This window comes from Fistularia commersonii, chromosome 30 (assembly GCF_037954325.1).
Source record: "Fistularia commersonii isolate RoL2024-O1a breed Wild chromosome 30, RoL_Fcom_v1.0, whole genome shotgun sequence".
NCBI classification, from domain to species: Eukaryota; Metazoa; Chordata; class Actinopteri; order Syngnathiformes; family Fistulariidae; genus Fistularia; species Fistularia commersonii.
Window position 1 is genome coordinate 3,309,641 of NC_141313.1, and position 59,532 is coordinate 3,369,172.

Below are 59,532 nucleotides of genomic sequence, written 5' to 3' on the forward strand. Positions count from 1 at the left end.
TAAAAAGGGGAACTCCACAAGGAGTCCTTAAAACCTGACCTCTGTTCACCCCGCTCTGACCTGCTGACCTCGGGGTGACAGGCCACAATACACTCCCATCTGGAGCGGTGTAAGCGGCTCTGTGGCGACAGGGACCGGCGCTGACCCTCTGCATTCAGGGCCGAGCCTGTGCTGGGCTAATGAAGGCCTGAGAACAGCAGCTCCGCTCCACGTACGGCCCGCTTTTATCAATTCAGCCTTCTGATCGGACCTGATAATGCGGTTCTGTTCTCAATGGAACCGGAGCACGGAAGGAGGGTCAGATCAGAGGTGCTCCGATGTTGTATTTTCAGCCAGTCGGCGGCACTAATGCAATAACAAGTGCCTTGCTCAGAGGCATGCTACTGAGAAGACAGGGCCTTATCCAAATAGAATTAAAAAAAAAAAAAAAAAAAAAAAAATACACTAGCATGAGAAAATCAAGATAATGGCCACTTTCCTGCAGCAGATCATCAAGGACTAAGAATCACGGCTATACATAATAGGATTTCCAAATTAAATGCAATCGCACACTTAATATGAAGCATTTGTAAAATTATTTAGCAATTTTAAATAATCTAGAAAATATCCCATTCATCAGATTTATTTGGTAAATACAAAAATGGATCACATTGTTTTGTTTATATCTCCATACTTGTATCATTCAGTTTAATCCTTTATTATTTTTCTGAAAATCTATTTTTCACATCACGCCAAGAAAATAAAATAAAAACAAGACTAGGGCCCCATTATTCCCTGCAATTGTGTAAAGTGGAAGTGACTGAGGTTCATGTACTGAAGGGATGCTTTAAAATTACTTGACGGGCAAAGTAAGAACATGGGAAAAGGTTATACAACAAGTTTCTTTAATATGTATATATATTTTCAAGATATCAGCCTCCGAATGATGGACAATACTTGTGGAAACGTTTTCCTTCAATCTGAACCGAATCAATTGTCCGGGTTCCTCTGCGCTGTTAAGACATGCATGGCACAATGGCGCCATCTGCTGGCGAGGAAGAGAACTGCGTGGACCTGTCTGTACCGCACCCCCCATAACTAAATAAAATAATAAATACAAAGGTGATGGTGATGGTGAACCCTCCCGAACGGTCTTTCAAAAAGTTTCAACGTTTTAAAATACATTTTGAGTCGTTTTCATTTTCTTCTTCTCCGTCTTTACCTTTCAGTGACGTCCCGCAACACGCCCAAGTTTAAATCTGCGAATAACAAACACCTCCGACAAACGAACAAAATGTCACTCACTCGTTTCCCGAAGCCATTCTTCTCCTCTTATTCTATTTCTTCCTCTTTTTCTTCTTTTTCCTCCCTTCTTCGTCGTATTCATTGGGGTTGAAACCGAATGCGCTCCCATCACCTGAGCTAACGAGCTCAATTGAGGTCAAAGGTCCTGCCTACGTCACTTCCGCTATCGTGTTTACACGCTGTCACCCCAATGTAAATATTGATCATTAGTTTGGCCTAATGTTCAGATTTAATATACAAATACAAATTTTTAACAAACAAAATGTTTTGTGTGTATTTCTACTATTTATGTCTTTTATTGTAGTTCGATTTAAATAAGCTAGCTTAAGTTTTATTATTAAAAATCATTAGTCAAACCTTGCAGGAAAATACTATTTGCATTGGGATCAACATGGATGAACCTCAAGCAGCCAGGAGCCTCTTGAGCAGTGTTTTTCCCAAGGACACTTTGACATAAAAGGGTTATGTTACCCTTTTAATGACTTTTATTGTGACACCTGATCACATGTTGTGTCTTTCTGAGTTCTGGGTTGGGTTCGTCTGGTCACACTCCGATGTTGTCAACATCAGGGCACAAACACAAACAGTAGCTGCAGCCATGATGAAATGTTCAACAGGCTCTGTTAAAGGCTGCGCTGTGATCAGATGAATCCCAGTTCAAATAACCCATTCATTTATTTGACTTTTGCTAGGGATGCCTCTGGCCTGGTGTCGTTTCCTTTCCGCCACCATCTCGACATCAGCTTCGGTCCGCTACCCACGGGAAATAAAAGCCACACAGCTCTGAGGGTTAAAGTAAGACAAGGGTTTATTCTTCGCTCTGTTCTACAAAACTTTATTACAACATAAAGCTGACGAACAAAACTGTGTCTGCCGGAAATTGAAGGTGTCACGTAAAAAAAAAGAAAAAAAACACTGGAGGGCAAATCACAGGTGAGAAACCAATACATGTATGTTTACTTCTGTGATTTTGTACTTTGGAGCTGCAGGATCCTTGGTGGTCTGTTTCTGCGTCACGCCGAAAAACAGCATGGTTGTGTTTTGGGTATATTTGAAGGTCTTATAGACACTAGCACCATCATGTAACAAAGTTTGGAATATTATACTTTTAAAAAATAGTGAAAAGCTGATGAAGAAAAGTTCCTGTAGTGTTTATTAAGTCTAGAGTTCATGTGGTCATGTATTTCAAATTTCTTTAAAAAAGACTAAAAAGGCTTTCATTACGTTAATCTTTAAAAAATAATCCCCGACAAAAGAGAGTAGAAAATATTCGGAGAGAATCTTATCGGTCATTTCTTTTGTGATTCATCTTGTCCTTGTTGAGCAGGTGAAAGCATGGTGTGTATTTATGTGTATGTCTGCCTGTGTGTCCGCACGCGTGTACTTGTGTGTTTTGTCATGTTAGAACAGCAGAATTTCACAAAGATGGACCGGGTGTGTTAGAACTTGATGTCCCAATACTGTGGTGACATTTTAGTGGCTTCAAAATCGTCCTCAGCCGCAGCGGCGTCCATCTCGGTTGGTGACGTCACTTCAGGTTCTTGAGTTATGTTTGGGGTTTCTGGCACACACACACACACACACATGCGTATATATACATTTAGACATGTAGTTGTGGCAGGTTTCAGGATCAGATTGATGAACAAACAGGGGTTTTCAGTTCTCACCTGGGATGCAGAGGATTTGGGGCCTCTCCCAGCTGCCTCCGGACAGACACCTGACCAGGGGGCTCAGTCTCTGCTGGAAGCCCTGGGTGCAGTGGTAACGCACTACTGCGTTGGTCTCATATCGCTGGCGAGGCTTCCCGAAAACGGAGGCGTTGCGGACCTTGGGCGGGGAGCCACATGAGGCTACGGGAAAAAGCAGTGACATCTCATGCTCTTGGCTGTAGCTTCACTGGAAACTGAAAGATCCTTAGCATTTTACATTTTCTTTTTGACTTCCGTTACTCACAGGTGCTTTTCTTGCAGGTGTAGGCCAGGTGATAGTTGCAAGGCACGTCGCTCCAGCGCCCGTCATCATGCCACACCATCACGACACAGTCCTCCCCGGACAGGAAGTAGCTGTCCGGCTGGCCGCGGTACCAGTTCTCGTAAAGCTGCCGAGAGAAAGCATACATCCTATGTTAAGTCGTGAGATGAACTAACATCTGCTCATAGAGGTTCGGGATCTGAGAAACATAAATATAGTTTTCTTTAAATAATCGTGATTTATAGAAACTGTGAAATCCATAGCTCATGTCAAGCAAGCGACTTAATGTTACTCGGATACAGAACAAAATTAGGGATCTTAATGTGTTTAGTATTACAGGATGGCCACTAGTGGGCCCAGTGAGTATCTCTCCCCATCGGCTTCAGTCCTCAATATTTCCCTGAATGAAAAAAAATTGCCTGACAAGCAAAAGTTATTTCATGATCTCTGTCTGTATCACTGGATTATTGTTTTTCCACACCAGAACCCTTTGCAAGTTTTCCTTTTTTGCCCATGTTATGGAACATCTACTTCTCAGCTGAGGGGAAACTGCAGGAACCTCACCAGTGGGTTTCCGTCGGACCAGCGGAAGTCGTCCTCGATGGTCTTGTCGTTCAAACCGGTCCACTGGTACTCTTTGTAGTTGTCTGGAGAGGGCAGCGAGAAGAAAACACAATGAAACGACGGGAAAGCGTTCGGTTCACGCTTTTCCGTCACGCGCTCAGATCCCTGGGAACCTACTGTTGATGTAGTTCTGTTCCTCGGGGGTCATGATGGATACCAAGTGGGCCCCCATCATGCGGCAGTGCTGCTCCGCCACCTCCCAGCTCAGACGCTGGCTGAAGTGTCGGTAGCAGAAGCCGTGGAACTTGTCCCAGCCGGGCTCGCATCTCTCCAGGTCTGGAGACGCCACAGGGAGAGAGATCAGTCTCATGATGAACATTTTATTAGAGTTGATATAGGAAATACTGGATTACGGCCTCGACGCAGAGTAATACATTTGAAGTTACCAGCTTTATGTCTGCAGTCCGTAAAACCAGATGTGAACCTTTTGGATGCCTTCCACAACCATTTAAACACCAGAAATACGGTCCATCTTGACTGAGCTAATCCTCACTAAGGACCCATGAAGTATTCACATCGCCATGTTGTAATAATCAGGAATATTCATTTCAAGTAACTGGAAAACCACTTTGTTATGATTACTACATGATAGCTTGAAGAGTTAGTTTGAAAGCTTGTGGAAATTCAGTCAATTGTCTCGTTTAAATGAAGCCAATGGTAGCTGTAGTTCTTTTGGCAGAGTTGTAGTCCCCCTGACCAACTTCAAACTTCTTAATAATTATGTTTTTTTTTCTTTTACCTGTTTGGCAGAAGTCTCCGCCGTACGTGGGCAGGCACATGCAGTGGACCCGACCCTCACGCTCGGTGCACGTGCCCCCATTGAGGCAGGGGTCATGGAGGCAGATGTCTGAAACACAAGGGAAGGGACCAGTTCACATCATTCAGCCACTCAAGCCTTAGAAAGTGGTTTGAAAGTGTGCACGCCTTATCATCCATGGCGTGTTTACCTTTGACTCAAGTACAAATTTGCTGAAAAACGTGCATTTCTACAAATGCACACCGACCAGTTATGCACATGTACAGAGATAAACAAAAATGAGCACACATTTAAAATGAATACATCTTGCAAAACACATTTTATAGATTAAAAGACAAAATAAAATAAAATTCAAATAAAATAAGATGAATTAAAATAAAATAAAATAAAATAAAATAAAATAAAATAAAATAAAATAAAATAAAATAAAATAAAATAAAATAAAATAAAATGGGTTGGACTATCATGATTCCTATTCACCACCAGATGGCAGCAGTGTGCAGGCTCCATTGTCCCAACGAGGCCAAAGTCTTTAGGTTCTTTCTGGTCAGAGGTCCGATTCTTCTGCTTTTCTAGTCTTCTAGTCTTCTTTCTTACAAGTTTCCAGATTTCTGCTTGATGGAAGGAACCTGAATCCTGTCGTTCCAATTTTTGAAACATTTTGCAATCACTGTGAGTTATGGAGGTGTTGCAGAGGCACTTTGCTTTCTGTTGGTGTCAAAACATTGCATCGGGAACATTTTTATGGTTTTAAAAATAACATACCGACACAAATGCAGTTTTTATGCTTGAGTTTAGTTATTGACTGTTTTAATCCCAAAATCTTGACAAGGTTACAACACAGAGACAAAGGAAGGCCGGCGTCTACAATTTGTTAAGACGGCTGAAGTAAAACCTTCATGGGTTAATTTGGTTTATTGGTTTCCTCTTGAGCCGTGTAAACAAGAAGTTAGCGGCATCCGTCACTGCATTGCGCACACCATGCGCGCGCGCACACACACACACACACACACACACACACACACACACACACACACACACACAAACACACTTCTTTTCAGAAATCACTGTTTGTGTGAAGGGATGTATAATAATCACTTTACACAAATATTGTGAGATTCAAAGTAAAACATAATCTGGTTGTAGCTTACAAATATACAACCGGGATAGAGATCTTCAGTTCTTTATTTAAATAAAATCTTGTTTGTGCAACCCTGTGTTTCCACAAGTGTCATGGAGCGAGAACTAAAACATTTGAAACGAGGGGATGGGTTAGAAAAAAAAAAAGATTTGTCAAAATATGGTCAAAAATGGAGGCATCCGTTCACAAACCCCAGAACTAAGTCCCGATACTTCATGGAAGTCAATCTTCGGGGGGGGGGGGGGATTACACACCATGCACAGCAGGACCGGACAGGAAGACAAGCGTCACATGGGAGACGTCCGCGGTGTGAGTATCTTGAAGCGGGTGGGGGGTCAATCAAAAGCGTGGCAACAAGCTGGGGTGTGTGGGGGGAAATGCAGAGGTGTGTGTGTGTGTGTGGGGGGGGGGGGGGGTCGCCTGAAAGGGGAGGTGTTTCAAGGAAAAAAAAAATGGAGGAAGGTTGGGGTGGGCAGGAGACAGACCGGGTTTAGGGCATCGCCGCGCTGAGCAGTGAGAAGAGGAGGGTTAGGACGGTGAGAGTGATTTGAACATTACCTGAGGCTCCCCCTGTCCCGCCTGCAGCCGCCCTCTCATCGGGTGTGTTAAGCAGGGCGGGCGGCGGCGTGGGACCCGAGTCGCGGCCCGCGGCGGGAACCCTGGCGCTCACTTGCCGGTGTTCGGCCGTGCCGTGGAGGTGTCGGGGGGCGGTTGTGGTCGGGCTCCAGTCGCGTTGGGACCAGCTCGGGGCGGTCCTCGCGGGGGCAGCGGCAGCGGGAGGCTTGGTGCTAGAGGAGGAACCCGGGGAAGCGCTGGTGGTGATGGGAGATGTTCTCCCGCTGGATACCAGATCCTTTGGAGACTCCTCGGACCCGGCTGTGGTGGTCAGGAGAGGCCGGCCGGAGGTTTCTGAGCCCAGAGGAACGATGGCGAATTCCTCCTCGGAGGTTGAGCTTTCTGTAGTTTTGCTTTCGAGAGTTGGTGCGTCTGTAAGGCCATCTTCGGAGGTCGGGGCAATTTTTACTTCTTCTTCAAGGATCGAAGCAACTGTAGCTCTCACTCTAGAAGCTTGGGTAGTTGTCAAATACTCCTCAAAGGTTGGAGGAACTTCATCCTCCTCTTCAAGCTTTGGCTCCCGTTCTTCTCCAAAGACCGGGGTAGATGTGGTACCCTCACCGGAATGTGGAGGAACTTCATTTTCCTCCTCGTGGTTTGGATCGTGCTCTTCTCCAGAAGCCGGGGTCGGTGTGAAGTCATCGGTGGCGGTCGGATGAACTTCATTTTCCTCCTCCAGATTCGGATCCCGGTCTTCTCCTGATTCCGGGGCTGGTGTCAGATCCTCCTGGACGGCCGGGGGAGCTTCGGTTGCCTCTTCGGCCTTTGGATCGTGATCTCCGGAGGCTGGGGCGGCCGTTAGATCCTCACCAGAAGTTGGAGGAACTTCGGCCTCCTCTTCAAGCTTCAGGTCTACTTTATCTCCCTCAGCTGACACCGGGGTGGGCGTCGGATCCTCGCCGAAGCCTCGGGTAACGTTATCTTCTTCACCAACCGCTGTGCTCAGCTCAGTTTCCTCTCCGAAAGTTGGGAGGGGTGTAAAATCCTCTTCGGAGCTGGCGTTTGTTTTGACCTTCCCTCCAAAAGTATGGCTGATTTCACTGTTCTCCTCAGGGGTCGGGGCGACTCCGAGCCGCTCTCCACTCGCCGTCGAAATAATAAAGAGTTCCTGTCCACTGGCTTCTTCATAAGCTGGGGTGGAGGCGTCCGAGCGCACCGTGTGAGCGGACGCCTGGTACTGCACCGTGGAATCGGAAGGCCCCTCAGAGGTGTCGGGTCCACCCGGGGATCCGGTGGTCGGCGAACTTCCCCCGAGAAGGAACGTATCCTCGGATTTGGTCGTCGGCTGGGGCTTCTGGCTCGTATCTTTAACGACGACGTCCTCCATTTCGATGCTTGTGCTTCCCTCCTGGCGAGAAATGGACTCCCACAGGTGCGCCGACGTGGAGAAGACCTCCAGGGTCCTGGAGCTGCTGGTGACGTGCGACCCGGACGTGGATGTTGGATCTGAAGGCGAGGGTGTCAGGCGGGTGATGGCGCCGTCCGTGGAGGAGTCCGGCGTGGGAGTGAAACCGGCCGCCGCGGCAGCCTCGAGGTCACTTTCTGGAAAAGAGTGGGAACATCTTGGCAGTAAAGCTACTGCTTAGCAGTTGCTAAATTAACTTGGCATTTTAGATGGAAACAACATTAATGCTAGCGTGCTGACACTGAACGGATACCTTGCGAAGTCCCCCCTGACCCGTCCAGGGGGATCCACAATGCCGTCAGCTCTTCTGGGGATTGGGTGGTTCGCGACGATGGCGTGCCAACCTCCTCTTTGGATGTCTGAGTCCAGAGGGACGGCCGTACGGTCGCGCCGCCGACCGCTTCCTCCCGCAGCTTCGTCCCGGGATCGGGGGCAGAGGTGAAAGGCGTGCTCTCCGAGAAACTCTCGCCCTCTGCGCCGTCGCCGTTTGCGGGGTGGCCCTCGAGGTCCGAGCCGACCGTTTGATTCGCCTCTTCGGTCGCCAGCGTGCCGAGCAAAGCGTCCGGTCCCGGCCGGGTGGACGCGGGGAGCTCCGTGGTGCGTTCAAGTTCGGATGGGTGTGAAGTGACGTTCAAGCTCGGGTAGGAATCTGTGTTGTTGTAAAAAGAGGACAATGACGCGTTCTGGGGGAAATCTTCGGCGGTGGAAACGGCGGCGATGACCGTCGAGGTCGGACTCGGAGACCCGCGGCCGGTGTCTGCCGGGGTTGACGTTTCATCGAAATGCAGAAGGAGATCCGGCGAAGACGTGGTGCTGAGAGGAGACTCCGACGTGTCCGACGTGGCGGTCTGTTGCGCGTCCACCTGGTTTTCTCGCGACGAGGGCCAAGAGAAGAAGCGGAAGGACTCGAGCACGCTCTGGGCCTCCCGCTCCACTGGCTTCGGGTTCTGGTTCAGCTGCAGCTCCTGATCCATTTCCATCAGAATGACAACATCGTGACCGGGCTCCGTTATCATGTATTCCACGGAAGAGTCTTCGAGGTTCTCTAGGAGGTGGAGATTCGATGAAAAGCAAAATTGTGTTTCGCCATTTAGTGCAAGACTTTTCAAAGAATTTGATAAGATAAAGATCCATGTCTGGATGCACATTCGAACATGGGACTCACCTCTGAAACAGTAAACGTCGTGGAGGCTGGACGGCTCCGGGAAGACGGTTTGGTTGCTGAAGCGGTAGAGAGTCTTGACCCCGGGCTGAGGGCCGCCGCATCTCTCCCTGGGGGCGACGATGGGGAACCTCACGCTGCCGTCCGACAGCCAGCCGGGGCTGCAGCGGTCCAGACCCGCGCTCCACGCCAGGTGGAGCTCCGCCGTCGTGGCCATCCGAGCCCCCGCCGCTTCGCAGTACGACCCGGCGTCGGCGAACGACAGCTGCTGCGGGACCGAGTCATGGAAAACCTCTCCTGTAAGGACAAATAAAAAAAAAAAAACAAGAGTCGACGTCGTAACAGAAGGATCGTTTCGTTCCCGGGAGAATCTCATCGGGGTGATATTTCCTACCCTGCATGTGCGCCGCGTAACAATAAACGTCATACAGCTCCTCTGCGTCCATCGTCCCGTAGTTTCTCACTCCGGGCCGTCCGTCCATGTCACCATAGCAACCCTCGCGGGGCACTTGGATCGGGTACCTGTGAGAGTAACGCGATGGTTGGAAAGTTGGGAGTGTTTTTCTGGTTATTGCACATAATGGATCTTTTATTGTGCCTTTTTTAAAAATGGTTTTATTCTGCGGCCTGGTTTCAACCAGGTGGAAAGTGTGACTCGTCATATATTCGTGCGCCTGTTAAAAGTTTGGCACCATCTGAGTCTGAATTTGATGACTTCGGGCGGGTATTTTTCGGGGATCTCAGTTAATTTTTCACAAAATAATAAAAAAAGAAACACTCACCGCCAGGATGACGTAAATTGAACCAGGTTCAGAAAGCTAATGTCTCAATAAATAATACAGAGCTATTATTTTTTAATGCAAAACCCTGAAATGCACAGTTTAAGGTTCTGACTACTGAAAGTCTCCTTCAAAATAAAAGCCTGAATTCATTTTTATTCACGTTGAGCTTTACAATAAATTTTTTTGACAAGATCTAACTGAGAAAATGTATATGCCTATGAAAAGTGCCTCTGGAAATGCTGGAACTATTTTAATAGAACACTAGACGTATGTACAATATCGGTATGTTATTTTGAAAAGCATATGATTGTATGTGATGTATGTATTGCAGGCCAAAGTCTGTAGTCAGGTAAATTAAATGCATGATATAACAACAAAAAAAATCCTTGAACAGCTTAGTTTTTGCAGATTTCATTTCCACAAACACACACACACAAACACACACATACCTGACAGTCTGATCTTGCAGCCAACCGGCGTCACACTGCTCATAACCATCATAATAAGCTGCCAGAAGCTGGTTGGGAGTTGCAATTTCAGCCCCGATGTCCTTGCAGGCCTTTTGGGCCTGATGGAAGGAAAACACGTAGCGACCCAAGGCGTGCCTGTAGTGGAATACAACACCTAAAACACACACACACACACACACACACACACACACACACACACACACACTCAGATCTAGATTTAGAATACAAGAATACACCCTGCTTGGTTTTGTGAGGTGTGTGAGAAGCACCAGGTTTTAATTGACCAAAACGAATCTGCAGGTCACTGCAGTTCTGACCCACTATTGTTTTTTTTTTTTACCGCAAAGTTCCACATCGATAAATGACACGGCTCTGACGAACAGACGCCGCATTTAAATGATATTTTGCAATTTGTCCAATCATTCCTTGCAAATTGAAAAAGGGGGCCCGGACGGAACAACGCGATGACAGCAATATCCTGTTTTTCATTATTTTGGTTCGGTTCCTATGGAGAACGACTCCGGTGTCACAATAGTTTCAATTATAACCTCAATTGCGCATTTTAGAAAAGGACCATAAACACCCGCAGATATTGTTGGCCTGCCTGTGTCAACACCGAAAAAACCCACTGACTCTTCTCACCCTCCGTGTCTGTCTGGGTGTCGGTTTCTACTTGTTGCAGCTGGTAAACACGTGTAAACAACTTCCAATCCTGCTTTAAACATCTCTTTTATCGTAATGAAAAGGACATCACAGGTAAAATAATCATGGGATTATTGAGTCATTGAGTTGATCACAAGGTCACACATGGAGATATACAACCAGTCAGGGTTTTCAGGGAACCTTCTGCTGGTGTTTGGATTGTTGGAGGAACCTGAAGGAACCCCATGTGGAGAGAGAACATGGAGAATGAACCCAACTGGCGGTTGGTTTCGGTTACCTTTGACCTTGAGCTGGACGTGGTCGCTGGCGTCCTCCAGGCCGTGCTGCACTTCGCAGCGATAGTGACCCGAGTCGCTGGCGCGCAAGCCGTCCAGCCGCAGGGACAGGTCGCCGACGGCGGAGGGGTACTCCACCAGCGAGGCGTGATCTCGGTACGCCTCGCTGACTTTCACCCTCTCGCCTTGAGCGACCAGGATCTGTGTCTCCGCGCCGTCGGACAAGAACGCCCACTTGACCCGCAGTTCGGCGTCGGGGGCCGAAGGAGGCGACGGAGAGGCGGAGGAGGACGGAGTCACCCGGCAGGGGATGCTGACGCTGCTGCCCAGAGGAGCCGAAACAGAACCCGGGAGGGGGATGTTCACCTGGAGAGACCTGGCATCATCTGGAGGAGGACATAAACCGACAGATGTTCTTCGAATCCCGGACCGGCCGGAGGAAACGGACGGAAGCGAGGCCGAAAGGGAAAACTCACGGCGTGGCGGCGTTTGGGTGGGGAAGGTCAGGGCGAGACGGCAGACGGCACAGAGAAGGGCGACGATCTGAAAATGTCTGCGGAGACAAACAGGGAGGAGCTTTGAGACTAAAAATGGGGTTAAAATATCATAAAAACCAGCGTAAACCCCAGGAAAGGGCGGGAGATGAAGACAAGTGATGGATTTCTGCCCCTTTCGCCGTCCGGTTTCCAATTTCACGCACGTTTAACCTTTGCAGCGAATGCTATTTCGGACTGTAAAAACCAGATCCTGTCGGTCCGGTTAACCCGAAGACGCGCTCCGCCATCTTCTACCCGACTGATTTATTCAGCGGGACCGTTCACGTCTGAAATCTCCATCCCAGGATCCACCCAGTGCGGTATTAGATTCGTAAATCTGGGTCACGAGACTCACCCAGGCTGATTTATTTGACATCTTAAATGATTTTTACTGCTTCGATACGCCTCGGTGAACAATGCTAGCAAAATGCTAACCGCCGTGCAGCCGTATAACTGACGCTGATGCTTTTGGGAAACAGAAAGTGTTACTTTTGTTCTTCTTCGTGGAGTTTTTTTGCACGAAAAGAACACCTGGAGTGAAAATGGTGCCACTGGCTGCTGAGACGGCATTATATGTTCATTAATCAGTTGAAAATAAGACGCCAGTTGGTTATTTGGTGTTTCGTATTGGATTTTGGTCCCGCTCTGATACGGGACTACCGTAAAAAAAGAAAAATTTGTGACTCTAAGCTGTAATAGGATTTTAATAGAGTTGTACCGAGTTGTTATAGGGGCGTAAATTTGTCAAACCTGATGGCGCCGATTACGTCCTCAGCAGCTGGAAACTGTTTTCAACATGTAAAAACAAGGGTTGGTCAACAACTTGCAAATTCGGGCCCGCCGTTCCTGACCCTAATGACATCTGTCGTCACAGCGCCAACCCAAACGCACTCAGATCTCTGGATCCCTTTTCTTCCTGTTTGAAACCCATTTCTTTGTTTCTCACTCTTCCCGTCTTTCCTCACGGTTTGGCGAGTTTCGGTCCAAACGGACGAGAACACGTTTATTTACAGCTTCTTGAATCGAGATCCCTCCGGCGCCCCCTGGTTCGAGTTTATTTGACGTGACAGGATCACAATGCGCATTGTCTCGTCCTTTCCTGCGCCGCCGTGCATTGTTCCATCCCGAGAAGTAAAACGGAGTAAATTACAAAGCTTATACCTGTAATTTACATTCTGGGCAAAGACGGAAAGGCTAAAACTGAAGTCGCCGAAAAGTCATATTAGAAACACGCACCGCAAACTACAACCCCGACCACAATCGTGCATCCGGTGAAACTTCACGCTGCGACTGAGATGAGGGTTTTACTTCTCCCTACTCCCTGCCACGTGTCTCAAAAAAAAAAAAAAAATAGGCTGAAGCATTTACGTTTTACATTTACAACCTGCAAATATTGGCAGGGTTGTTTATTTCCCCTTGAGACGGCAGTGAAACGACGCGAGAGCCATGGCGGCGGCGGCGGCTGAAAGAGCAGCCCCCTGAGAGCCTCGGGTTTTTCAAAGGGAAGCTGAGAGCACAAGCTCCGGACCACAAACCATTCATCACCTCCGGGAGCTAATGACACAGCGTCTCAGCCCGGCGGCATCCTGCCATCCCTCCGTCACCGGTCTGGCCCTGTTATTAGGCATGGCAGCACGCTCGCTCTGACCTCACACAACCTCCTCGCCGGCGGCCATGATGGGGCTGTAAATGCTCATTCGCCTTCGAAAGACCGTCAGGGCGGCGAACCCGCCCCTGATGGTCTTTCGGGGTTAATTTGTTACCCCGAAACTCGTGCGATATCTCACCGGTTGTTACGTAATATTGGCTTCCGTCGCGACATCCTTTCATTGCATTTCAAATTACCTGCTGATGATGAAATATAAAGTTACATTTTATGGAAAGCTCTAAAGGTGGATCATTTTCTGATGATTTTTGATCATGTTCTCCCAATATTGTCATCGATTTCTGAATGAACTAAAGAATATTTTCTATTCATTTTATGCTATTTTATTTTATCTTATTTAATTCTATATCTTTGATTTGATATCATTTATTTAAATCCCAATTTGTGGTTTTAATGCTTAATCTTTATTTTTTTATTTTATTTTAGAATTTATTTGTAATATTTCATTTAAGATTTATACATATATATATTTTTTTTCATTTTCTTATTTTTTACTTTTAACTTTTATTTATTTTTTTTACTTCTTTTTTATTCCATTTTATGATGAAATATAAAGCTAAATGGATAGGGATGTGATGGGATTTAAATATACTACTCCAAATAATAAAGGGAACACTGAAAATCAATCACATTTCTGTGAAATCAAACTCAGGAAGCAACACTGATTGATTTTGACTTGTTTTAAGAACATTACATCCAAATTGGATCAGCCTGTAGTGTGTTTTTCCACTTTGTCTCCATTGATAATTTTTGTGTGATTTTGTTGTCGGCACATTCAACTATGTAAAGAACAAAATATTTAAATAGAATATTTCGCAGATTCATATCTAGATCTTTGTTATTTTAGTGTTCGCTTTATGTTTTTTGAGCAGTGTATATTAAGAAACCTCAAATGCAGCATAGCGAACAGCTAATCGCTGAATGTCTTCAAATGTCATTTATACCCGTGTATTCTGATCTCAGCCGGAACCGACTTTTCTTTTGTTTTGCTTGTGTTTTTGTCTGTCGGCGGGTTGAAAGCTGGGTTTGCACGCGCCAAACCAGCCACAAGCTAAAGTCGACTCCTCGGCGTCCGTACATCTAATATCGCTCGGCCGGTGTTTGGCCTGAGCGCAGCTCGCTAACTTGTGTCAAATTCAATGGCGTCCTTTGACGGCGGAATAAGTGACGCCTGTTTCCTCGCCAGCTGGGGGTGGGGGGGCTCCACGCACTGCTATCACTATTAGTATTCTTGACCAGCAGAAGCCTCACAAAAAGCCAGCAGTTGGCCAGGGGGACAGCTGCGCACTGTGCTTCCCCTTCATACCGACCGGCTCGCAAAAAAAGGCCCGGGGGTGGAGGGGGTTTAAAAGACGGAGCGCTGGCACACTTACAGCTTCTTCTCTTTTATTTTCCCCTCCCGAAGATTGAAAAAGACGTTATGAACCGCCGAGATCCGCTCAGGAGCGGCCCGAAAACGAAACAGCGAGACTCCGGGCCGGGCAACACGGGGGGGAGGGAGCGAGAAGCATCGTGTTAAAATGTTTTTCAAAGCGCTCGCTGTAGGATCTGCTCAGGTACTACAAATACGACCCTCAAAATAGATGGGTTACGGATTTAAATCTAGCTGTTTATTTTGAGCAGTTTTTTCGGTTGCTGATCTTTCCCATGTAGGAATGAACGTCTCACTTTTTATCATATAATCTATTTGCTCTTTTTTCAATATTCCTATCTTATTTTATTTTACTGATGATTTTTAGGTCATGCTTTCCCAATTTTGTCACTGATATCCGAGTGAATTAAGAATATGTCCTATTTTATTGGATCCTATTTTATGTTATTTTATTTTATTTTATCCTATATTTTAGATTTTATATCATATATTTCAATCCTAATTTTTAGTTTTTAATTTTTTTCATTTTAGCTTTCTGATTTATCTAAGAATTTATTTGTAATTTTCAATTTAAGATTTATTTTTCTTTTTATTGTTATTTTCTTATTAAGTACTATTAAGTATTACGTATTTGTTTTTTTATTTCCTTTTTATCTGATAAAGGTGGATCATTTCTTGATGATTTTTAAGTCATGTTTTCCCAATTTTGTCACCAATGTCCAAACTGAACTAAAGAATATTTCCTATTTTATTTTATGCTATTTTATTTCATCAAACTTAATTCTATATTTTAGATTTTATATCATATATTTAAATCCTAAGTTTTAGTTTTTAATTTTTAATCTTTAATTTTTTCATTGTGTTTTGTTTCATTTTATCATTTATCTGTAATTTTTAATTTAAGATTTTTTTTTTAACTTTTTTATTTTAATTTTCTTATTTTCTACTTTTTACTTTTTTTTAATTTTCTTTATTTCTTTTTTATTCCATTTTATCTGATAAAGGTGGATCATTTCTTGATGACTTTTCGATAATACTTTCCCAATTTTGTCACCAATTTCCGAATGAACTGAAGAATATTTACTATTTTATTCTATGCTATTTTATTTTATTCTATCTAATTTGATTCTATGTTTTAAGTTGTATAGAATATATTTAAATCCTAAAATGTAGTTTTTAATTTTTAATCTTTAATTATTTATTGTATTTTGTTTTATTTTAGAATTTATTTGTAATTTTTAATTTGAGATTTTTTTTTACTTTTACTTATCTTTTTTCATTTCTTTTGTATTCCACCTTATCCGATAAAGGCAGATCATTTCTTGATGATCGTCGGTTCATGCTTTCCCAATTATTATCACCAATTTCCGAAATGAACTGAAGAATATTTCCGCCCAAAACGTTTTCCATCCGGCCCTGATTCAAGTCCAGACGTGAAAGAACATTTCTTCTGTTTCTAACAGATCTGTGATATGATGTCACGGCTTGTAAATGGCCGATCCATATCAATATCTGTCCCGACCTCCGTCTCCCGGGGTGATGGATATTGTGAGGCGAGGGTTTGCGCTCAGCACACGACCCGTCATGCTCGATGATTGCTTCCGTTTTGTTTTTTCTCACCGGCAACTCAGCGTTTCCTGTAATTAGAGCGAGACGGCGATCGATAAAAGGCTTGATTTACACCTCGTCGAAGTGCAGATCTGGCAGTAATCCTGCAAACAGAGCTCATCCGGTCTCGCACCGTGACAGAGATGAGGGTGAAAAGGGGACATCGCGTCGAGGTCACCTTGTCTCCGAGGAGCGAGCCGGAGGCTGACCCCTGACCCCTGACCCCTGACCTCGGGTCAAATCGGATTGACTCGGCGAGGAGTCGGTGATGAAGCTGAGGTTTTACAGGCAGAGGGGGTTAATCTAATCCATGTGTCTTTTCTTATCCTCTTTTAAGAATAAGAATAAGAATAAGAATAAGAATAAGAATAAGAATAAGAATAAGAATAAGAATAAGAATAAGAATAAGAATAAGAATAAGAATAAGAATAAGAATAAGAATAAGAATAAGAATAAGAATAGGAACAATTTTATTAATCCCTAATTGTAGCTCATTGTTTGATGACAAAAGCGTCAAACTTCTGACACCTCGCCAAAACCCACCTACCGCCATTCATCCCTTCACACAGGTTTGGCGCTAACCGGACAGTTAAGGGTTCAATCCCTTTCCCGAGGACAGGCAGGAGTCGGATTAACCAACGAGTTCTTCCCGCCGAGTTTCTACCTCGCGGCTTCTCCTGGCCGCGCCTCCCACGACGCCAGACTCCCATCCGACCCACAGCTTACCAGTCACTCAGCGCCGCTCTACCAGCTCCCTTTAGACAATTCCAGTGACTTGAAAGGCTTCTGCAACAAACCCGGTCTCTATCTTGCGAAAAGATGGACGCCCACCGCGGTGATTCACCGGCCGGCGAGCCCCGGAGACCCGACCGCACTCCCAGGATGTGGATATGAATCATCCAATCTGTTGACCGACCGCGACCGAAACGCCGCCAGGCTTCACCGTCAGGCTACCAGACACCGGGAAGAAGCTACCCGGAGTTTCCATTTATCAATTAGATAAAATTGTTCTGTTACGTCATGTCTGCTTGAAGCTTCACCGCTAGATTTTCTGAACGAGTCGGAAACAGAAAGGCCAGGACGGGCAGTTTTGGTTTCAAGAAATCGCACAAATATCTACGAAATGAATCCCGATTTGGTGGATTTCGCCTCACAGCGAGAAGCTCCCCGGTTGGATTTCGACTTCGATGTGAGTTTGCGTGTTCTGCCCGTGTTTGCGTGGGTTTCCCCCGGACTCCCGCTGCCCAAAAACACGCAGGAGACCGTAAACAGCCCACAGGTGTGAATGAGAAAGTGAAAGAACGGTCGCAAGCTTCAATACGACGTGTGGATGAGACGATGGGGACGTTCCAGAAACCCTATGACCTCGAGTGCAGGATAAGCGGAATAAATAATGGATAAGTGAATAAATTTGTGCTCCAGCGAGTGCATCCAATGACAAACATAATCTAATCTTACCCAGCGGGGTTCGATAGTCAGCCCGCTGTAGGAACGCTGGGTGAGGAGTATTTCTGCTGCAACCTATAACCTCAGGAAGCTTCAATCCCCAGCTTCCATCTGAGTGCACGTGCACTCTCTCCACCTCCCCGTCAGCCCTCAGGTGGAGCTGGTTCCCGAACTTCACCCAAACACCACTTTGTTTTCCACAAACACAAGCAAGGTTGAAGCTCATCAAATCAATGAACATCTATCTGCAGACCAAAACAACATCTTCCCAGGTGATGGGTGGAGGAGGTGGAGGTGGGAGGGGTCAGGAGAGGGATCTGTCCATCTTGGTGAAGCCTAGTGGGCTTCGTTGCAAACTTTTTCTTCTCCTTTGGGCTTTTCCCTTCAGGGGTCGCCACAGCGAATCAACCATCTCCATCTAACCCTATTCTCTGTATTCTCCTCTCTCACACCAACTACCTTCATATCCTCTCTCACTACGACCATGAATCTTCTCTTAGGTCTTCCTCTAGACCTCCTTCCCGGCAGCTCCATCTTCAGCAACCTTCTACCCAGATCTTCACCACGGTTTTGGACATGAACAGAGGAATGTTCATGCCCAAACCATCTTCTCAGTCATTACTTTGTCTCGGTCATACATGTCCTGCACCCCTGTGACAAATTCTTCTTTTCCTTTGGGCTTTTCCCTTCAGGGGTCGCCACAGCCAATCAACCTTCTCTGTCTAACCCTCTTCTCTGTATCCTCCTCTCTCACACCAACAAACTTTATATCCTCTCTCACTACATCCATAAATCTCTGGTCTTCCTCCAGACCTCCAATTCCAGCATTCATCTACCAAAATATTCGCCATCTCACCATCCCGGTCTGGCTTCTCTGACCTTGTCTCCAAAACATCTAACATGTGCCGTCCCTCTGATGGACTCATTCCTGATCCCGTCCATCCTGGTCACTCCCAAAGAGAACTTCAGCATCTTCATCTCTGCCATCTCGTTGTCACTGTTTCTAGTCCATACAGCATCGCTGGTCTCACCACTGTCTTGTACACCTTTCCGTTCATTCTGACAGGTATTTTTCTATCTCCTCGCACCCCTGAAACTTTTCTCCACCCATTCCCACCTGCCTGAACCCGTTTCTTCACCACTTTTCCACACTCTCCATCGTTGTGTTGACTCTAAGTACTTAAAATCCTCCAACTTCTTGATCTCCGCTCCCTGTAGCCTCACCGTTCCACCCGGGTTCCTCTCATTTACACACATATATTCTGTCTATTGGGCTTCATCACAAACAAGTCAGAAAAGAAAAACACATGCACATCTGCTACCCAGTTGGGTGCTGGATCAAAAAAAAAAAAAAAAATCGACTCAGTAAATATTTTCCATATAGCACAAAATTATATGTGTTAACACATATTTCAGGTAGGCATCTGAGGAAGAGTCTAGTTTTTGCTTGAATCATCATGCATGCAAGAATAAGTGTTTTGTGTTATATGGAAATTAAAAATCATCTTTTACTTTTCTGAGCATTTTTAGTGTGTTTATCTTTTTTTATTGCAAACAAACCAAAAAAAAAATCCCCCTTTGCGTAAATGAACCTTGAAGCCGAACCTACCGGTTTCTTCCTCGCAGCATCTCTTCGGGTAAGGAACCTCTTCCGGCGACTTCTCTGGACGGGAAAACTCTTTTCTTCTCCCGCCGCTCGGCTCCACTTTAACTTGCTGCAGTGCGACTGTCCTGATCTGGAGGAGGAAGAGGAGGAGGAGGAGGAGGAGAAGGAGGAGGGTGGCGGTGGTGCCGGAGCGGTTCTGGATGCTCTGTGCACAGGTACCGGAGCCGGGACTGTCCGACCGGCCAGGGGGACCCGAGAGAAAGGAAGGAGCGAGAGAGAGAGAGGGAGGGAGGGAGAGGGAAAGAAAGAGAGGGAGAGGGAGGGAGAGAAGCCCAATGTGAAGCACTGAACTGCCCACTTCTCCACCCAGGAGGGTGGATGGAGATGGTGCACGTCTGTCAAAGGGGCCCGGGGAGGGCTGGCGGAGAACGACCCGCGTCATAGGCTCGAAAGAGGAGACTCCATTTAGGAACTGTCATTTTTTTTTTTTCCTCTCTCTTTTCTTTTTTTTTTTTTTTTTTTTCTTCTCCCCCCCCCCCCCCCCCCCCCCCCCCCGCGGCAGTTAATGCGTTGGGTTTCATGGGTGTGGAGGGGAGGGGAGGGGAGGAAGATGCTGATGCTGCGGCTCTTTGACATCCCAGCTGTCACCTGCGGGGGCTCAGCTGACCAGGGTTAAGAGCCCCATCCCTCCATCCCTCCATCCCTTCCACCTCTCCCAGGGGTTCAAAACCTCAGTTTAAGAAGAGAAACATGTAAATCTGTGGAAATCCCTGTGTGTGTGTGTGTGTGTGTTGGAGAGGCAAAATATGAATTCTGCACAAAAGCCTCCACAGGTCTGGAATTTAACTATATTTAATTTTTCACATCTTCGACCGTCTCCGTTGTGATTCATCCGGAGGGGAACTGAACAGCTGGAACATCTGGAGAAGGTCTAGATTTCTATCCAAGGTCACTATATTAAGCCTTATCCTCCGCCTGGAGCCGGTTCCTAATGCTACACCTGTTTATCTCTCAAAAGACAGCGAGAAATATTTCAAATCTAAAGGTTCCCCCCCCGGACAAACACGTGAAACGGGCTGTATTTTTTTTTCTGCAAGTTTAGGGAATTCTTCAGAAACACCGAAACTCGGCCCGACTCGAACAGCGGTGACAATTTGGTGCGTTAATCTGAACTACTCCCGGGTTTGCAGTGGGACGCTCATGGCTAAAATCCTCACGGCTTTCTCTGCAGGGGAGTAATGAGTTACGAATTTCACGCAGAAGACTGCGGGACATCCTCCTGACTGACTCACCCAAGCACTTTTTCCATGTGTTTGAACTGCAGACGCTGAATAAGCTCAAGCCAGTTGTGTCCTTCTGCCCTCTGCAGACACGCTGAATGCTACCCTGTGGCGCTCCTCCCTGCGGCACGCCGCTGGCGCCCACCTGAGGAATCTAACACCTACATGCCGGCAAGACTGTCTGGGATGTTCAGAGAGAAGATGAGGCGTTCTGCTCCATCGCAGAGACTCGGAGAGGATCCGAGGTCCCGGCGGCACTCGGCCGGCCCGCCCGCAGCCTTTTGTTTCCACGGGCCGCGTGAGCGACGAGGCGGCTCGTCCCTCCGGGAAAACAATCCCGTTCAAAGCGCTTGAAATGACAGGCTTGCGAAAACGGCGACGCCGCAGATGCTCGTCACCTCTGACCTTCAACCCGACTCCGCCGTGGAGAACCTCGCGTCTGGGCGAGACGATGCAAACCAAAGCTGCCGAAACCGCTACAAGACGGGATTTGAAATTGGGGTTTTGCGAGCTTCATCATCAGCTATGAGCCTCTTGAAGATCCGACTTAGACTACGAGAAGGTCAATGAACCTGCATCTATCAAGAAAGAGTCCGCGACGGCGTCTCGGACCGGTGCAGTTCCACTTCGCCTCCACCGGGGTTTTGATAGAGACTAGACTTACCCTGGAGAAACTCCTGTAAGTTCACGCAGACAGAAAAGAAGGGACTGGAAACAGTGATGGGAAACGGCTGCAGATGTGATCTGAGCTAAGAGCCCGTCAGACGTCCAAGGTCCGGCCAGACGGGCAGGTGGCCGACTAACCCGGCAGACATGAACCAAACAACCCGCCGGTGATCAAAGTGGCGCTCAGGCGTGAGTGGAAAAGGAAGGAGAAAGAGAAGAAGTCGGGGAAAATAGCGAGGGACGGAGGATGACCGGGAGCAGATGTTTTGGATCAGGGTGGCTGTAATAGACCCACCACCCGATCCCTTTCAGACTTTAAAACCTCATCCGGGAGACCTGAGACGGAATAAAACACGACCGACGAGAGGAGTCAGAACCTTCTACATGTCACTTTTCCGAGGCCGCCGCCGCTCGATGCGATGTTACATATTTCCACTGGCCTTCGGCCAGAGGAGCGCAGCTCCACCTTCCTATCCAGCTCCTAATCATAACATATTGAGGTCATACGCAAGAATCCAACCAAATTAGACCCGAGCATAGTCAAACATGCGAGCAAACCATCTTTCGGACCTGGATACAAGCTAATGTTACATTTTCCAGCCGTTTTCAAACAGCCGGTCTGTAATTAGACACTATCATTATATTGCAGCCTTGCTTTGGATCGTCACGTGACTGGAGAGCTGCACTCCAATTTAGCTCCAAAGTGTCTTCAGATGTTGTTACAGACGATCAATCACGACCGCCCCTCCGAAATCGTCCGCTGGAAGGGAAACTTAGAAAAAAAATGTTTTTTTAAATGCCGCCGAGTGAGCCTGACCCGTCGGTTCGGGAAAGATATTTAATAATGGGAGTGTTTTACGAGGCGTGCTGTCCGCGGGTCGGCCAGCGCCGCCAGGTGGGTTCCGGTTAACGTGGCCGGGGAACCGATGTGACTCAGCTGAGAATCCAGAACGCCGGTCTGCAGTTTATTTATATGTATTCCTAATTCTGCTTGAGTCATGATCCGCGGTCGGTGTTTAACAAGGTTTCCAGAAATGCTGTCAACCTACCGCCAAGGAGAAACTGCAGGACGAGGACTCTCGTTACACCCTGGACAAGTTAATACCGTTTCAAATCTGGGCTTAATGCGTGTTAATGGAAAAATAAAGACAAATGAGGCGAGACTGGATACAAAGGTCCTACTTAACCTACATTACACTCGCCTTGAAATCCACGCAGCAGTCGAGCAATGACAGGACAGACGACCGGGCTTTGAATCCTCTTTTTTTTTTTTTTTTCTCTCCCATAAAAGCGAAACCGCAAACCCCCGTTTCCGCTGACTGGCTGCTTTTATTCCCTCCTGGATGCAAAGCGGCGAAGGCAAACCGGGCAGGAGGGACGAGTCTGGGAAAAGCGCAGCCCTCACCCACTCGGTGGCCAAACCGACAATTCGCAATGCTTTCTGCATGATGCCAGCAAACAGGCTGACCAGAAATTAGGGTATAGAGAGCCACTGTGAAATTCTGATGCAATTATATAATCTGTGACACATCATTTTGTCTGTTACCGCTCGGCAACCGCAACTAGTTGCTTCTGCAGCTGGAGATGTGGCGACGGCTATCGGGGCATCAATGGGTGCGGGCTAACCGGAGAGGGAGAGAAGACTTCATACACGTCAGAAGGCCACCTTCATCGTATATCACAAAGCGGTGCGGAGCGCGGGATCGGCGCACGTGTCGCTGGCGGATTTGCGTACCTGAACGCAACACGACACGCCGGCTTCTCAGAAGACTTTTCCAAACGACGACGGCAAATCAATTTAAGATGGATCTGATAACCGGCATAGCTGAGCGTTTCGGACCGACTTTTTTGAATGAGTGTTAAAGCGTTAAATCTGATTAGCTCTTTTGGAGGCCTGAGCTATTTACTTTGGGTAAAAGTCAAAATATCAAGTGCGGAACAAATTGCAAACTGTAGCAAACCATAACATTCATCATCGTTAAAAACGCATTGCAGACTCTACGCAAACACACACACACATATCACAGTATTGGCTATAAAGAATGATTAGCGTTATGTAAGAAGTATTATCTTCCACAAAATAAATCTCAAACTAATTTGAGACATAAAACCTGAAAAGTGTCATTTCACTCGGACTGGCTGTGTCTAATTCCTGCAGTAGATCCAGGTCATTACGGTGGGACCAATGAAACCGTCTAGGCTCTCTACCATCTCCGGTTCGGTCTAAATGTTGGAAGTATTCATAAGATTCATCTCATTAAGCTCCCCGATGAGGAAAACAAATTCGAATTCAAGTTTAACATTTGAGATTTTTACCGACATCGTCCCAGATGGCGCAAAATTTCTTTAAAATCTGTCCGTGGACTGACTTCCACACGATATTTATCATTTTTGCCAGACACCTTTATCAAAAGCCAATTCATCGGCAAGGTCTGATTCGGAGTCCGAGGCGGACCTGTCGCGAATCAACGGGGGCGAACGAGAAGCCCAACGAGGTGGGAAATTTGTCAAAAAGTACCCGGACCGTTAGGTCTACCCAGGCCATTTCTTTGCCGACCGTTGCCCAGACACACATTAAAAAGAGAGACTGCATCCGCCGGAGGGCTTCCAGTTTTGGAGAGCAGTGTGTCGGGTCGGGGGAGAGGGGGGGCTTGAGTAAAATACAAGCATCGTCAGCGCTGAGACGGATCCAGACCAACGCAACTATTTTCTGAGAAAGGAGCAATCACCGGGATTACGGACCAGGGATTCAACAAAATGGAAAGTATATAAATTCTTAAGACCCTTTCACACAGCCCACTTACAAAAAAAAAAAGTGGGGCATTAAATCCTGATTTTCAGGTGAACGTCATTACATTTGACTTTTTTTTTTGCCATGAAATAGAAATCACTCTTTAGTTTCAGATTTCCTGTCTCAAAGCGAGTCGTTTTTCACATCTGCGGTTGTAATACAGACGCGTTCCTGTTTCCAAAACCTCCGCAAAGGGATACATCACCCGAGAATTTAGACTTGGGTATTGGTGACCGCAGAATTCTGTTAACAATGATCTAATGAAACCTCATTTTTGTTTTATTGTCCGTTTATTGCAGGATTGGCTCAGCCTCGGACCCGATGAGTCTAAGTCACGGTCTTTGTGAAGTCGTCCGCTTTCTTCTCCGGCCGGGAGCTGAATCATGAATCATGACGATGAAACATCGCTCAGGGATGCGGAGGAATTCAGAAGCCGGGAAACAAATCTACCGATCGCTTCCCGCAAGGCTACGGCGCTCACGTGATGAACAACGGTTGGATTTGCGCCTGCAGTTCTTCGAAATCAGATATAACATTAGTAGTTGGAAAATCTGCTTCATGAAGCCGTCATTATCAAGTGCTGATACATTTAAAAAAACGGGACTACAAAACTAAATTACTACTATTTATCATTTATTCACAATATTACAAGAAGATGATATGATACAAATAATCCTGTAAAGACAGAATTCAATTCTGCCTGTCGACGGGTCACGTCTGGTATCGGCCTCACGTGTCTATTTTACTTCCAGTTTCGTGCGGAGCAGTTTCTGTGAAACCTCCACAGTCTCACCATCAACGTCTATTTCTGACATGTCATTATTCCGCTTGACTCGCGCCGTAACAAGGTATCTTCAGAGTCCCCGGGACATCTGAGAACCCTGGTCAGTACCAGTAGGACATTTGGTGCCTCCTGTTCTCCTGGATGCCCATTTTCTCCATGACCTCCTCCTCCAGGGTCTTCAGCGATGGAGTGTAGGTCTTTTCCAGAGTGTCCTCAGGGCTCGTATCTTTGGGTCCGTCTGTGGGGGGCACAAATAACAGCTAGTGAAAAAAAAAAAAAACCCGAATACGGCTCGGAAAACACATTTTGCGTGTTTCTTCCATTTTTGAAAAAAAAAAAAAAAAAAAAGGAAGATGACAATTTTCTTTCCAGTGTAATCAAACTGCATCACTCAGATGCCTATTTTTAAAAATCCAAGCCTACACAAGGGTGGAGAAAAGTTTTAAGTGTAGACTGCCCGCTGCAGCTGGTATGAACCGAAGGGAATCCCTACCCCGCCCAATCCCCTCCGCCAAAAAAAACACACAGCGCCACCTTTCCACTGCTGTGGCACGATGCCGTCTCGCCGCTCCACGACAGGTTTGGGGATGATGCGGCCCGTCCTGCGAGACACTCGCACCCTCTCGCCCTCCTCTGTGAATCTCCATTCCACTTCCGTGGGCTTCCTGGAGGATCAAGATAAAGACGTTCGTAACACCGATAATGGCGGTAGATTCACTGTCGAAGATGATATGTATTTTTAAGCTTTGTGACCCACCCCACATTCTTATTGATCGCTCCCATACACTTAGAAACACTTCCTATACTCGAGTCGTGATGGCACGCCGAATGGGAAACGGATAATGATGCGACACTTCCTGAGCCAATCAGAGCCCAGGACACAAAACACCAAGCTCTGATTGGTCACCGCCTGAGAAAATGCTTATTTTACCATAACAACAATTGAAATAACAACTATAAAAAATAAGTTTATAGCACAAAGACCCGTGGTAGAGCGCAAACTCTGTTATATAAAATTAGATGTGTAAGAAAAAATCCGCAATATGGCGGAAATTGTTATTATATTATATGTTATTATATGTATTCATAAAATCGCATAAAAATGGCAGCTACATTTTGTTTCAGAATCTTTAGAAAAATACAGGAAATGAAGTCACATTATTATGTTTGCTACCAAGTGATGTGGGTGGGTTTGATCAAGAGGCCCCGAGGCGTACCTGTCTGAGGGGTCAATCAGGGCAACATCCCGGAGCAGGAGCGGAGCCTCACTGGCAATGTAGGTCCCGCGATAATCCGAGGTTTTTCCAACATACCTGTGATGCTTTGGGTGGAAAACAAGAGTTCACAGTTCTCCTGTGTGGAAAGTCAAAGCATGTGGAGGCCAAATGGATTTTCGGGAAATACTTGGGCAGCCCTTGAACCCTGATTTTTACCACACAGCTCCATCTAGTGGAGCTTAAATCTACAGCTTCCCAGCAAAAAATAAAAGTCGTTTCCCAGAAAAGGTTTCTTTAAAACCAAAGCAGGAGTTCCTTACTGTGTTGAGTCCTTCCAGGATAACCCAGTTTCTGTGTCTGAAGACTTGGATTACTTTTCCTTGTTTCCCTTTGTCCTTCCCTGCCAGAATCTGGACCTGAGGGACAAAGGCAGATTCTCAAATCTACGTTGTGTGAGGAGAAAAAAGTACTTTCTTAAAAATCTATCACATGTTGCTAAAACACAATTGCTAAAACTGAGCCATTGCTATTACTATTAATTAGACTTTTATATTTCCTTCTATGAGAATCAAGTGCCCATTATATAAATTAATTTTGCCACTTGGTTCTATTTGTTTGTAACATACTTGTCTTAAACCTTGACACCACTTATGTTTAATTTTTATTTATTTATTCTTGCTAATCTCTTCATATGAATTCATTTTATTTCTTTCTATATGGAGCATCCGAGACAACTCAATTTCCACCGGGATCAATAATGTTTTTCTGATTCTGACTCTGAAAAGCAGAGATCCAGAAAAGCCTTGTTTGTTCACCTGACAAATAAATGATGGGTTTGAATAACAAGAGACCGTCAGAAATAATTAAAAAAAAAAGGAGACACTCATCTTGCAAATCCATTTTGCCTGTTCAGATTTATTGTCAAACCAGTGTTACTATTTCTGTTGTCAGTAAAACACTGGCAGGTTTGTCAGAGCTTTTAGTCATTTGTACAAGAGAAGCAAACCATTTCTGCTCCTGATCATGTTATTTCAATAAACACGGCTTTGCAACATTACTGTATTGATTACCTGTGAATAATCACATTCTTGTTTCATACCACGAAAACAGGGTTAAAGAACTTAATAAATCACCAGGGCAGATGGTTATATGTTTTAAGGCAGTTGCCGCTGCCCGTGCTTCTCCATCCGTGTGGTTTGACTCAGTTATCAAAGTGCAATAATTTGATTTCTTTTTGTTTTTGGAGCAGGAGATTGCTTTATTCAGCCACTGGTGTCTGCAGCTGCTGGTTTTGGGGCCTGTGGGGATTTATTGACACTGCAAGTAACCTGAATAGGGCTCCAAAGTGTTATCTGGTTAGCACTGGTTACATTAACTGAACACAGGGGACGTTGGAAGTCTTATAAACTGTACACATTAATAAAACAGCCCGGACCTGGAGTGCTAGATCATGCAATAGTTGTCTTTTAAATTAGTTACTCACAGTGTCTCCTCTGAGCAAAGGCCACTCCAAGGATGGGATCGGCTCCACGAACACCTTTCTCCTCTTCTTGCCTGGAGGGTTCAGCCTCTTAGCAGCGGCAGTCCAGGGTCTATTCGTGCCGTAACGGTAATCTTTGGGTACAACGACCCGGGCAGCCGCCGCCAGGAACGCTGTCAGCCTCATTGTGCTGCGGAGACGAAAAAAAAAACAACTTTGTCAGCTGTGCCTCCCCTCTTGACACCCCTACCGTAGCTCGGGAGAGGCTAAGCTAGTCTAGGCTAGGGTAGGCTAGGCTAGGCCAGGCTAACATTAGCTTTCGGAGAGGCTATTATAAATCATGGGCAAATGAAAGTTTCGACATGATAATTATGTCCTCAAAACATTAGGATGTGTCTACGAACAAAACAAATTTACAATAATCGTCAGAAACATACATTTCATCTCTGGCTAGTTTTATACAGAAGTCTTACCTTCTCCCTGCTCAGTTCAATGTCACATGTAGGCTACACGGCTAAGAATCGTAACAGCGCCACCTACTGGACAGGAGGACAGGAACTGCAGATGTCACCGTTCTGCGGGTATTTCTTTGTATTTAATACAATTCATATGTCATATCAATTCAGACACCAGAGAAATATGAATAACGTTGCAAGTATAACCCAATCGACTGGCGTTCCTTTTTTAAACCTGTGAGTAAATAATCTGGAAAATATGAGCACATGGAATGACTATGCTCCCGTCATCATGCAGATGAATGACACGATGACACCATCATTGTGAAGAGAGCCTGCTGCAGAACATCTAAGCATCACACTGCCACATGAAAGATGTGCTTTTAGTTTTCTTTCCTTTTACAGTTATTCTTATAATGCAATCTGATGAGCATTAGTTACCGTAAATTGTTTTTGAGACACTTACTATACTTCCATCGTTGATCATCAGATATCAAAAACATGTACTGCCAATGAGCTGCTGCTAATATAGTAATATAATAATTTATGGAATTCTTGAGAAACGATGTGTTTGATAGTATCTGTATTTTTTTTTTTTAAAAAAAAGCACAGATTAGACATTAAACTTAAAAAAAAAATTGTTGAGGCTCTTTAATTAATGCTGATGGAAAACAAAGTATCTATTTTAATGAAGAAAGACTGCTTTTGTCAATATCAAGTCATTTGAAGCCTTTAAAAATCATAATACATTATCAATACACCAACTTTGCATATTACTGTGTTCCTTTGTACTGTTTTTTTAAACAATTTGCATTTACTGTATCCACTGTTATAATCAGTGTTACTGTCATGAATACCAGATTTTCAGTTTTGCAAAATGACCAGTTTCTTTGTTTCATTAAATTGGTTTTCGGCATGCCCTGACATTTAGCACAACGTGTCTTCATAAAGAGTATGCAAATGTCTCAGTAAAGCTGAAGTTTGTGCAAAGAAGTGGGCAGGGTGACTGTAAATAGTTATTATGAGCCATGTTGTAATGTCTTGCATCACAAGGCTGTGGAATATTTATAGCAGCCATACCACAAGAGGCCATGATTTCTGAAAAAGCTTCAGTAAACCATGTGCATGTCCTGAAACAGCGGCCATCCATCATATTTAAAAAATGTGCAGTAGTCCAGTCCAGCTAAACTTGTCCATTCACAGCGAGATAAATTTCAAAGTTGGTCAGCCAAGATTGAAACGCTTGTTTGCGACCGGGCGTTGATTTTAGTTAGCGTCAACCGCAGAAACAAAGAGCATTCAAAGAACTCATACTTACCCAAACCCCATGACAAATTCAAAGCTGTCAGGACATGTTATATGAGGACCAAAAGTAGTTCAGCCCTCAGAGCCGACAGCCAAAATTCTCCGACAAGCCTCTCCGGCGAGCAAATAATTTGTGACAAGAGCATAAATTAAGAAAGAAAAGGGGCGGGGGGGTTGCAGGTCTTAGATTCTTGAATCGTTTGATAAATGAGGTAAAATCCAGTAATTGTTTGGGTTGCTGGTTCAGAAAAAAAAAAAAGTCCCTTTCTGCATCTTTCACCACAAGACAAGGCCTTGAGCACAAAACTCTTTAATGAGCAAAGGATGAAAACATAAAGCAGACAACTCTCAGGGCCAAACAGAGAGCACCGATTAACATTTAATTTGTTATTTGTGGTGCTTCCGGAGTGGGGCGGTGGAGCATCTGAAAACAGTCGAGCTTATTGAAAAGTGTCATGACAAAAAGACGCTTTTTTTAATCAACATGTTTATTAAATGGACTGGCAACTACAAGAGTAAACTAAGCAGCAGATTAAAATGAATGTCGCTCCTGAAATAAACGGAGGATGTGAAACCAAGAATTACACTTCATTACCTGATTGTTTCAATGGAAGTTAACTCTGGATCTGAGCAGTGGGCCTTTTTGACTGGCTCCTACTTCAACGTCAGCGGCCCACTGACGGGGGAGATGGGTGTTACAATTCACGAGTAAGCGATCTTAATCATAACTGTTAGACTGTGAGTACTTCCCTTTAGGACTGTTAACTGGCTAAGGGTGGGCTCCTGTCGCTAAAAACAGGGTGGAACACTAAAGCTCTAACTGACATCCAGGTAAGATGGTGATAAGTGAACTATCAACAGGAGGAAGGGGGTGACACCACCAGATACCAATAACAGTTGAATAAACATCTCTATTTCCTTTACAGCCAAAATAATAAGAACACATGCGGAAAACACTCATTCCAGTTGAGACGTTTGGAAACCGGGATGCTTTACAGATTGTTAACGTTGGACTCTTTTTAGATTTCGGTTGATCGGATGTTGGCATTTACAGGTCAGCAGTACATCAGAAAGCTGAGAAACAAACATTTGGTACAAAGGAGAGAGAGAGAAAAAAAAAAAAGTAACGCAATCGAAAATTCACAATTGCATCTGCAGCATCAAGCAATGGCAACATTGTGAGCTAATATGAAATCATAATAAAATAAAATTCAGTTTCAGTCTAGACAGTCTCAAAGAATTTACCAGATCATTTCCACTAAATTAAAATCAATGCCTCATTGCCACCTGGACACAATTCAAGACTAAACATTCAGGAATGTCTTTGTGCTTTTATCAATGCACTTTATCAGCTAAGGAGAGCTACCCTGGACTGCAAAGAGTAACAACTGCTATTATTTATTCTCAAATGGGGTCAACATATTCGATACAAAATCAGAAGCCGTGAAGGCCACATCCGGGAACCGGCAAAATAGATCACACAGCGTTAGAAACACCAGCTATGGAGCGTACGTTACACCAAAGCAACAAAAAACCGGCATCGCTTAAAATCATCGTACACGGAACAAGACTATGGTTAATGGGGAAGAAAATGCAGATTTTCTTATATTCAATGCCTGAATACACGATTGGATGGGATGGGGGGGTCAAACGACTGGAATCAAAACATTTATGAATTAAAGCTGAGCGTGGCTTTAAAAAAAATCCTATACAACATCTATGGTTTAAAACCATTAAGTGGGACTATTTGCCATTGAAGTGTTGTGTGTTCCCCTTTTTTTATTTCTTATGTATTCAGTGTTAATTGATGTTGCATTCCATCTTTGTAATTATGTAATTGCACTTAGAAATAAAAAATATATACAGACCAAAAATCCTGTTATGAATGAGCCTCAAAGTGCTCCGTTCAATTATTTGAAATCAGATTAGCAAACTTTTTCTCTCCGGGATATATAATATCCCAAACTGACAAATGATTGGTTTTTCCCCCAATACAAACACTTAGGTTTTTTTTAAAATTGTATTAATTTAACATCTGAAATCTGGCATCCTGCAGGTAATCGTGTCGGCGCTTGAGATTCCAGCGAGAAGTGTCAAAGGTTCTTGGTTTTTCTTCTGTGAACTGAGATTAAGCACTGTCTGTCACGGGCTGCGGGGGAGAGAGGAGGACAGCAAGAACAATGATTAGGCCTTTCTCTCAAATTTTATTCAATTTAAAACCTTTCTAAGACTTTACAATTTCTGGTACTGTCCTGGAAAGCGATGTGCTACGTAGAGAATTGGCCCCTTGTCAAGTTCATTTATACTCCACTCTTGAAACAAATAAGGGGCGACTGATCGCAAAACACCAACTGTCTTTACAAATGAGATTTGGACAGGAGAGCACAAGGCACAATCTCTGGGTGGAGATTTCTTGGGGCAATATTTAGAAAGGAGGTATTAGCAACTAGAAAACCCATGCAAAATAGGATCTAAATGGACATTTACTTTTCAGGTATAGCTGTACTGTCACGTACCAAAAAGAGCATCTCTGAGTCAGAGCGAGCTTTAAGAAGGAGCTTCTCATTAAAAAAAAAAAAAAAATGATCAAGGCTTGTTTAATAAGAAAAGGTCAGTTGAGTTTAAGGGAGCCAGACTTTTGCTAAGTCAGTGGCTGACACTCTTTAGCTTAGTGTCCAGGTGCTGAGCGAGGCACTGGATAGCAAAGCTAACAATTGTGTCAGATACGCACACACACTTGTGTTTTAATAATCAGGCCGGAAACGCTGAAAGTGTGTTTAGAGATTCTCATCAGTCTGCTCTGTGAGGGGTCAGTCTGGGAACTGGATTTGTTTTCCTAATCCTGCTTCTCTTTGGTCAAATTAAGAAACGTGATACTTTTATTAAACCCGTTCAAAGGATTCTTTAAAAAAAAAACAGTAAAACAGTTAAACTTTGATGAACACATAAAAACCTGAGGTCATTTTTTTCTTTTTTCAAATCTTGCAAGTATTAAAGGGGCTGCAATCAAGTTGACCTTCAAAGACGATTTTACATTCATCACCCTCAGATTTGCGGGGAGTGTCGTACTTGCCTGAACGTCTTTTCCATCGTCAAATATAACACCAGTGCTTTTCGCCTCAGTGGACTGGCGAGCAGCGCGTTTGAGAATTAACTTTAAGATTATAATGATCATGCCTAGGGTCTTTGAGGTATCTGACCCTGCTATGACGGTGACCTTATTGACCTGTGTGCTGACGCTTACTTCGGACATCTTTAGAGCTGCGGCTAAACTCGAGGGGAAAAATCTGTCAACAGTGGATTGAAAACCTGCAAAAATGTTCTTATGGTCTTCATCTGCGCAAGTAGCTCCACTGCACGATTAAAGGTCATTAATAGGGACAGGGCGTCACCTTATCTGCTGTTAGCTGCCCCCCTGTTGAGGCGTTTTCCTGGGCCTCTGGGTTTGACTCTTCATTTGAGGATGGAGCAGTTGCCTTGGATCCGGCCACATCGTTGAGCTTGGCCTCTGCACTCGACTTGACGCTGTCTTCTTTGGACTCACCCTCTGCCTCTGTATCCTTTGGCCTCTTGGGTGATTCCTGGGATTATAATGGGTTGTTTTTTTTGTCAGAAGAATCAAACTTTAAAACCAACAAACACTTCTAAAGGGGACGGCTTCTGCTGTGATTGTTGGGCGAGTTGAATGAGGAAGAGCTACCTCTGCGGATTCCTCTGCTTTTCGTTTGGTTCCACCTCTCTCGTTCTTCTCATCAATGACCAGGGCTCCTTCATCCTCGTCGCTGCTGCCCTCGGCCTCTGCTTTCTCAGAGCTGCCTGTATCGCCTCCGCCTGATGCATTCTCCTTCTTTGACGACTAAAGGGTGGATTTAACAAAAGACAGGAAAAACAGTCACCTTAACCCAGTGGTTGTAATATCCTCTGCCTGCAGAATTCACACTCTTATTAATGTCAAAGTGCAGCAAGGGTCCTTGAAATGCACACACACCTCGTAGCCTTCATGTGTGACAGTCGGGTTGTTCTCGATCTCCCACAGTCCCTCAGCAAAGCCTTTCCTTTTGTTTGGCTTCCCAAACTTCTCCTTGCATTCATCGTAGGGGAACAAATCCTTGGCCCCAAGGGAAGCCCTGTGGTGGTGGAGCAGTGCAGACAGCAAGAAGCTCAGAGGTGATCTCAGACTTACACATCCGTCCATGCACCCGCACTGTCCATCTTATAGTTATGATTTACAGGAAACTGTTAATCAGGATGGATTCTACTAAATCTCTGAGTTTACCGGCTTCAAAGAAAAGACGACTGATTACTTGTTCAATGCAAAAAAAAAATTGGGTAATAGGCTTGATAATTTATCAGGTTTTATTGATGCTGACCGACAGGATATTAAGCGAGATTGATCGATGAGAGTGAACGGTTTGCTTAATAACGAATGTGAGCATTATTTTACAGTAACGGTTACACATGCAAAAACTGATTACTGTTCACAATCATTTTCTTGACCGCACTGAATTCAGTTTAAATGAAATTTTTATTACCATCTGGCCACAAAGTGGTCTTCTTCTTCTTGAACTTTGTATATGCGGCACAGATGAGGGATGTATGAATAAACTCTAAACAAATTTATTTTTGGCAAAAACAAAAACTACATGGGGTAAAATCAGAATCAGTATGACAGCGCTGACATGCATCACTCACGTCTCGTGTGTTCCAAAAAAGAACACCTGGTACTTATTAGATGGGGACTTCACTGCACCTTCGGGAAACTCGTCAATCTGTAAAACAAGCAAACAGCTTCTTAAAAGGCAGTTGAATAGGAAATTATTGAGATAAATACCAATATACAGTGACCAATTCTAACCCTGAGCAGGAAAATTTAGATAAATTATTAAAGAGTAGCTAACAGTGGCTGATTTACTCAGAACTGGACCATGCAATTAATAATTGATTGCAGTTTTCAAAACATTACTACTCTGATGACTTTTTGGGCCACCATATACCTATCAGGTCCAAATAGGGAAGGATAATGTTTATTGTACTTTCATTTGTAGGTCAGAATATTTTCAATCCAATCATTTCTTGGCCAACAAAGAGTTGGCCATATTTTCTGAAATCCATGTGAAATTGTCAAACAGCTCTTTGAAATATTTACATGCAGTTGGCCAGTTGAGTACTACCGTGATCGGTTCTTCAATGCAAACTTTAAGTTCCTTGAGGTGCATGAACATGATATTGCAGCAGCTAATTTTGGCTCCAGGTGAGAGCAGAGTGAGATGTTTGCTTCTCTTCTCGCAATTTTCCGATCACTGCAGCGCACCACTCAGGCTCCTTCGACGAACCAGTATGAATTTGTGTATTTAAGCACTTGAGGGTGCCATCGTGTGAGCCGGAGCCCAAATGTGCCCGGACTTCCTGTAAGGAAGGCCTGGATCGGGACGGGTTTGCAAGGGGCCTATTGCCATTTTATTTGATTTTGAGCACTTGATAAGACGCGTGTATGGAATTGGTGACTTAAAAAAGCCAATATATTCTGGAGCAGGACTTTGTTCACGTTTGTTTCTATCGCACGCTAAAGAATAAACAAAGCCGACTCGTCTTTGCCATTCTCTTCCATGTACATGAATCTAACCAGGCTTGCAAATGCACAGGCTTGAAAAAAAAAAAAAAAAAAAAAGAGGGTTTTTCTTTAATTGGCTAGTTTATTTTTCCCACTCTCCCCGCTTCTTCCTGAATGAATGGGAAAGACAAGACGAATAATATTTGCCTTTCGGTATAAAATTATGCTCTTGACCCGGGGTTTAGAAAACACTTGGCCCCCTCATGTGTGTGCAGGTACTTCCCCTCTACCGTTAGGTTACAAACTCCCGCACACAAACATATGGGGTAACGCTACTCGTCTGCACCGAGCAACAGTTATTACAACTCCGAATCGTAAGAAAATAAACAAACAAACAAAAAAAAGCATAACACGAAAACTCCTTCCGCGTTACCCGCTTTCCACCGGCTCCCTTCAACATGTGGCCGGATCAGGACCCGTCGTTCGGTCCGTAACTTGAGCTTGAAGTTAACGTTAACTTAGCCAAACAGGCCCCCCCCTGGACGGCGAATGCCGAACTTAATACCCCAAGCGCACGTTAAAAACCACACACTATCGCCAGCAATTGGTTTCATTATCGTCAATTCGGTAAAAAGAAAATAAATAGATAAAACACGGCAGATATTGGTGTCCGCCTACACGGTGAATCATCCGAAACAAACGGTCGACTAGCTGCGGTGTGTGGGAGCGAGCGTCGTTACCTAACGCGACCGAGCTAAGCTAGCTACATGCTAGCTAGCCGCCGCTAGGCCTCGCGGGTCAACTAGTGTTCGGGAGCGGGCTATCTTCACGACGAAACGGCGCACATTTCACAACAGAATTACGATATTTAACGGGAGGAAGAAGAAAAGGAGTGGTGGCAGTAGCGGTGGGGGGTGCTTACCCTCGCAGGCCAGTGCGGATACCCCTTCATTTTGGCGAATACAAGGTCTCCAGGTTTGTACTCCCGTTGCCTGTTGGATCTCGGCATGTTTCTCGCAGGGTTAGCTCTGGCTGACAGGTAGCTGGACGGGCTCGCCGGCGGCGTTGGTTTGTTGTTGTTAACGGGACTCGGTCTCCGTGCCGACCGACACCTGCAACAAATAAACCGAGCGTCGGTGTGTCATCCAAATCGACCGGGAGCGAAGACACGGCGGGCGACTTTTTTTTTCCCTCCCAGACGCGGATTATGTGAACTGCGACCGCGGCGCGGAATAAATGGGCACGAGTGTTACCTCTCTTTCCCCCTTTCGTTCTTCAATATTGCGAGTTTTCGCCGCTGAAAAAGAAAATCTAGTTTTGATGTTATCGCGCAGTCCCCCCGCTTGGTTTTTCCCTCTCGGACTGTTAGGGTTTGAAATTGAAACCCGCTTCCCTGCGAGCAGACGCGCCCCCAGTGCCTGGCGAGGCTGCGTGGCTACAGCGTCCCCTGTCGGTCAACTTGACTCACCTTAAAGTTCATGTCAGACCTCATGCACAAATAAAAAGAAAATAAATAAAAGAAGTGGATTTATATGAGAGTTAAGACGCTTCACTTTCATCGCAAATTGTCAGCAACAATTCAACCCTTCCTGTGTTGCGTTTGCATATTGTCCCTGTGTCTGTCTGGGTTTCCCCAGGTTCTTTGGTTACCAACCACAGTCCGAAAATGTGCACAAGTTAATTTGGATATGTGCGTGACAGGGTGAATGTTTGTCTGTCTCTAAATGACGTGTGAACGAGAGCGAATGGTTGCATGCATCTATTTGTTGGAATCTTCTTGTCATGGCAACTGGACTTGAATGTCCTCAGTTAGCCTCTCGGATGAGCAGGGTGAAACATCTTCAAGTGAAGACATTCAAGTCTCTCGAGTTCACCATGATCTGGATGATGGAGAACTTCCAGACATGCCTCTATAAGATGTGTGCATGAGAGCTGATGGTTGCATGTCTCTATATGCGGCTAGCAACCGGTCCAGACTGAACGCCACCTCTTGCCGAGGTGGCTAGGATAGGCTCCGGCCCCCCAGTAACACCGACTGCAGGATAAGCGGAAAAGGTTATTTATCCATGAATGAATGAATGCCTGGTGCCACCTTTCCACTGCATGGGTAATGAAAAATAAAGGACTGTTGAGGTAATTTCCCCAAGTGACATCCTCAATTTTTAAATGTTGTTGTCAAAATTAAATGTTTTGGAATTAAGCATCCCTCTCGCTGTAAAATGCATATGATATAGGTGAAATTTGGCCCCCTCTTCACTATCTACTATTATCTCTGCTTGAAATGTTCCCCTCTGTAATTCTTTGCTCAAAGGTCCCAATACTCCTAAAATCCAAATGGGCAAAAGTCTACCCTTCACGATGAATCCATAATTCATAACATGATTTAGAAATGGCTACCCCCTCGCTTGGTCTGTTTGCCAAGTAATTTAGCCAGTTAAGTTGTTTTGGTACCAGCAAAACCATTTTGTATACACTGTGTTTTTGCTCTGCAATATTCAAATTTAATTTTTAGTTACCAGTGTCCATAACAATTAACTTATCGTGCCAAAGACGTAACTTTACCAAATGTATGATTATAGGTAAATTATCCTGATATTTTCGTTAGAAGTGGATGCAGAATGCCTGACAAGTATGCCCTTGCCATGTAGAGATGAAGCAATTTATGTTGCATCGTGCTGCAACCTAATGGGAAAGCTTCACATGAATTTTGCAAGTTCATCTATACTTCTGATATTTCAGAACATTTCAAGCACATAACTACAAAATTAATAAACCACCAACACTATAGAAATACCTGCAACTCTCCCGACACTAATATTTTGTTCAGCAACAACTGAAACATAAAAAAAAGTATTGAGAAATCAATTTGATTTAAGTTTACCTTGAATTTATTTAACTCACTGGTTCCAATAACACCTTTGGCATTTCCTCCAAAGGTCAGTAAAAAAAAAAAAACTTGCACCATGGAGAATAGACTTATGCATTATTCAGAAGGAAATCTTTTCATGCTCACCTTTTCAATAAAAGTCCAAAGGTAGAATTGAAACATAAAGAATGTACAACTCCACCGTGGGGACGACCATCTCATCAATAACTAAATAGAAATCGAAGAGCCAAAAGCGTTTGTCGCCAGTCATCAAATGTCGGCCAATAACAGAAATGTCCGCTAGGGGGCGCCATTCGCCGTCAGTGTTTACATCCCGGCAGCTGCCGTTTAACAGAAGAAGAAGAAAATGCTGCGTAAATACCTGCGCAATGGGATTTTTTTAAATGAGTGACGGAATTGAATGTTTTCACGGGAGTGTACGCACTGGCCGTGATACTTTTACGTCGCATTGCCGCAAAAAAAGCTGCTCCAACGGAAAAAAGAAACACGATAAACTGCCCGAATGGATGTGTCGCTATGTGAAAAATCCCCGGAAGACTTGAAAATTCACGCAAGTGGAGAGAGGCGGTTAGCTAATGTTTTCGCGTCGGAGGCCTAGCTAACGATCGCTAGCATAGCGAAGGCTAGTCGTTTTATTTAAAGCGATCGCTGCAAAGCCATCTGTTACCTTGTTATTCGGAGACACTACCGATGCTTTTTGGTTTTTACCCCATCGTCTGTGCTGGTTTATCGAACTGTTAATAATTGTAACGTTTCCCGGTACTAAATAGCGCCCGTCTAATAGCCAGGGAGAGTAGCTTGGGCTCTGAATTAGGGGAACTAGTTATCCATGTCCTGGAGCTACTGTCGGATATTAACCTGTAATAACATCAGCCACCATGTCTTTGGTCGCCTATGGCAGCAGTGATGAAAGTGACTCCGAAGAAACATCCACCTCCGCAGGGAGCAAATCGAGCGCGGGGGGGCTGTTCTCACGTCTCCCTGCTCCGAAAAAGGCAAACCCCGAGGGTTCGAACGATGCCTCGTCCAGGGCGGCGAAAGCCAAAGCGTTGGACAGCTCGTCCGCCGATGGTATCGATTCTCAGCGATCCCAGGGAAACTTGCTATCCAGCCTGCCCAAGCCCAAGAAGCGCACGGAGCCCGTGAAGATCCCCGTGCCACAGATCCGGGGGCAGGACGTGAGTGCTCGGGTATCCGCGCAACCGGTGGTCAGTGCTGGGCTACGAGGGTGTGAAGTATAACTCAATTCTTCTCCTCTTAGTCGGACTCGGATGAAGACGAGCCAGCAAGGAAGAAACCGCAATCTCAGGTAAGAATGGCTCACAGTAAAGGGGTGTGACATGAAAAAAAAAAAGCCCCGTTAAAAGGATGTACAACCTCCCACTCCCAACCCCTGCAGGTACTTTGCTGCCAGAACTCTCACTTGAACTTTTGCATAACAAAAGTGCAAACACCAAGGCCATAAGTGCACCGGCTGTTTTCCATTACATCTCATGTGGAAAAAAAGTGGAAATAAATGTCTGCTTGCAAAATTGCACCAGATCCAGAACAGAAACGGAACTGGTTGAAGAACTCGTTCGCTGTGGGTGGAAAATTGGTAACATTTTTGCTTTCCTCTGTACATCTATTCCCTTCTAGGGCACGGGCTCAGGTCTGTCGTCTCTCTTGCCACAACCCAAAAACCTAACCGTGAAGGAGTTGGACAGACTGTTGATTCCTCACACGCTCACCAAGCGGCAAGAGTCCAAAGGGCCCAAGCCCGGGACGCCCGCCCAGGGTCTGCTCGGCTCCAGCGCGTCTCCCTCTGCTATCAAAGCGGCGGCCAAGTCGGCCGCCTTGCAGCTTGCTAGACAAATAGCCGCAGAGGACCAGGAGAATGAGGAGGACATTACCCCGCAGAATTACTTTTCCTTAGGTGAGAGCCCAGAACCTCTCACCGCAGTCATCCCAAGCATAGAGCCTGAGCCGGAAGCCCCGGTGGAGCCTCTTCCCATGTCATTGGCCGATGATCTTGGCCAGTCGGACGCTCCCCTTGACTTTGGCAGCGGCCAGGAGGGAGCTGCTGCATGGGGAGGTCAATACCCTCAGTATCAGCAGCCCATGGCTGGCCCGGAGTCTTTCCCTCAGGTAATCATCCGTTATGCACACATCATTATTGACTTATTGATAGAGTTGCATTTCCAAGACCCTGCCACGTAAAGAATGTTTTTGACTATTTGTGAGATCTCTGAGCAGATGTGGAAACATATATGATTTCTAGAGACAGTGTTTTGAGTGTTTGTCGTCTGCAGTTAGTGTCTTGCATAAACTGAATCTTCAGACAGAAGGGAGATTGAGAAGTTAAAGCCATGGGTGCAATATCATGACAAAAAAAAAAAATCCAAGATGAATTGTTGTTCATGTTCTTCTGCTTGGACAGGGATACTACAATGAACCGTATTACCCAGAATCTAACCCTGGAGTGTTGGAGGTTGAAGAGCCCGGCGTTTCTGCCATGATTGATGACGAAGGGGTAAGATATGTGCTGCTTCCTTGCATTAGGGTCTTGTGTTTTTAAGATTTTTATTTGAAATAACGTTGCCCGAATAAGTCATTCGTGGTTCTTCGTGGATGTCTTCGTGGATCTTGTGTCTTCTGCCTCTCTATTTATATTCATATTTACTTGACTTCTTTTTTTGGTGGGGGGGGCGGCATTATAACTGCTATGCTGCTGTGACAAAGAAATTTCCCCTATGGGGAATCAATAAAGCTTATCTTATCTTAAGTCATGACCCCCTGGACCCATGACAAGCATGTTCTTCCCTGCACCTCAGTTCATGCGGCTCCAGGGGAAACGGAACCGCGGCAAAGAGGAGGTGAAGTTCCTCGAGATCAAAGGGGACGACCAGCTGAGCGGCAACAAGCAGTGGATGACCAAGAACATGACGGAGGAGAAACAGAACCGCTCGTCGTTCAGCAAGGTGACCCGGGCGGATCTGTCACTCTCGCTCCTCAAGACAACCGGCACAAGCCTGACAACTCATGTTACAAATCCTACTTCCCATGACATTTGAAAATAACTGACAATTCCCTTCATGCTGATGCTGTGTTTTTACTTTACGTGGAACAAGAAAAAAACGTTAACTTTAAAGTGATTCAAGTGTGTAAATCTGCGCATAGTCAGTGGCCTAATTCTGTCATGTGGCATTTGTCTTTACTCTCGTACAACATTGAATGTTCAGATGGGTTTCATATTCATAGATTTGTTCAAGCAAACAAAAAACAAACTGAAATTGTCTTTCTGATTACTACAGAGGAAAGGAGACCAACCGACCGGACAGCAGCGACGCAAGCACCAGATTACGTATCTCATTCACCAGGTGAGCCAGTTCGACTGCACTTTCCGCTCGTGTTTGACAGCAGACGGATTTTGAATTTTTTCTTCAGTGATCGGACAAGCTTCTGCTTTTTTTCTTCTGCGCAATGGCTCACATTTACAGACAAAATCACTTTCAAAGAAACGGACAGACCGCAGCAAACACAATACAGTGTTGCAAAAGCTGACGGTTGAAAAGTTTTGCTATTTTTGCCAAAAATTTCAGGAATAGTTTTTCAGTCGCTGCATTAACTAGGTGTGTCCAGCTTGAAGAAGTTGAGTTGAGCGGGTGTTGATGACAACACGTCTGCGGAGGCTTAAGACACCGCTGTGAGAGAAAGTCAGGCATCAGTCTTTCACTAAACCGGGGTCCCCTCCAAAAAAATCCAAGTGTCGGGGCTCTATTTAAACCAGATAATGTCCTGAAATCAATGTTTCCGCATCATTTCATTACAAATGTGGCTAATCCTTCCTATTTCACAGGCAAAGGAACGTGAGCTGGAGCTGAAGAATAGTTGGGCAGAGAACAAGCTAACCCGCCGGCAGACCCAGGCCAAATACGGTTTCTAAGTCTTTGACTGGACACCCGGCGGCACGTGGAAACCCTGCATCAGAAATTAGAGTAGAACTTCCCACCTTCTGCACACACAGAAAAGATCGCTTTTCGGGAAGGCATATGTTAATACAGATTTTCCACCCAGCCACTTGTCTCCAATGTGTTCGTTTGCTTTCAGTGGTTTCTTTTTTTTTTTTTTTTTTAAGTCTGCTGTTTAAGGTGCTGTTCCTTTACCAAATATTTAAGTCACGACCTAAAAACTCACCTTTGATAGTTTCCATAAATCCAGTTATTTCTCCTATTTTCTAGGCACTAAATACTGTGGTGGTGGTTTTTATGAGGATAATGGCTGTGTTTTTCTTCTGAATATGCCAGTTTCCCGTTCATATCATTGATGTGACTCGTCTCGTGTGACAGACTGATGACTCTTCGAGGAAAGTACTCAAGTGAAGAAGTTACGATCTCTGACGATCATGCCAATACCAGTAAAATGAACTGGAGTCATTCAATAAGGTATTTATGTTGAATCAACTATTTTATAATAAAAAAAAAAAATAAAGATGTTGGAGCATAAAGTGTTGCAATAGTTTCACCCTGGGCCTTATTCTTGTCTTTTTATTTTTTTGGGTGGATGTTCACATGATCTGGAGCCAATCCTAGCTGATATTGAAATAGCGGGTAATATGGACCAGTCACCTGTCAATCACAGGGCCGCATATAGACCCATAGGACCATGCTGACCTACTGAGAATGAAAGTCTTTAAATAACCTACTACCTGAATTTGAAGTGAGGTAAGAAGACGGAGGACCCATCCATGCACCGGTAGAACCCAGCTGGCTGGTGGACTCAAACCAGAAACCATCTTACTTTGAAACTGGAGAGCACCAGGACAGGGATTGTGTTTATATAGCAATGCATTTTAATAATTACAACTGTCCTTACACGTCATAGGCGTATTCTAAACAAATCCGCTATTGACTTCTCTAATCTTTTTTTGGGCCGTCACCTGGTGGTGCTGTTGTGTCTTGACTCGTCTGTGGAGTCGCCGCTTCTTCAGGAGAGGACACTCCTCCAGCTGAAGCTTCTGATTCAAAACCAGACTCGGCAGTGGCTGCGACAGCGACAGCGGGGTCGACCTTTAAGACTTCTTCCTCAGCCCCTGCGGCGTTATCTGCAGCTGCCTGTTGCTTCTGTTTTCTCAACAGCTTCTGGTTACTTGCAGAGGGGTCTTCAAACGGGACCAGGGACATGGGGATGCGAACAGTGTCCAGTCCGTTTATCTGGAAGATAGAGATTAATGTGTTTTTTCTGTGGGAAAACATTTATGTCTGGCCATTTGACTTTTAAACTTCTTTTACAGAAATTCATAGAAAAAAGTACATTCAGGTGGATTTGAAAAAAAAAAAAAGCTGGTTCAAGGGGAGAGGACGGTAGAATATGAAAAAGATTACCTTTGGTAAAAACCTTAGATCTTTTTTATGATTGGTTAACACATTTTGCTTCATGAACCAGTACTTTTCAACATGCACACATACATAGCTGCAAGAGCTCTCACACACCTCAAACCCATCATTGTTTCAATTGTTTAAACATCTAAGTTACGCTGTTTTTAAACGAGGCTGCTGTGCACTGAATAATGCACTAATCTGCCACTATGTGTAAACAATATTAGGTACAGTAGTCTGACTGGCAAATTTTGATCTCAACTTTGGACGTGGACTGGACAGTAAATATATGCAGAATGAGATCAAGAGGGCTTCTTTCAGCCCTGATTTTCTTTTTTTTCCTCAAGCATTTCGATCGACAATGCAATTCCCTGAAGGATTTGGCGTGCCGAAGCTTTAAATGATAACATTGAATGGTTATCGATCGGTAAATACAGGTCCAATTCAGTGAATGAGTCACATTTTCTGTCACTCCCTGCAAGATCTGGCTTGATCTGGAACTCAAAACAGCCACATACAGACCTGCGACATTAACCTGCAGATGATGAGTCCATCTTACCGTGACTTCACACCAGTAATCGCCCAACTCTGTGATTGGCTCGTACGGGAGTCTCAGCGCATGAGGTGGCGCCACAACCCCCAGCTGAGGACAATTCACATTCAGGTCAATTCATCGAGAACCTTGGTGTTCTAAACGCGTCTCCGGCAGGACATATCGGAGTACTGTTGCTAGACAGCTTGGTGTAATTATACTTAAATCCCACAGAAGGCAAAGCCTCACCTTCTTCAGCAACTGTCTCCTGACAACTTCATTAGTTAGCTTGAATTCCTCGGAGGGCATCTGGTTGATCACCAGCTTGCTCCGCTGAAGGTACGCCGCTGTCTGAGAAAACAACACCTTGGTTTCAACCTTCTTTTTTGTCAATATTTGTTTCACATCTTGAAGGAACTTCACGACGGTAAGACAAGAATATGGCTGCGGTTTTCCGAGCTGCGGCAGGGGGTTAGAAACCACACCTCCACCAGTTATGCTGTTGGCAACCTTGCTTTCCCTGGAAGCTTTCACATTACACTTTTCCTTTATATTATGTGTAAGCTGGAATTTGTGCAATCAACCTGTTCTGACATGATTGACATTTTCCACGGAGGTTTCCTACAAGGAAAAACATTTCTGTCTGATTCAGTAGTACCATTCCCACCAAAGTTGAAGTGTTTCTTTCACAGCAAAGACACTTTATCGACTCACCAATTGTCCAGTGCGTGTTTGGATCCTTTCTTCTGGCTTCCCTTCGCGCAAGAGCTGTGTGGGAGGGAAGAAAAACATTTCTTCAAATGAAGCAGTCACTTGTAAAAATAACACTCAATTCACACTGAATGAACAGCTGTAAGTGTAGTACGCACTCTCAACTCCTCTGCAAACAGCTGCTTGTTCTCCGGTGAGGGATACACTGCGAGGCCTTGTGCCAGCAGCTTATTGCGGCCGACAGACTTTTTGACAAACACAGTGTCTCCGCGTCCGCCGAGCTCTGTCACCATAAGGTTGTTTCATGAGAGGACGCAGAATTTAAACACACACTGAAATCATGAATGTAAGTTACTTTAGGTATTACGAACACTCACTGGGGACTGTCTGAGTTAAGATGAGTTCCATCTTCTCCTTGGGAGAGTGTTTCGTATCCTCGACCAGTTTGTAGATTCTGTGCCTTCGGGGGTGCAGCCTGGGCGGTCGGCCCACTTTGGACAGAGGGACCTGCCACCAGCGCTCCACGATGATGGTGTTCTGCGAAACCGTCATACCAAGATCCTTCAGCAAAGCCAGAGCATGGCTGGAACAGTGACCATATTTTCTACATTTCAATGACGCATAGACAATGTCGACATGCCCGCAAATATTAAGTGACCAAAAGCAAAAAGCATTTCCAAAACTAGCCAAATATGGAAATGTACAATTACATGCAACATAATTCTGATACTGGTTAAATGAGATATCCATCCATCCATCTTCCCCCCCACTTCTCTGGAGTTGGAGTCGGGTCACTCCTCCACTTGGGACAGAACTTCTTCCCCGACCCGGATTGGTCATTCCACCCGTTTCCGGTTGAGCAACTTGGTTTCAGATTGGAGGTGCCGATCCTCATACTGGCCGCGAACCACTCCATTGAGAGCTGGGGATCATCAGAAGTTGGAGCACACCCACCGATCCCCCTTTTATCACGACCCCGGTCTGCCAGTCCAGCGTCACCGTCCCCGATATCCACGCAATGCGGCAGAGGCTTGTCGACCACAAGGTGGATCAAAGAACTGTAGCCTCAGGTGTGCACATATGGACACCTTTATGCCTGAGCATGGTGTTTGTTATGGACAATCAATGACGAGCACAGAAGTCCAATAACAAAACACCGCTCGGGCTCAGATCGCCCTTCCAAGTCACATTATTGTTGCCCACATGAGCGTTGAAGTCTCCCAGCAGGACGAGGGAGTCCTCTCAGCTTCATGCACCAGCTCGGGCTCCTTCCCCATCAAGAGGTGACATTCCAAGAGTACAGCTTCTGCAGCCAAGGATTGGACCGCCAAGGTCCCCCCCTCCGCCCTATGCCCTTCCTGTGGGTGGAGGGCTCAGGGGAAGAGGGACCCATGTCGTTCCTTCAAGCCCGGCCACCAGCTGCTCGCCACAGAGCCCTGGCCCAGGCCTGGCTCCAGGGTGAATCCCCAGTGATCTGCATCCAAGCAAGGGAAAACAAGGTCCAGTGATTGTCTTCTCCACGGGGGTCTTCTTAACCACACTTTGTCTGGTCCTTCACCTGGGATCTGCTTGGCTTGGGTGACCCTTCCACTGACATAAAGCTCCCGACAACATAGTTCCCAGGATCACTGGGATGCACAAATCCCTCCGCCACGGTAAGGTGGCAGCTCACAGAGCTATCTACTTTGTCATTTAACTTGTTCATTTTCACTTGCATTTATATTTTTGTTTCATTATGTGATTTTATCTTTATTCTGGCATGTCCCACAATCCAAAAGTAAAATGAAAATAGGAACAATCTTGACTATATTCATAACATTTGAGATTCAGTAAAAGTAGCATTGATCATTTTTTTTGTTGATTCTCTAGAGTTTTTTTGTGTTTCCATTCCCTGTATTATCAGAAATACGAATGGCATCCAAAGATTGTACTATAAAGGAAAGCTTCATACAGATTTTGAATCCAAAATCAGCATTATGTCAATGGAAAGTTCTGATTTTATGGATGTTTTTTTAATACGACATTGCACAAGAAATCCTGAGATTGTCCCCTCAGCTAGTTTTGAAATGACTGAAAAATAAAATGATGATGATGACTGTCATCTTCATCATGATAATGCGAAGCAGCCGATGACTCAGTCCTTGAACTCTCAGGATTTCCAAGCTGGAAGGTGAAATCTCAGGTAAATCTTTGGAAATAAATGCTTAGCTAAAGGCACACCGACCTGGGCTGAAGTCACCGAGAAGCCTCTGACAGCAGACAAGCTGAGCAGGTCCTGAAGGACACGGCGGCATGAGTTCCACATCTTCCCACGGTTTCACCAATTCAAGATTCTCAACATTTAATTCTTAAAAGTAAAATATAATTAATCGGCCCAATAGTTTTAATAGACACAGTCATTCGCCCACCGGGTGGCTCACAACAAGAACCCCAGCATGAGAAGCTAATAGTATCGCTAGCATGCGACGAGCTACGGAAACCGGAAGGACCCCGAGCGGAAATAGCAGTCCAGAGAATGCCTGAATAAAAACATCATCGCTTTGCACATCAGGATATCTAAATGGATTCAACACAAATGTTTTTTTGTTGTCGTGATGAATGCAATCTGATGCCGAAATTATTCTAATTACTTTTTTGAAGGAAGACAAATGCAACTGTACATTCCACCATTCAACTGAATCGCTGCACAACTCATAAGGAGCTCAAACCAATGGCCGACGACGACGACAACAACAACAACAACAACAACAACAACAACAACAACAACAACAACAACAACAACAACAATAATAATAATAATAACCCCAATAACAACACCAGGGGTTATGAACTGGAAACTACCGCAGAGTCTGTTAGAGTTGAGGAAACCTCAGATGAGTGGTGAAACAATCTCCGAAGCATGGGATCAGTGAAATACATCTCATCATCTCAAAGGGAGAGACTAAGACACATTGCCACATGATTTAGCAAGGAATTTCTTGTTTAAGAAATGAACATGGTTGTTGATGCGAGAAAGCTCAAAGGAGTTATAACAGTTTTGGATCTTAGTTTGTTGGTTCTGTTCCCTTTTGTCTGTCAGAACGCACTTTGACAATAGCCGCACAACACAGTAACTTAAAAACAAGCAAATACATAAACTGAAAATGAACAAATTTGGAAGTGGCAAATCATACTTGAGCATAACTTTTTTTTGTACTTTTGCACAGTGGGTCTTGGAGTAATGCTTTATCAATGCGTGAACGTATGGCAGTATTGACAGTAAAGTTCAATTTGACTTAATAATGTTTTCCACAAGTACTCTTGATCATTTGGTCGTCTGACATTCATATTAGTCCTTGTTTCAAAATGAAATTGTATGGATTCAGGTGCAGTTTTACTTTTATAATGACAAACTAGAAATAAAATCGTTATTGCGTTGGGACCTACCAGAACACTTTCCTTGTGTAATAGAAAACAATCCCAGATTGTATAATAAATTGATCTTCCTCTTACAGAAGTAATTGTATGCCTTTTGTAACTTTTTATTGTGAAATAGTGACACAAACGGTTGGAAGCGCGCAATCGCTCAAAACACAGTAAGGTGAAGAAAACGTATAAAAGTTGTGGTCACACATGCAAGAATCCCCTGAGCAGTGCGACACATAAAGATAAAAAGAAAGAAATAATAAAAAACCTAAACACAAATCCATTTAGTGATAGCAACACATTGATAGAAAATTATTTTACTTTCTGCAAACATGCAAAATGATCGTCAGCTTTTACTAAAGAAAACACCATTGCTTTAAATGCCTCTGTCATTTATTCTCCCAAGGTTTTTTTTTTTCTGCACCAGCACACTAAAATAAAACATTTGTATATATTCTCTATTTAAATTACTTTCCCCTGAACTCACTATGAAGTGGTTTTAAAACACTGAATTTAGCAATAATTATTTAATGTGTTCAATAATTAGCATCGACATCAAGATTAGCATTAGATACATATTTTTCATGACAGCGACACCATATCAAATGACCGCAGTAATGCAGAACATGAAATATTTCGATCGGTTTCTTATTCAAACATAAAATGCATCCATTTTAAGAACTACCGCTCAGGCGATCAATTCACCTGCAGCCCACCTTTAACAAACACCCCCATCCAGAGGAGCAGAATGAAGCCCAGTGAATACTCTCAAATACAGACAGAAATTGTCATCACTTTGTGCTGCTTTTTCTGAGACCGTGAGCCGAAATCAGACACTCCCGGCGGTTTCCCGCGGCGCTTCGGTCGACCCGTAGGTCCCGTTGCCTCTGGACGTCAAAACGCTTCCCTTAAACAAAGTGCAGATGAATCTCATGCAAAAGAAGCAACCAAACCCGATGAGGACGAGGGCCATCAAGCTCCAGATGATGGTTGTGAGGGAGAAAGCAAACAGGTAGGTGGTTTTGTCACAGAACCGGGGCGTTTTGGGTGTGTAGCTGGGAGGATAAGTGCTGTAAACCCAGACGCTGCCTACAAGACACAGGGAGGAAAAAACACAATGAGTAGAAAGACCTCGATAGCGTTGTCATCAATGAGGTTGGTCTTGTGATCGACGGTGTCCTGCATGAGAGCTGCTGCTACACCTATTTTTTTTACATAATTGGCATGAAACCTATCTCAGGAGAATGCTGACTGTAGCATAGTACAATTTACCCTATTTTTCTTTTTCTAATTTTGGAAATTCTTTGGGCCCTGTGAGTTTGAGGAGTCAATTTTTCATCAGAATGGTTAGTACCAATATGAAAGTACCACAGCGCCTCATGGGATCTTCTCTCACCTAAAATGAGCATGCAAAAATTGAAGATGCTCACGATGACCTTGCAGCCCAAAGTCAGGATGGCGATGAATCCCCTCTCGTAAATACACTCGCAGTAGCCCAGGACCAGGATCAGAAGATTGCCGCTCGACAGAGCGATCAGATAGACTGGAATATTCTGGTGCGCCGGACAGTTGCCCAAATTTTTGGCCCCTACACAGCAAAGTGTAGGTAACGGGTATCAAATACAGCGGGAATCTCCCCAAAATCATACAATTACTTGTCATTTTGCAGTACTTGAACAGTTAACCTACCCACAGTTATTGATGCAATCGTGACACCCCATCCTGCGATATTTGCCAAAACTACATGAGAATAAAAAAGAGACGGGGTTGTGATACTGAAATAACTGAGTGATTACAATGTAAAAGAAGATCGAAAAGTGTAGCAGAAAAGAGTCTAACCAACTAATGTGATGGTCAAACACCCTCCATTTGCCATCTGTGGAGAAATGATTGATAGGTAAGTAAAGTCGTCTACGTTTGAACTGGAATTTGCAATGCAAGTTCCTTACTCTACCTGTCCTGACAGGAGGTCCACTCCGATGATCCAGGAGAAAGCAAATATCTTGTTTCAGTCAAAATTTAGGTTTATCGCCAACCCCCGCGCAGGATGTTAAGACACGTTGTGTCAGGTCACTGCTTGCTTGCAGGTGTGTTGCAATGATCTTTACATAAGAGGAAAGGATGGGAAAGTCTGTCACTGGTAATCAGGAGAATTCAAAATGAAAAAACTATTCATTTAATCCTGCCGTGCCCGTCCTTTCTATCATAGATGCGTTCATTCATTTCTCATTCAATACTAATCATGGACCAAATCCTGACTGACGTTTGGCAAGAGTTGGGGTTTAATTGCAGGTTAAACACAAGAATAAAGAAGCATTTGGGGATCTGAAAGAAATAAAGTCTGTGTTATCATTGGTTGTCCAGGTGTTGTGCAGCAATCTGGCCCAGGAACGACAGGGATGCCGAATGAGACTGTAATATCAGGTTCATTTTCTCATTTATTCCGTATTATAATTTCTAGACATTCTTTCTCATTCTCTCAACATCAATTATAAAACACATTAGTTTCAAATTGTTTTTTTTTTTAATGGCACAAAATATCACGTCGTCATTTGTGGGTGTCCATAGCGATGTCTCGCCAGCTCAGACGTCGGCAGTAAACAACTCCATGAATTTCTTCCTGAGTGAAGATACCGTGTACTTGGATTGCTCCTTGCTCTGGGCTGGACCGGAGGCCTGTCCCCTCATCGACTCCCACTTCACCTGGAAGTCAATGATCATCTGGATGATCGGTGCGGCGGGGAAGTCCATGCAGATGATCCCGAAACGCTGGTTCAGGTCGGCCTTGGCTCTCAGGTAGTTGTAGAGCTGAGCGTTGATGCGCTGGGCGACGGCCCTGGGGAAGGCAAACACGCCGGCGCCGCTGGTGAAAGTGAGAAAGACCCGGGCTTTGTTTCCCGCGGGTGCGGCCTCCAGGTGCTCGCGGACGCTCTGCCACTTCTCCTCCACGTGCAAAAGTGTAGGAACCTGCACGGGGACAACAGCGACATCACTTCCTGTCGCCGGACGCGGACACAACAGGGTGGGGATAAAACGACGTCGTACTTCCTCTTACCCTCCAGTCGTCGGCGATGTCCAGGGAGCCGTAACGCATCCCTAGGTCAGGCCCGGAGAAGTCTTGCAGGATGATGAGTTTCCCCCGGGCCTGGCCCATGGTGGGCACCAGCCGGCTGTGCCACAGGAGGTCCCACAGGCCGTAGCGGTGGAGGTAGTCGACCACGGCGCGGTAGATTTCGTAGGTCTCGCTGAACTCCTCCTTTACACGCATCAGTACGGCCTCACTGGGATACCTGCGCAGGTAGTCCGCCACGCCCTCCAGCACGTGGCCGAAGTGAGCCCGCTGGTAGGACACCCCGTGGTGGATGGTCAGGTTCCCGCTGACGTGGCGGACGCGTATGTCGAGGAAGCGGATGCCGGCGTGGAGCTGCGAGTCCAGCCTCCAGCTTTGGCATTCGGCGTAGACGCCGCCGTACAGCGCCATGGTGTTGTGGGTCCCGGGGATGGTGACCTCAGACAGCGGCTGATCATCGGGGATGATCGCCATCCAGGAAGGGCTGAGGAACTCCGGGTCGGGCGTGTCGTCATAGTCGGGTCCCTGAATGGCGCCGTAAGTCAAACCAGTGACTCTAAAAGACAAACGGCGAGATGTGGAGCTCTGGGGACGCCCCAAGGTCACATCGGAGGTTGAAAAAAATCAAACAAAGCTGAACATAAAGTGCATCTGGTGAATTCATCACCTAGTTTTGGTTTAATAGCAACACACAGGTGACAGGGATTACATGTTACACAGTGATAACAACAAAAATACACATGATGTAGTTACCCCGGTACGCTCTAGATATTTCTAATATACTCACCCTACAAGAACCAAGAGCTCAATAAATACGCTGCACATTTTTCCTTGTGTCAGTTCTGTGACAAGAACATAGAAACAAATCTCACATTATCAGTTACAGACCTGTATAACAATATAAAAAACAGGAAATAAACTTGCCGGTGTCCTTAATAGATTAAATCTATTCATCCAGCTGGACCTGCTGATGATGTTGGGCAGAGGAGAAACTTGTTCTAGATGACTGAATTATAATTATTATTAAAGAGATTATCGTGGCAAATCCTGCTTGCAGGGCGGGCTGCAGCAGGCTGGACACCGTCTTAGCGCCGACCCTCGGACTCCGGTTCTAATAGAATCCCTCGATAAAACTACCGACGTGCCGGGCCAGGGGTGGATTCAAATGTCCGTTTCTGGACTCTACGTTTAGCCGTTTGCGGCGGAGGGACACATTGTAACATTTTCAGTGTTAGAAGAAACTAAGTGAGCCAGCCCGAGAATGTGCACCTGCAGCCGTGAATTAAAAAAAAAAAAAAAACAGGAATTCCTCTCCCTCATAGAAAACAAACAGCAGTGAGGTCGCCCTCAGCTGCCCCCCACAATTCCCCCCAAATCAGGGCTATTACAGTTTCAAAGGCAGGCTTAACCTTTCTAATCCCAAAACTGAGCGCTTCCACCCGCTGCAGCTGTGTCAGACCTGCTGATGTAGTCAAGCGCGGCCCTCGTCCTCGTACCTGAGGCCAGGTGCTCGCCCTCGGGTCCGGTCCGGGTTCCTGGGGATGACGGACGATGAGCGTGGGGAACAGAAAGAGAGGGAGGGACAGAGAAGTGGAAGGGTGAGAGACAAAATGACAGAGTCAGTGATTCGACCGGGGATGTTATTGTGGGAAATACCATAGAGGAGCAGCTGGAGCGGCAGTGGAGGGGCTTGTGTGAATGTACGCATGTGTGTGTGTGTGTGTGTGTGTGTGTGTAGTTGGAAGGGGGTCAGATATTCACACACTCATCTGATCATTGTCTGCCACCTTGTGTGGTTTAAAATTGAATTGAATTTTCACATTTAGAATCAAGACACAGTGATTGTGTAAATTCAGTGTTTTGAATTTGAATGGTGTGAAACGGTGAATAACAGGAATTTAATACTCCACGTTATCTGCAGATACTTTTGCGTGTGTCAAGCAGTCATGAGCAGAATTTAGATTTCAGAAAAAAATGGACTCAAAAGTGGGATGATTTTCCCCGGAGTGTCTGACGGAGCAGGGATCAGTCATCTTGGTGCAGCTGGTCGTTCTGAAGGACACAGGGGCGCTGGAGGGGGGCCCCAAGGGTGAGAAGTCAGGGAAAGTGTGTGTGTTTGCATACATGCATGGAAATCTCTTTTTTTGTCCCCTATCATAAATGGGAAGTCATGTTATACAACAGGCCAGATAGTGTTTGACCAGCTGTTAATACAGCTGTTGTACCCAGAACTCACAGAACCCCTTGGAAAATACAAAATATCAGATAAAAGCACCATATATCCGACTGATCAAATCATCAAAAATGTATGATTTTTTTAAGGTCTGAAGAAGATCACTGCAAAAAATAAATAAATTTTGATTTGATATAGAACATTGAGCCTCCTCCATATTCTGAGTATTTGGGACCCTCTGCTCCACGGGCTCCTGAAGATATGATATGTAAAAGGACAAGACAGTGACCTGGCTAAAGATACAGGTAAATAAAACAAATAAAATAAACTCTGAAGTGTAAAAGCATAATCTATAAAAAAAAAAAATAAAAAAAAAAACTCTCCATATTTTCAAATACACAGGAACTAATCATGAGCAAAGTGTCAATGTGAAGGATCTTTCCGTTGGCGAAAGCTAAAAGAATGCCTCGATGCAGCGGCCCTGAGCTTCCCTATCCGGGCCGCGTGAGGCCAATCAGAATATGAACAAAAAATATTTTATTCCAACAATGTTGTGCAAGTGTGTTGCTTTTCTGTTATCGTTGGTTTCGGCCCTCCAACGGCGTTTTGGATTTTTCATAGGAATTGCCAAGCCCTGATGACAAAATATGGAGCCCCGGTTTTTGTGTGCAAAGTAGGAGAAATAATTGTGATGATCCGATTTCTGATTCAGTATTATGGGATGCCTGCCAGCGGCGTGTATGTTTACTGCAAAGCCAAGAGGTTGGAGTGTGCTGCAGTGACTCAGAAAACACACCCTCGCTTGACATCCAATTAGGACAAGGAAGGAGTGAATCACTTCTTGCGGCTCCTGTATTTAAATGCTTAGAAGGGGCCATCCACACTTCCAAAAGAGAAATTTGTATCTGGTGAGTAAAGATCAGCCTCCTCCTCTTCAGTTATAAGGCAGTGTGGTGTGTTCAAATCCTCTCTGGTGGCTGAAACCTTGGGGTTGTTGATAGATGAACTGCTAAGAGCTGACACTTAAAAGCGGTTACTGGTTTCTACTCTTGCCTTTGGCACCAAACCTGTTTTAAATATTATGTGAGAGTCTTTGCTTTTTTCCCCCAAACATTAAAATCTAAACCAGTATATGAAGTTCTGTTCCGACGTTCCTGTTGGTGTATCAGCAGGATGGAACGGCAACTTAACCCATGGTGCCGATGTCACTCCAACACAGTGGGAGTGATATTAAAAGCTCAATTATCTCACTTTTATATTTCAAAATGTGTTGTTTTGAGCTATGGAAGCATGTAGGTCAAATCAAAATGCATTAACAGAAGTTCCGTTTCATTGATCAGAATGTGGCAGCATATATTGACTCAGAACTAAAACGAGTGGTAAGTAATCCAAACTGCATTTTCATTATTCTGTCTTTCAGACTGCTCATTCAGTGGCGTAATTCAAATTAAAAAACAAAATACATCGGGGATGTAATTTTCAAAACGCTAATCTTTATCACATTTTAATTCGAAATGTCAAATTTTGAAACGAAAATGTACGGTCAGAAATGCTTTTTCATTTTAAGACTAAGGCAGCAAGGAAGGTGGATATACTGTGTGTCCAGGAAACCCGGTGGAAAGGTAGTAAGGCTAGAAGCTTAGGAGCAGGTTTTAAGTTGTACTATCATGGTACTGCAGGAAGCGAAATAGAGCAGGAGTTATCTTGAAGGAGGAGTTTGTTAGGAACGTTCTAGAGGTGAAAAGAATGTCAGATAGATTTATGAGTCTGAAACTGGTAATCAAAGGTGTGGTGCTCAATGTTGTTAGTGGCGGGTGGGATGTGAGTTTGAGGAGAAGGAGAAGTTCTGGAATGAGTTAGATGAAGTGATGCAGAATATCCTCAGAGATGAGAGAGTGGTACTTGGTGTGGACTTCGATGGACATGTTGGTGCAGGCGATAGAGGGGAGGACGAAGAGATGGGCAGATTTGGTATCCAGGATAGGAACACAGATGGACAGATGGTGGGAGATTTTACAAAAAGGATGGAAATGGCTGTAGTGGACACCTTTTTCCAGAAAAGACAGGAACATAGGGTAACTTATAAGAGCGGAGGAAGGAGCACGCAGGTAGACTACATCTTGTATAGACGAGGTAACCTGAAAGAGATCAGGGACTGCAAAGTCGTTGCAGGTGAGAGCAGAGGTGTTGGTTTGAGAGAGGACGATACAGAGAATAGGGTCAGATGGAGAAGGTTGATTCGCTGTGGCGACCCCTGAAGGGAAAAGCCCAAAGGAAGAAGAAGAAGAAGAATATGGCAGTATATTTTGACTCATAATTAAAACCAGGAATAGGTCATCCAAACTGCATTTTCATCTTCTGTCCCACCACGGGGAGCAGATAGGGGTTCAGTGTCTTCCTCGACAACACGCCGGAAAGAGCCGGGGAGCGAATCAGGAATGTTGGGTTTTAAGGACGATCGCTTCAACCCCCTGCGCCGCGACGCCCCAGCTGGCCTCTTCTCCGTCCTTCAGCAGCTCGATGCGGTAGTGCCTGGGAGGGGACGCCCGGCCATCGGCATCCATTTGGTGAACAAATCTGTTTTTGGTTTAAAAGCAACACACAAAGAGTTTGAATTACGTGTGGCGATAGCTTATACAAATATTGAAATACTCACACCGAAACAGTCATTTTGAACTGTAACAAGGAGCTTAACAGGTACAGTATCTGAACTGCCCCAATTGTTCTGACATAAGCAGTTTACAAGGTCATAATCCCACCTACTGAGATTTTACAATGTCTTTCAAGCTTTGCCAGAGTCAGTGAGTTTATGAAGTCGGAAAGATATGAGATGGGATAGGATATTTTATTAACCCCCAATTGAGGAAATTGGAAAAAGATTAAAAGGGCCTTTTTCTTGATGCCCCTTGGCTGGGAGAGTTGATTACCATCTTATTTTGCTCAAAGGTATTTCCGTATGAAACACCCCAGAGGCAAACTCTATCTAACCTAAAGGCTGTACAACCCGGTGGCGTACTAAGATCGGGAGAGACACGGTGCCTGTTTGAGAAAAGAGCAGATCTCCGCCCTTTGCTAAACGAAACCGGAGAGACAGAAACACGTGTACCTGGTGTTTCCATCAAAGTACGAGGTGACACGGCCCGCAGCTGGAATAAGCGGGCGAGTTTAGCCTGGAGTTAAATTTAAATGGAAATGCAGGAGAAATGAGCTCCGTCTGCTTCGCACAGGTATTTTATCATCCTTTCCTTGAACTCACTTTTCCTGTGCTTTGTTTCCTCCCCCCAGACCGACCTCGCCAAAGAGACACTGCTGCCATGGTGGACACCACATAGATCAAGGAAACTGCAGAGCTGGCCTTACGCTACATGGAGAAAGTGTCCTCCTTTGCCTCCTCCTTCAATCCCATCTTTGGCGTTGTCTCCTCTGTGATCAGTGTGGCCCGCAAGGGCTTGACCGCTGAGGAGGGTCACGCCCTGGACAAGGATTTCCAGCTTATCAGCACTCAACTGGAGAACATCTCCCAGAAGAACCGTGAGTGCCTGAGGCAGATCCACATCCAAGAGGTGAACGAGACCTACGGCAAACACGAGGAGTGCATCAAGCACCAGTACGGTGCCTTCAACAACATGATGATGCAGGTGAAGGAGGATCCGGACAACTCCAAGAACCACATGGAGACCTTTACGAATATCTACGAGAAGGACGGGGCAGAGGAGAGCCTAAATGTGTACTACTGCGGTGTGATGGACACTGGCACAGTGTTCGGAAGATCGCCGCTCAAGGTGTACCTTGAAAACTGCAACTACGACTTTGAGATCATGGAGCACCACTGCTCCAAAGTTGCTCACCTGTTCCACATGGGCCTCATCGCGCTCATGGCGTACACGGCGGTCACCGAGGACGACGAGGATGAGGTGCGGGAGACGTGGGGCAAGAAGGTGGAAGACATCCAGATCAAGATGCAGGAGGTGCTCAGTCAGTGCAAAGACAAAGACGCCCTTTGACCTGGTCGGAGTTGATGTCCTCCAAGCTTGCTGGCTACAACACAGGGAACAGCACTGCAATGTGACCACTGGGCTCAGACAAATCATGTTATTGTTGAATTATAAATGTATAAAGCATGACTTATGACATTTTCCTCTGTATGACACTTTAACAACACTATCCCACCGCAAGTTTGACAATAAAAAAAAAATTGCATTGAAAAAATATATCGTAGTGTCCGAGTTGATGTCTTCTACAATTACGAGTGGCTGGTAAACAAACCTTTCTTTTATTAGCAGAGTTACGTCAAAAAACCGACAACGAAAGCTGCTCAAAATCCTGTTACCTTTGCTCCTCTCGAACACTCTTGTGTGTGCAAACCCAGTCCCCTCACGCTCTCGTTCAAAACACATTCACAGCTAATAGGAAATAACAGAACTCTCAACAGAACTGCAAGGTTTCTACATAATATGTAGGGCGACTGAACTGCAAAAACTGAAAAAAAAAGAAAAAGGCAGGGTTCACCTTGGACCGGTCGCCAGCCAATCACAGGGACGCAAATACAAACATACAACCATTCATTCTTCCATTCACACATCAAGAGCTATTCACACGTGGTCTGCAAGGGTAGCAGAGGAACACACACATGCAAACAGATAAACCTCCTCTGGATTGAAAGTGAAGGCCAACACGGGGCCTCAGGGTCTGCGGTCGGTCAAGAGGTTGGACGGACGCTAGAACCGGCAGACGGTTTCCAGTCCGGTTTCAAATCCGCAGTTTCTATATCCAACACGGCTATGAGCAATACGAGCGGCAGCCGAAAGCACCAAACCCGTTTTAAATTCTATTGAAACGTAAACCCGAAAATCAAGTTCTATTGCAATTTCCCACCTCGTCGGTCAGCGAAATGGAATGGACACTTGAATCGGGGCACCAATTTCACTCTAACATGGAGAAACTCTATTTTCATATTTCAAAATGTGTCATTTTGAACTGTAACATGGCGCTTAACAGGACATTATGGTCTGTTATAAGCTGTTTACAAGGTCATCTGTACAGCTCCCTAGAGTTTACAATGTCATTCAAGTTTGGCCAGAGTCAGTTAGGTCATAAAGTCGGAGAGATTTGAGATGGATTGATATTTTATTGACCCCCAATTGAGGAAATTGGAAAAAGTTTAATTGCCCTTTTTCTTGATGCCCCTCGGCTGGGAGAATCGATAACCATCTAAGTGAGCTCAAAGGTGTTTTTGTTAGAAACCCCCCCCAGAGGAAGACTGCTTGTGTTTAAAACCTGCCGGGGTACAAAGTTTGGGAGAGACTCTAACATTGACCGAACGCTCTCAAAGCAGGCCACGGTGCCTGTTTGATGCCACACTTATTTTCAAATAAAACTTTTTCAAACAATCAATGATGTCCCCTGTGAGCCTGAGTACAGGATAAGCAGTAGAAGGAGGATGGATGGAGGGCCGTGTCAATACAGTCCCTGTCCCTGGATCATTTGGAACCAGTCTGCAAAGAAAAATTATAGTTCTTTTCATTAGACCCTCAGGATCTTATTTTGAAAAACAAGTATTCCTGCATTTAATTCTGTCGCGCCATTTCACACATCAGCTACCACAAGCCAGCCTTGAAAAAAAACAGCCAGAAACCAGATTCGCTGGAGAGCTTTTTCGGGAGCAAAGATGGAGCTGGCTAAAGCATGGCAGACTGACGGCAAAAAAAGAAAGCTTCATTTAAGAGAGAAAATACCAACATTCTTGAGTTACAGGTTCATTGCAACAAGTGATAAACAAGCTCCGCTATGCATTATTCGTGGTGAACAGCGAGCTAATGAATGGTGAATTGACATTGTAGTGCAAAATTATTGCAATTTCCAAATTAAAAGTTTAATCGTTGTATTCAGATTAAATATTGACTTTTTTTTTTTTTATTATTTGAACCTCTAACCAGTCTCCAGAAACATGCATAAAACTGGTTCCTGGTACAAAAAATGTTGAAGACTGCTGTGTTCATGCATAATATTCCTCTTGTTAATGTAATATTCCTCTGGTTTAATTTGAATAATTTGATTGTGAAAGAAGAGTGAGAGCAAATGTTGCCTTTCTCTCCTGGATAATCCCAAATATAAAAACCACTGTGAAAAAATACAATAAACTAACTAACAACGCAGTATTTGAACCTCCTTATCTGTCGAATACAAAACTGAACTGAGTTGGTAGAGAAAAGGGACTATGACTCACGAGTTTTTGAACGATTCGTTCCGGACTCGCACATCTGTGATCCGGTCCGTTGGTTGCACTTGTTCAAGCCGCCTGAAACGCACCGATGACGCCGTGGAGCTTCCTCAGCGGTGCCGTGGAGTTTGTCCGAGGCGGGATGTAAAAAGCGGCTGAAAACACGGCAGTGAGTTTCGATTTTATGAAGCAGCGATGGTTTTTCAGCAGCAAAAGCCCCACGTCTGGCGAACAGTGTTTGCTTACAGTTTGTACGTCTCCATAC

At 44.9% G+C, this 59,532-nt stretch overlaps 8 protein-coding genes across 14 annotated transcripts; 2 read left to right on the forward strand and 6 right to left on the reverse strand.

The window, feature by feature from the left end:
• Positions 1–2,041: 2,041 nt before the first annotated feature.
• On the reverse strand, positions 2,042–19,895 carry LOC147216125 (brevican core protein-like). The gene is made up of 14 exons (XM_086177849.1): positions 19,387–19,895; positions 11,626–11,702; positions 11,152–11,535; positions 10,191–10,365; positions 9,354–9,481; positions 8,963–9,256; positions 8,051–8,842; positions 6,336–7,934; positions 4,619–4,726; positions 3,997–4,155; positions 3,820–3,902; positions 3,238–3,382; positions 2,952–3,134; positions 2,042–2,845 (listed from the first exon to the last, which is right to left on the reverse strand). Exons 1-14 carry the CDS (start codon positions 19,404–19,406, stop codon positions 2,724–2,726), a joined length of 4,269 nt encoding a protein of 1,422 aa, XP_086033975.1. The 5' UTR covers positions 19,407–19,895; the 3' UTR covers positions 2,042–2,723.
• Positions 19,896–24,740: 4,845 nt separating this feature from the next.
• mrpl24 (mitochondrial ribosomal protein L24) lies at positions 24,741–28,122 on the reverse strand. Its single transcript, XM_086177984.1, has 6 exons — positions 28,075–28,122; positions 27,605–27,791; positions 26,442–26,537; positions 26,122–26,225; positions 25,439–25,569; positions 24,741–25,142 (listed from the first exon to the last, which is right to left on the reverse strand). The coding sequence occupies exons 2-6, from the start codon at positions 27,785–27,787 to the stop codon at positions 25,006–25,008; spliced, it is 651 nt and encodes a 216-aa protein (XP_086034110.1). The 5' UTR covers positions 27,788–27,791; positions 28,075–28,122; the 3' UTR covers positions 24,741–25,005.
• A 1,533-nt stretch (positions 28,123–29,655) lies between these two features.
• Positions 29,656–36,361, reverse strand: LOC147216127 (hepatoma-derived growth factor-like). The gene is made up of 7 exons (XM_086177821.1): positions 36,166–36,361; positions 35,835–36,024; positions 34,054–34,130; positions 33,350–33,488; positions 33,062–33,217; positions 32,754–32,942; positions 29,656–31,510 (listed from the first exon to the last, which is right to left on the reverse strand). The coding sequence occupies exons 2-7, from the start codon at positions 35,919–35,921 to the stop codon at positions 31,490–31,492; spliced, it is 669 nt and encodes a 222-aa protein (XP_086033947.1). The 5' UTR covers positions 35,922–36,024; positions 36,166–36,361; the 3' UTR covers positions 29,656–31,489.
• Positions 36,362–38,168: 1,807 nt separating this feature from the next.
• Positions 38,169–42,307, forward strand: prcc (proline rich mitotic checkpoint control factor). Its single transcript, XM_086178460.1, has 7 exons — positions 38,169–38,977; positions 39,061–39,108; positions 39,438–39,926; positions 40,219–40,311; positions 40,613–40,759; positions 41,093–41,158; positions 41,638–42,307. Exons 1-7 carry the CDS (start codon positions 38,678–38,680, stop codon positions 41,722–41,724), a joined length of 1,230 nt encoding a protein of 409 aa, XP_086034586.1. The 5' UTR covers positions 38,169–38,677; the 3' UTR covers positions 41,725–42,307.
• Positions 42,308–42,607: 300 nt separating this feature from the next.
• On the reverse strand, positions 42,608–46,892 carry mrpl9 (mitochondrial ribosomal protein L9). Its single transcript, XM_086178461.1, has 7 exons — positions 46,624–46,892; positions 44,777–44,936; positions 44,558–44,682; positions 44,403–44,456; positions 43,938–44,039; positions 43,716–43,799; positions 42,608–42,991 (listed from the first exon to the last, which is right to left on the reverse strand). The coding sequence occupies exons 1-7, from the start codon at positions 46,702–46,704 to the stop codon at positions 42,695–42,697; spliced, it is 903 nt and encodes a 300-aa protein (XP_086034587.1). The 5' UTR covers positions 46,705–46,892; the 3' UTR covers positions 42,608–42,694.
• Positions 46,893–47,951: 1,059 nt separating this feature from the next.
• Positions 47,952–49,826, reverse strand: LOC147216130 (uncharacterized). Its single transcript, XM_086178128.1, has 5 exons — positions 49,759–49,826; positions 49,644–49,680; positions 49,498–49,544; positions 49,201–49,392; positions 47,952–48,893 (listed from the first exon to the last, which is right to left on the reverse strand). The coding sequence occupies exons 3-5, from the start codon at positions 49,523–49,525 to the stop codon at positions 48,634–48,636; spliced, it is 480 nt and encodes a 159-aa protein (XP_086034254.1). The 5' UTR covers positions 49,526–49,544; positions 49,644–49,680; positions 49,759–49,826; the 3' UTR covers positions 47,952–48,633.
• Positions 49,827–50,224: 398 nt separating this feature from the next.
• Positions 50,225–59,301, reverse strand: LOC147216131 (uncharacterized). Of its 6 annotated transcripts, XM_086178228.1 has the most exons (6): positions 59,274–59,301; positions 56,896–57,085; positions 52,371–52,409; positions 51,662–51,716; positions 50,860–51,457; positions 50,225–50,771 (listed from the first exon to the last, which is right to left on the reverse strand). In XM_086178228.1, exons 4-6 carry the CDS (start codon positions 51,697–51,699, stop codon positions 50,388–50,390), a joined length of 1,020 nt encoding a protein of 339 aa, XP_086034354.1. In that variant the 5' UTR covers positions 51,700–51,716; positions 52,371–52,409; positions 56,896–57,085; positions 59,274–59,301; the 3' UTR covers positions 50,225–50,387. The 6 variants fall into 6 exon arrangements, with proteins under 6 accessions (XP_086034354.1, XP_086034357.1, XP_086034355.1 ...); XM_086178231.1 differs by lacking the exon at positions 59,274–59,301 and having other exon boundaries at positions 52,334–52,409; positions 56,896–56,938; XM_086178229.1 differs by lacking the exons at positions 56,896–57,085; positions 59,274–59,301 and adding an exon at positions 55,186–55,194 and having other exon boundaries at positions 50,860–51,430.
• LOC147216132 (protein rapunzel-like) lies at positions 53,164–57,051 on the forward strand. 2 transcript variants are annotated; one of them, XM_086178232.1, is made up of 3 exons: positions 53,164–53,352; positions 55,427–55,614; positions 56,333–57,051. In XM_086178232.1, exon 3 carries the CDS (start codon positions 56,413–56,415, stop codon positions 57,049–57,051), a length of 639 nt encoding a protein of 212 aa, XP_086034358.1. In that variant the 5' UTR covers positions 53,164–53,352; positions 55,427–55,614; positions 56,333–56,412. The 2 variants fall into 2 exon arrangements, with proteins under 2 accessions (XP_086034358.1, XP_086034359.1); XM_086178233.1 differs by lacking the exon at positions 53,164–53,352 and adding an exon at positions 54,383–54,426.
• Positions 59,302–59,532: the final 231 nt, after the last annotated feature.

Excerpts from the sequence above, each read along its gene's own strand:
- LOC147216125 (XM_086177849.1), bottom strand. The coding sequence starts at position 19,406 with ATGCTGCGAGGAAGAAACCG. Across the intron at positions 9,257-9,353 it reads TTACGCGGCGCACATGCAGG|GAGAGGTTTTCCATGACTCG; the intron begins GTAGGAAATATC and ends TTGTCCTTACAG. Across the intron at positions 2,846-2,951 it reads CCAAATCCTCTGCATCCCAG|AAACCCCAAACATAACTCAA; the intron begins GTGAGAACTGAA and ends TGTGTGTGCCAG.
- mrpl24 (XM_086177984.1), bottom strand. The coding sequence starts at position 27,787 with ATGAGGCTGACAGCGTTCCTGGCGGCGGCTGCCCGGGTCGTTGTACCC. Across the intron at positions 26,226-26,441 it reads TCCTGGAAGGACTCAACACA|CATCACAGGTATGTTGGAAA; the intron begins GTAAGGAACTCC and ends TTCCACCCAAAG. Across the intron at positions 25,143-25,438 it reads CGTGCCACAGCAGTGGAAAG|ACGGACCCAAAGATACGAGC; the intron begins GTGGCGCTGTGT and ends TGCCCCCCACAG.
- LOC147216127 (XM_086177821.1), bottom strand. The coding sequence starts at position 35,921 with ATGCCGAGATCCAACAGGCAACGGGAGTACAAACCTGGAGACCTTGTA. Across the intron at positions 33,489-34,053 it reads TTTTTTGGAACACACGAGAC|GGCTTCCCTTGGGGCCAAGG; the intron begins GTGAGTGATGCA and ends CCACCACCACAG. Across the intron at positions 33,218-33,349 it reads TCACACATGAAGGCTACGAG|TCGTCAAAGAAGGAGAATGC; the intron begins GTGTGTGTGCAT and ends TCCACCCTTTAG.
- prcc (XM_086178460.1), top strand. The coding sequence starts at position 38,678 with ATGTCTTTGGTCGCCTATGGCAGCAGTGATGAAAGTGACTCCGAAGAA. Across the intron at positions 39,927-40,218 it reads GCCCGGAGTCTTTCCCTCAG|GGATACTACAATGAACCGTA; the intron begins GTAATCATCCGT and ends CTGCTTGGACAG. Across the intron at positions 40,760-41,092 it reads ACCGCTCGTCGTTCAGCAAG|AGGAAAGGAGACCAACCGAC; the intron begins GTGACCCGGGCG and ends TGATTACTACAG.
- mrpl9 (XM_086178461.1), bottom strand. The coding sequence starts at position 46,704 with ATGTGGAACTCATGCCGCCGTGTCCTTCAGGACCTGCTCAGCTTGTCT. Across the intron at positions 44,457-44,557 it reads TGTTTGCAGAGGAGTTGAGA|CTCTTGCGCGAAGGGAAGCC; the intron begins GTGCGTACTACA and ends CCTCCCACACAG. Across the intron at positions 42,992-43,715 it reads ATTACTGGTGTGAAGTCACG|ATAAACGGACTGGACACTGT; the intron begins GTAAGATGGACT and ends TCTATCTTCCAG.
- LOC147216130 (XM_086178128.1), bottom strand. The coding sequence starts at position 49,525 with ATGGGGTGTCACGATTGCATCAATAACT. Across the intron at positions 49,393-49,497 it reads TCACGATTGCATCAATAACT|GGGCCAAAAATTTGGGCAAC; the intron begins GTGGGTAGGTTA and ends TTTGCTGTGTAG. Across the intron at positions 48,894-49,200 it reads TTTTTGCATGCTCATTTTAG|GCAGCGTCTGGGTTTACAGC; the intron begins GTGAGAGAAGAT and ends TGTGTCTTGTAG.
- LOC147216131 (XM_086178226.1), bottom strand. The coding sequence starts at position 52,533 with ATGGTATTTCCCACAATAACATCCCCGGTCGAATCACTGACTCTGTCA. Across the intron at positions 51,458-51,661 it reads GAGCTCTTGGTTCTTGTAGG|CTCCACATCTCGCCGTTTGT; the intron begins GTGAGTATATTA and ends GCGTCCCCAGAG. Across the intron at positions 50,772-50,859 it reads ACATCGCCGACGACTGGAGG|GTTCCTACACTTTTGCACGT; the intron begins GTAAGAGGAAGT and ends GTCCCCGTGCAG.
- LOC147216132 (XM_086178232.1), top strand. The coding sequence starts at position 56,413 with ATGGAGAAAGTGTCCTCCTTTGCCTCCTCCTTCAATCCCATCTTTGGC.